This window comes from Dioscorea cayenensis, chromosome 10, assembly GCF_009730915.1.
Source record: "Dioscorea cayenensis subsp. rotundata cultivar TDr96_F1 chromosome 10, TDr96_F1_v2_PseudoChromosome.rev07_lg8_w22 25.fasta, whole genome shotgun sequence".
Lineage (NCBI taxonomy): Eukaryota > Viridiplantae > Streptophyta > Magnoliopsida > Dioscoreales > Dioscoreaceae > Dioscorea > Dioscorea cayenensis.
Window position 1 is genome coordinate 17932920 of NC_052480.1, and position 72089 is coordinate 18005008.

At 38.5% G+C, this 72089-nt stretch overlaps 1 protein-coding gene, 1 long non-coding RNA gene, 1 other non-coding gene and 1 pseudogene across 3 annotated transcripts; 3 read left to right on the top strand and 1 right to left on the bottom strand.

Annotated features, from left to right (window-relative positions):
- Positions 1-16176: 16176 nt before the first annotated feature.
- Positions 16177-16283, bottom strand: LOC120271239. Its single transcript, XR_005539859.1, has one exon. It is a non-coding gene; the product is annotated as a small nucleolar RNA R71 (small nucleolar RNA).
- A 27016-nt stretch (positions 16284-43299) lies between these two features.
- Positions 43300-43842, top strand: LOC120270047. The gene is made up of 3 exons (XR_005539550.1): positions 43300-43480; positions 43561-43653; positions 43753-43842. It is a non-coding gene; the product is annotated as an uncharacterized LOC120270047 (long non-coding RNA).
- Positions 43843-54425: 10583 nt separating this feature from the next.
- Positions 54426-60077, top strand: LOC120270850 (probable sucrose-phosphate synthase 2). The gene is given in 13 exon segments (XM_039277916.1): positions 54426-54701; positions 55978-56210; positions 56505-56568; positions 56679-57377; positions 57469-57591; positions 57685-57816; positions 57903-58079; positions 58166-58219; positions 58300-58362; positions 58460-58597; positions 58599-59423; positions 59510-59637; positions 59792-60077. Coding segments are annotated over 13 exon segments (3198 nt in total).
- Positions 60078-65839: 5762 nt separating this feature from the next.
- LOC120270330 overlaps positions 65840-72089 on the top strand; it is a 6352-nt pseudogene continuing 102 nt past the window's right edge.

The window sequence follows — 72089 nt, forward strand, 5'->3', positions numbered from 1 at the left end:
AGACTTATCAGAAAGTATCTGGTGAGAAAAGTATCAGCCATATGCTTCTATGTAGTGATACACCCTTGCAGCAAGGAATTTAGCCATTGCTTGGCTCTTCCTCACAAAGAGAACGGAAAGACTCTAAGCCAAATAGCATTCTCAAACATGTAGTTCACCTTAAATGCGTTACAAATATCCAAGAAGTTCTTCAAGTGTTCATATGGGTCTTTGACACACCCTCATGTGTATACTGCAAGTGCGCTGATGTTGAAGTAATAAAGTACCCAAAGGTTGGGTAGTTGAATCCACAGGGAATAGACTCTAGAAACAAGTAGTATTGCTAATTAGCTAAGGACATGATCAATTGATGATTGTATTTAAGATGCTAATGAAATAAAGTGGGGTACTTAAATAGTGCTTCCCTAGGACTATTATTTCAAGTACAAGACTAATATTACGCTTCCCTAATTAAGTTTCAAAGAGTCATGGAAATCCAAAAGCACATAGTGCCAAATCTAAGATCAACTGTGACTAGCCCTCTACGTATGCCCCAGTGGAAAGGAATACTCCCAACACCTCACAACACGTGGGACTGCTTGGGGTTCTAGGGACTACAAGTGATAAACCCTATTCCTAAATCTAGATCTAACCCTTTAATCCAGGCGAAAGCCCCTAATCATAACTAAGCCCCAGCGGAAGGGATCTCTCAATACTTCACTTTATTGTGCCTGTATAATTAAGCCCCAGTGAAGGAGATCTATCAACACTTCACTCTGTTTGTGATTACAAAGAACTTATGGAATGTGGAGATAGGATAAATCACATCAGAAGGGAAAGGGGACGCTCCGCTACCTCTCGACTCATCCTCTCAACCCTCTTCAATTTTGCTAAATCTAATCCTAATGAAGCTGTCACTCATTCAAAAGGATACCTATATGGATTATCAACCCTAGTGTCACTCTAAGGGAAAATCAAACCATAAGCATACAAGATTGAAACTCAATTGAAAACTTAATTAAAATAAATATAATAAGAGTCAATGAAACAAAATCATCCTAGGGTTTACAAGTTCAAATACCCACTAGGGGTTTAGCTCTCCATGGAGCAATACATGATCAAAGAAAAAAATCAAAGATGAAAGCAAAATATTCATAAAAATAACCCCCTGGTTGTTCGTGATCATTGTCTCTAAGAGCTGCTTCTTCTTCTCTAAGGGCTCATTTGTCAAGCCTGGGGCATACCTCACCAAAACAATACCGTCAAAAGCTCCCCCAATAACTCTCTTCCGAAGGAAATTGATGTCGAACGCGATAAAGACACTCCAAAACCTGGCAAAAACCTCCTCCAAACCCTAGCCACACTTTCTCCAAAAAATAAGAAAAAGACTTCCAAGATAACTCTTCGAGGAAGTATTTATAATGCCGGAATTAGGACTTCACATGCCCTTATGGATTCTCAAGTTTTCTGAATTTCACATTTTGTGAACAATGATTCCCGAATTCCTTTTCTTCCCTTAAGGCCACAAGTTGGGCACAACGTTGTGAGGTAGGTCATGTCAAATGACGCTCTCGAAAACTTTGCATAAGCTGGAACACGAGTTTGTGACTACCTTTGTGCCCTTTCACTTTATCGATAGACTTACATATTCTTGGAAGTTGGCATGCACCCTCATGTGTTTGATCATGGCTCATGTCTTGACACTTTTTCCACACAAGATCATCCTCAAAACTATGTTCATGACCTATTTTCACTTCTTTTCTTCTTATGCTGCCTCCACAACCCTGAATGCACAAAAGAACACAAAAATAAACAAATGAGCCATAAAACCTAATAAAAGCAATGCTCATTATAAGTAAAACATGCTTAATAATATGCAAACATAAGCACTTATCAGTCATCATCTTTAAACCCATGAAAATGGCACATCTGCTGCACCATTTGTATAAAATTGGGCTTCAACTCAAAATTGTTCGCCGTAACAAGAGGACAAACAATGGTAGACCCCACTTCTTCCATGTTTGGTTGGGCAAAACCTGAAATGCTTTGTTGTTGATTCCCAGCTATTTTTTCCTTCTTGATTTACCTCAATACTAACTTCCACAAACCTAGTTTCATTTAGATTGACTTGCCTTAATCTTCTTTCAAAACTTCTTTTGATTTCTAGATCGGGGCTTACCAATGATGATGAAATACTCCCTCTGGTTTCCTTCACAAGATAAGAAAAAATACAATGAGCTCAAGATTAAGAAGTGAAATAAGAAAAGAAAGATGAACGAGTAATCAAAAATAGGGAAAGAAATATTCACAAATATAAATAATATAAACAAAACTAGATCACTAGAATCATAATTTTCCTCAAGGTTGCCAGTCCCTAGCAACGATGCCAAAAACATGATGCACTCTCTCCAAGTGTACAAATCGTAACAAGTAATAAAGTGGTACCCCACGAGGAGTAGGGTTATCAAACCTTAGGGACTGGACTTCTAGTATTAATTGTTCCTCTAATATCATATAGGTCAAAAATTAGTTGGTAGAAAGAATCACTAAACAAGAGTAAAAAGATAATGGTGAAACTATCAGGTAGGCTAGGATCAAGTTTTTAACAACAAGAGAGCAATGCCCTGGGACAATCCCTATGTGCTTTAGTGTATTGACTTAATTCTAATGTCTACCAGGTACATCCTAAGATCCTTACATGTTCTCTAAAGCAAAATTGCATCTACTCCTATCAAATACGCCAAGTTTTGTGTGTGTAACTACGGGCTTCATACACGCCAAGTTTTGCAACTACATGAGGTAATCACAACTACAGTAATCCATGCACGCTAAGTTTTACACAAACAACTACACAAATCAGGCACAACAAGTCATGCAAACACATGAATAAACACAAGAATGCATCAGAACTCCATAGACATTAAAAACAAATAGTAAAGTATACTAAGCAACATAGTTCAATATCCTGAGGCACCATTGAATGGTTAGCCCTTTATAAATTCATACAACTAAGAAGAATGAATGAATGCATTAAGGTGAGTGATGTGTTCTCCTCAAGTATACAGGTCACACATAAGTAATATAATGGTACCCCGTGAGGGGTAGGGTTGTCAAATCACAGGGACTAGACTAAAAATACTAACTTAACACTAATCTCTAGTGGCTATTAAGATGAAAATGGAGTTGAGTACAAAGAAACTACAGTTGAATAAAAGGTAAGAAAAAGGGAAATACGGTAGTAAAGGCGATTGGATTAAGTGATGACAAAAGAGAACAATGCCCTCGGATGTTCACCTTCCACTGAAGGAATGCTCACCTACTCTTAGGTCCTACCAAGTACATTCTCGGGTTCTAGTGTGTGATCAAAAGCAATGTGGCATCTATGGCTCTCAATTGCACCAAGTTATACTAGGGTAACTATGGTCTCATGCACATCAAGTTTTGTAACTACTCAAGGTAATCACAACTATGGCAATCCACACATCAAGTTTTACCAAAGCAACTGTGCAAATCAAACACATCAAGTTATACCAACACATAGTTAAACACAAGAACCACAATAACTCCATAGAATTAAAAAGTAAGAGCGTTAATAGCATCCAAAGTACAAAGCTCACACCCAGGGGCACCGTGGCCTGTTAGCCCCTCATGGGTGGGAACAATATGGAGGAGCCATAACTGAATCTAGAAAAAGAGAACATGACCCCCTTCACTCTTAGATATGCCTCCAATATCAATCTCCTTGAGCTAACACCACTTCCCTTGTGCCTCCAACTTACTCCCTTACACCCTAGAAGGTGTGGATAAGCTTGATCTACATCCTCATCAAAGTTCTCCCGGTGGAGATAAAGATCCCCAAACAAAGATGATCTTGAAACCCTAGAAATTGAAGTTAAGAAGGCACCATTTGGGCTTGACGCGGCATGCGTACGAGCGTGTCTCAGACCGTGTAATACTGGGAGCGAAACAAGTAACAGTGAGTGCCTCAGCCTGAGAAGTTCGGGAGCAAGGGAACGGTCGTGTAGTGACCATGCAGCGTTATGACATGATCGTGTTATGCGAACCCAACTCATGTCAACAACTCTCCAATGAGCTCACTGATGGTCTAGGATATTCAGGGCATTGACATGACTGTGCCCTAATCGTGTCCTAACCATGTCGATCTTGCAAATATCCTCCAGCACCCACAAATGGCTGAGAACTTCGGGGGCTATGACATGAGCATGTCCCACCCATGTCAGACTTGAACAATTGACTCCTTTAGGGTACTTTCATCTCAAATTTGCTCCACACCGTATTGAGCCCCTGGTTTCTGCACATATGACAAAAATAACCATAATAGCACTGCTTGTGTATAAAAATATGCTTGAGACCAAGAAATATAGTACAATTGGAGTATGCAAACATATGTAAAAAGTGCACTCATCAATGAGAAATCATGGCTTCCCCTTTTTACAAAATCTTCTTAGTTGCGCATCAAAACATTCATGGATGAGCTAACTCCACTTCTCGTATGCCTCTAACTCGACCTTGATCCCCTTAGATGATGCAGTGATCCTTATTAGTGCTCTCTAAGTGAAGAAGAAAACCTCCAAATAAAAGATGAGTAGAAGCCCTAGATCTGGGAGTTAAAAAAAAATTTCAGGCTCGACATGGTCTCAGCACAGTCTTGCTCAGATCGTGCTCTACTGTGGAACTTCTGAGTAAATCAGCTAAGTGTCAGGCAAAGAAAATCATAGGGAGAGCATGACCGTGCTCTACACGTGCTTTACTTGAGTAGGACTGTCCAAGAAGCATGCTGGTCGTACTTCCTCTGTGAGCAGATCGTGCTTCAATTCAGAGAAAATCATAGGGGGAAAGCATGACTGTGCTCTGATCGTGCTTGTCTTGGAAGTACCCCCATGCTTGGTCAACTACTTATGTATCTTCAAAAAATGATTATCATGAGGATAGAGCACAAGCTTGCTCTGCCCATGCTTAGCTTGGACACATAGAAAAAATCTACATTCTTTGCTTGTTTTCTCCTCGATTTCACTCCTAAATGCTTTGAACTCTAAATTCCTGCACCATGAATAAATATAACAAGAATAGCATAGAAGATATCTAAAACATTCTAAAAGGCAAGCAAAAGAATGAATTAGGAGTAAGTGAAAGCTCGATATGAATTGCACTCATCAAAAGTCCCTATTCGTTTAGCTATGGCACACATTAGGGAAGAGGTTGAGTCTACTTCGAGCCTTGAGTGAGGGCGTACATTATCAAAATCTCTGTAGGTGGCCACCATGGTCCAAGGAAAAGCTCTTAAAATTATTGCCTAGTCATTTCTTTTGTTAGGGGGATTAGTCCGGGGCACTGCCCTTTCAATTGCTATCTTTTTAACCTAAAACCTTGTCTCTTCTTCTTCTTTAGTAGTGTTAGTTATCTCCAATCGAATCTTTTGAATCGGCTAGATATTAGGAAATGAACAAGTGTCGAGTGCTATTCTAGCCCCTATGAATTAGACTACACCATCCAGTTGGGTACACTTTACTACTTGTACGACCCATGCATTTGTGATTACACAAGAGAAGTATCAAATATTCTTAGGCATATTAATGGTGAGCACATGCATGCTAGAAAACATGCATAAGATTCCCCAGCCTCAAGTCCACAGGTCATCAAGTAATAAGCCTCTCAAGCAAGCATGAGAAGGTAATATTCCTTGTAGTCCCAAATCTACTATTATTTCCCCCTAGGTGGCACTATCTAGTCTACCGAACAAAGATAATGAAGTTTACAAATACAAATACGAAAAATAACAAAAGAAATAACTATAAAAAAATGGACTAAGGCACACCATACAAGCAATTAAAATAGTAGATAGCAATGAGAACGAGAGGCCTCGGGCTAGGCTCCCCTCTGGAAAAGAACAAGTAAGGATGAATTTGGGAATTTAAGTATGATATTGGCTAGGTTTGCTCCGCTAGACTCGGATGTTGACTACCCCGAAAACCTCCGTGATGTAGCCCTAATCCAATACATGTTCTTCCATTTGGAAGATATCCCTACAATGTTTTTGGGTACATGGAGTCTTGGCTAGAAGAGTTCTAATGCTCTACAAGCTAGAACTATACCTAATGCCCGTAAGGGCTACCGGCACCTAGAACCTCCACTGTACCGGTACATTGAATTATACTTCAAACATTCTGTGACCTAATGCATGTGCGCATCCATTGTAGTTTGAATATGATAACTGTTATAACCAATTTTACTGTAGCTATAGATGATTTGTTACTGTAGCAGCATGATCCTGTAGTGACGTGTAGCTGTAGTGCACATTACTGTTTTTCACTCTGTACTATTTCTCCCGATATAGCTGCAGTAGCCTGTTACTGTGCCTGCCCGGTACTGTAGTATCCAGGATTTTCTACAACCTTCCTCCTTCTTCTTCTTTATTTCTTCTTCTCATTTGCTTCTCATTCGACCGAGCACCTTTTTTCGAGAAAATTTTTTCGGCAACCTTTATGACGAATCCAAGAATCCACTTTCTTCCTCTCATCCTCTTAAGCTCAGTTGGAGCTTCTATTTAAGGTTTTCTTTCGTATTTTTCTCGTATTTCTTCATTTTTGAAAATCTTCGAAAACCTAGAAATACATCTTGGTTTGGGTTGTTTTTAGGCTCAAATCGAAGCCAAGGTCCTTGTTATTTTTTGTGTGATTGTTTGTATAGAAATTTCTTTTGTTGTGTCATACTGAATTTGTGGTGAGGAGGCGAAGCTCAGCTATTGCTCTTAGGAGAGTAGTCTCCCATAAATTTGATTTGGCACTAGTATTATGTTTACTTATTGTAAAACTCATGTTATTTACTTTGTTATGCTTATAATTGGGAACTGTTTTGATTTACATGTCTATTATGGAAGTTTTGCTTCATGATTAGCTTTTCCATAAAATGGAACTCTATATTCAGTATTTATACACTTTGATATTCTAAAACCCTAATTGAGGTAAAATGCCTTCTTATCCTATCTTTCTTACTATTTTATTTGTAAAGTATCATATTTGGAGATTTATGTTATTATTGTGGTATATCTTTATTAGAGTCGTGCTAACCGCCCCTCACTAAGTAACGTTAGTTACTCACATCCCTCTTTCCTCTTCCCAACCTTTTGCAGGTAGTAGGTGCGGCGGTGTGGCAGTGTGCTCAGTATTTGCTACTTTTCTCTCTGTTGTATTTCCTTTCAATTTGTGTATGTTTATTTTGTTCATGCATATGCTGTTGAGACTTGGGATGCACTAGTATGTAGAAAACTTGGTTGTTGGCTTGTAGTATGCACCTCTTAAACCCTTAGTGTATCAGTTGTGTGTTTTTGTGGTTGTTGCTTCCCTGTGTATTTGTGAACCCCTCTAATTCTATTTATTATTGTGGTTGCTGTTGTTGCTACTTCGACTGTGTATCAGTATAAATATTGTTGTTTCCATATTGTTGGTTAGCCTTGTGACGCCTCGACCATTGAGTGGCGGAGTATCCCTCCTCAGGATCGTCGTTGTGTGATAATAACAATAGAATGAAACCAAACAAACATGCCAATATTCATTCATAAACAAATATCATCATCCAACAAGGTATTCTCATAAGATTCACCAGAATACCAATTGACCTTGGGAGTTTAGTTCGACATCACAAAGAGAGAATATACAAGATAATCAATGATAAAGCTCATAAACAAATTCCCTTAGATGTAGGCTAGTGACACACCCCTTGCGTGTGTGTACTGCAAGTGCATGGGTTGTCGAAGTAATAAAATACCCCGGTAAGTGGGATAGTCGAATCCATAGGGAATAGTTGTTCAGAAATAAGAAATATTTCTATTTAGCTAAAGTAAAAAACCAATTTGAGATCTTGATTCAAAATTTTAATGCAAATAAAAGTAAAAGAGAAAAGAGAATGCAAGAGGAATAAAGAGAGGTAATAGATGGTGAAATGGGGTACCTGGACAATGCTCACCCTAGGACTATTTTTTCAAGTGTAAGACTAATGTTATCCCTCTTAATTGAAGTTTAATGAGTCATGGAGGTCCAAAGACACACGGTCCCAAACCTAAGGTCAACCGTGACTAGCCCTATACACTATACCTCTATTGAAAGGGATACTCTCAACACCTCACACTGTGTAGGACTGCTTGAGGTTCTAGGGACTCCAAGGGATAAACCCTATTCCCTAATTTAGATCTAACCCTTTGGTCCAGACAAAAGACCCATATTCACAATTAAACCCCGGCACTAAGGATTTCTCAACACTTCACTCCGTTACTGGCACAACTAAGCCCTAGTCGAGTAGGTCTCTTAGCACTTCACTCTATCATGACTGCAAAGAACTCTTTGAACATGGAGGTAAGATAAATCACATCGTAAGGGAAAGGGGACGTTTCGCTACCTCTCGACTAATCCTTTCAACCTTCTTCAATCTTGCTAAGTCTAACCCAATGAAGTGTCACTCATTCAAGAGGTTAACTAGATGGATTCTTAACCCTAGTGTTACCCTAAGGGAAAATCACAACAACAAGCATACAAGATTGAAACTCAATTAAAATATCAATTAAAGAAACATAATAGAAGTCAATAAAACAAAATCATCATAGGGTTTACAAGTCCAAGTGCCCACTAGGGCTTTAGCTCTCCATGGAGCAATACAAAGTCAAATATGAAATAAAAAATGAGTGCAAGAAATCCATAGAGATAACCCTCTTATTATCTGTGTCAATGGTCTTCAAGAGCCGCCTGGTTTTCTCCTAGGACTCCTCCATCAAGCCTCGGGCACACATCTCCTAATCAATGTCATCGAAAGCTCTGCCAATAGCTCTCCTCCGAAGGAAATCAATATTGAATGTTGTAGAAACGCTCCATAATTCCAGCAAAAACCTCTTCATACCCTAGCCACACTCTCCCCAAAAGATAGCCAAAAGATAGAAAGAAGATCTCCAAATTAAACTCCCAAAGTGGTATTTAAAGGGCTGAAATCGGGCATCCACACGCCCCTATGGAAAATTCCACACAGGCCTGTGAATTTCTAGGCTTCTCATGCACACGTGCTATGAATAGTAACTACTATAGTAATTTTGCTGCAGTGATTAGTTGCAATAAACTGCTACAGAGCATATGAGAGTGACTGCCTTTATACCCCTCCAATTCATATATTCACTTGCACATTTGGAAGTTGGCACACACCCACATGCCGGTGAACACAACTTATGTCTTGATCCTTGTCCGGTACAAGAGATTCCTCAAAAATTGTGTCCATGATCTACTTTTGCTTCTTTTCTTCCAAACTTGTCTCCATAACCCTAAATGAACAAAAAAAAAACACAAATACACACAAATGAGCCAAAAAATCTGATAAAAGTGGTGCTTAATGTAAGAAAATTATCCTTAGTAATACTTTTACACAAGAACTTATCAGCTAGAAAGTGGGAATGAAAACTTACCAGATTCCCTTGATGTGTTCCTTGAGTGCAACACTCTTCTCCTAAATTGTTGCTCTTTAAATCACCTTTAAAAACTCCCTCTCTGGCTGGCAAACTACTCCAGTGATGGTGGTGGAAAATGGTGGAGAATGATGGCAGATAAAATGGTGGAGATAATGGTGGAGATGATGCCCTCCAAGACTGATGTGATGCTTAGCTGATGATGGTAGAGAAGGGATGGAAGAGATAGTGACAAAAGACCCCTTGAAAAGCCCTAAAAGATGACTAAAGTAAATCTCATTTTGATCTATGAAGGCTTCATGCGGGTGCATATCACCCGCACAAACTCTTGGATGACCAATGCAGCTAGCTTGTGGGCTTCATGTGAGTAAAATTTATGGCAACAGTGATTTGCTACATTGATGTGCTCCAGTGACCGCCGCTAAGTAGTCAGTGATTAAAATGCTCGAAAATGTGTGCGCTTCCACAAAATCATCCGAATTTCACTACAAAGAAGCTCACTACAGTTGAGTGATGTGTTTCTTCACAAGTGCACGGGTTGCACACAAGTAATATAGTGGTACCCCACGAGGGGTAGGGTTGTCGAAGCTCAGGGAGTGGACTAAAAATACTAACTTAACATTGATCTCTAGTTAGAAATTGATTGGAGATTGGAATAACTCAGACAAATAGAATAGCAAAAGAGATAAAAGGAAAGGAATAGGTGAAGATAATAGGCATATTAGATCGAGTGTCAATGACAAGAGAATAATGCCCCGGGATGTTTCCTATACACTTGTGATGCTCGCTCATTCTCATGACTTACCAGGTACATTCTTAGGTTCTAGTGTGTGCTCAAGAGCAATGTTGCAACTATGGTTCTCAACTACATCAAGTTTTATAGAGCCAACTATGTGTTCAAGCTCACTAAGTTTTGTCATTGCCTAGGGCAATAACAACTATGGCCTCAACCATCGAGTTTTACCTAAACAACTACTGCAGGTCAAGCACATCAAGTTCTGCAACACAAGTTTTAACACAAGAACCAAAAGAACTCCGTAAATCAAGAAAAGTACAAGTGTTCAAAGCATACAAAGTGACATAGTTCCCATCCCGGGCACCATGGCTGGCTAGCTCCTCATGGTGGGTACAACATGGAGGAGAAAATAATAAATCTAGAGAAAGTAGACATGAATCCCTTCTCTTCAAGATTTGCCTCCGATGTCGAGCTCTGTGTGCTAGCACCACTTCCCTCGTGCCTCCAACTCGCTCTTTATTGCCTTAGAAGGTGTGGATAAGCTTGATCTTCACTCTCATCAATGTCCTCCAAGCGGAGAAGAAAATCCTCGAACAAAGATGGAAACGAAACCCTAGAAACTGGGGTTAAAAAGGCAGATTTTGAGCTTGACACGGTCAGTACATGAGTGTGTCCAAGAGCACTCAGCACGTGCCACTTCTTTTTGAGTAAAAGGGATACAATCAAGTCTTGACCATGCGATGGTGGGACACGAACGTGTCAGGAGCACCCAGCACATGTCACTTCTTTTTGAGTAAAATTACCTTCAGGCTTAGCTTTTCAGTGGCACAAACATCGACTGTGTCAAGCTTGAGAACACTCTTCTACATAGAATTCTTATTGGGACACACATCAAGCTAAGATAATCAATAGGGAGGACATGAGCATGTCTCACCCATGTCCAGCTTGGGTACTTAAGCCCTTTCCAAGTATTCTTTTGTTTTCTTCCCAATTTCACTGCAAATTACATCAAACCCCCCTATTCCTGCACACACAACAAAAATAGCTAAAATAGCACTACATATACACAGAAGTAAGCTTGAGAACAAGTACATTGATGGATTTAGGGTATAAAAAGAAATATATAAAGTGTACTCATTATTGAGCCTACTCCTACACAGCCAAGAGATGGATGATGTGGAGTGCCATCTCCACCATCCTCTCCTTTGCCACCTAAGCAGGTTGCCTTGTCAGGGCATTTACTTGCGGTAGTAGCTTCAGCATATATTCTCGATGCACCTGAGCCAGCGCCCGAGGCCCCAACACCAAAGTTAGCTCCGTCCCCAGAGGTGATGCAGGCCTTCAGAGCCTATTGGGATAGTTAGGATAGCCAGCCAACCTATCAGGAGTTTAGAGACTTCAGGAGCTTTTGGAGAATATACGAAGGACCTGTACCGACTGTGCACGCACCTGCTCTAGTACTAGCTCAGATGCAGTCAATTCCCCGAGTCCTTACAGAGGACATTAGGTCCAGTCAGAGCTTGTCCCTGTCCAAGCTCCTAAAGGAAGCTTGACAGTTGGGTTGTTGTTCGTTTGATGGCACGAGTGATGCTATGGTTTCCAAATAGTGGTTAAAGAGGATGATAGCTACTTTTGACGACATGGTTCTAAAGGATGAGTTAAGGCTCAAGGTTCCCACAAGATAGCTTGAGGGTAGAGCAAGAGTTTAGTGGAAGAGTCTGAAGAGCGGTTCCTGTACTGCATTGACTTGGTTAGAGTTCTATAAGGAGTTCGATGAGGAGTACTACACCCTCTTCCATATAGATTAGAAGAGGCAGGAGTTTATATAGTTGATCCAAGGTGGTAGATTTTTGAAAGAATATGAGACCGAGTTAAAGGACTTGGCAAACTTTATACCATTGCTTGTGGGTTTTGAGGAGGTATTGATGTTCAAATTCTGAGGCAAGGTTGAATCTCAACATTCAGGAGAGGATGGCAGTTTGAGGAAATCAAAGCTTCAAGGAGGTAGTACAATTGGCTCTTCAGGTAGAAAAGATGGTTCAAGAAGGTGGACGAATCCAGGAGAATATGGCTAAGAGAAGAGGCAAAGACATGGGTTAATCCTCCATGAAATATAGAAGTGAAAATTCATCTGCAAGTGTATCTTCCACTAGTTTCTTTAGGGTCTCCTTGGAGCAAGTTAGTGGACAACAGAGTTTAGTACCTTCTAGCAGTGTGATAGAAATGAGATCAATGGGACTAAGCGGCAATGTTTGTATTGCCACAAGTTCCATGAAGGGATGTGTCTAGATCCGCAAAAATGTTATCAATGATAGACAGATGGGTCACATCAGATCAACATGTCCAGAGTTGAACCATGGTGATTCTACCCAATGCCTACACCATGCCATTCTGATCAGTACAAGGGTACCCAGCTTACAGCTTAGACACAGGCCACCACTACTAGATCCGTAGCTGCCAGCAACATCCCATAATCAGGAGGACCATGCCTGCAAACAAGATCTCAAACTAGGATTTTCACCTTGACCGAGGAAGAGCCCAAGTGTGAACCTGGACATGATTACAGGTATAATGTCTATTCTTCTACTTGTTGTATGTGCATTGATAGATTCAGGGTCAGAGAGATCTTTTGTCAGGTAAGAAAAAAATTTTGATATCGAAATTTTCTTAAGGGGGGTAGAGTGTTATAACCAATATTTACTATAGTAGCTTGGCATTATAGCAGTCTGGTAATGTAGTAGCCCAACATTATAGCACCCCGAAACTATCCTTTAAATCCATTCATTTTCCTTCTTCTTTCCTTCTCTTCCTTTAGCTTGGCATTATAGCACTTATCACACACCCACCCTAATAAATTTCCTGACTAGCTTTTCCTTTGAATTAAAGCCTCAAACTTCTTCCTCTCAAAGCTCTTGATTGTGGTAAGGCTTCGATCCAAGGTTTTTTCTTCGTATTTTTCTTGTTTTTAAAACCCTAGAAATACCCCATGGATAAGGTTGTTTTTAGGCTTAAATCGAAGCCCTTGATCTTCTGATTCTTATGTGTGAATGCTTGTCAAGAAATTTTGTGATTTGGTGATGTAAATAAGAGGGAAACCATTGTTTAAGGTCTGGCTTTAATGTAGCAATTTTCTCGGGTATTGTAGCATTCCGAGGTTACTGTAGCACTGAAATTTTTTGGTCTTTCTTGTATTTTTGGTCAAAATTGAAGCCCAGGACATGAGGAATTCATTAGTAACCTAAAAATCAAGTTTTCAGTCAACCCTATGATCGATTTAGGGTTGTTTGATAGAAGTCAAACTTGGGATTCCCATTTGTCTTTTATTTTAATATTTGTTGTGTTTTGTTGTGCTTTGGCAAGGAGGTGAAGTGTTGGCTCGAGGCAAAGAGCTAGCACAGGATTAGCGTTTGGGAAACTTAAATCATCAAAGTTGTAGTAGGATTAATTATGCATAATTCTACTAGGAGAATACTGATAAATGCTTGTGCGATACGAATGCGAAAGCGTTCATTCCTTATGTTGAGCATTACTTTTCTCGGGTTTTTACACTAATATGTGTGTTTTTATGTTACTTTTATGCAGGTAGGGTTGTGAGGCCGAGTATGAAGGAAATAGGCCAATGTGGATCATAATGCACCAATTTTGGAGGAAATCTTGCTAAGGTTCAAACGCGAAGATGTAGGTCAGGTGTGAGATGCTAGAGTGTGTGCCAACCTCCTCGTATTCGTGTGGGCACATCCATTTGGAGGGGCACAAAAGCACTCACATTCGAGCATTCCGACTTATGCACATAGAACAAGAGCTCCACCAACGTGTACACCATTGAAGAAGCAAGTGATCCATGACGTGAACGTGTGCCCTTTGCGTTACCTCGATAAAAGTATGGAATTGGGAAGCTATTCAGGTCGAATACTGTAACAGATCACTTTGTAGCAACATTGTAGCATATATTGTAGTAGCACTACTCACAGTCGGCCGAGAAACCAGAGAAACAAAGAATCCACATGGGCGTGTGGAAATTATCCACAGCCATGTGGAAATTCCGCACGGGTGCGTGGAGCATCCACGCCCGTGTAATCGCCCGATTCCAGCCCTATTTAAAGCCGATTTAGCCCCGATTTTGGTATTCTTTTCTCCATCTTTTCCCCAACATGAGAGAGGGCTTTGGCTAGGGTTTCGAGGGGTATTGGCCAAGATTTTGGAGAGGTTCTACGGCTCTGACATCATCATTCCTTAGGAAAAAGGGTGGTAGGGGAGCTTCCGTCGATGCGTATCCTATACCGGACGAGGGAATCCTTGGATGACGAGTAGAGGACTTTCCACAAGACCATCAACATGACTATCGAGGGGTTTTTTTTTATGGATTCATTGCTTTTACATTCTATTTCTTTGATTGTACTTAGCTCCATGGAGAGCTAAACCCTTAGTGGGTACACGGGTATTGTGAACCCTATGATGCATTTGTTTCTTTGAACCTCTTTATTATGCTTTCAATAAATTAATGTTTATTGTGAGTTCAAACCTTGAATGCTTGATTGTATGAACATTTCCCCTAGAGTGACACTAGGGTTGAGAGTTCTTGATGGTAACCTTGTGAGTGAGTGACACACCACGAGCCTTAGACAAAGCTAGGTTGGAGAGGGTTGAGAGGGTGAGTCGAGAGGTACAGGAGCGTCCACTTTCCCGTCCGGCGTGATAGATTCTACCTACGTTCCTCGAGTTCTTTGCGGCCATATTAGAGTGAATGGTCGAAGGGATGAACCTCTGCTGGGGCTTAGTTGCGCGTGTAACGGAGTGAAGCGTTGAGGTGATCTTAGTATCTAGGGCTCAATTGTGGTTAGGGACCTTCCACCGGACCAAAGGGTTAGGGTCTATAATTACGAAGAGATTTATCACTTGGAATCCCTAGAGCTCATTGCAACTCTATGCGAGTGCGAGGTGTTGAGATTGTTCGATTTCTCCTCCGGGACATGTATAGAGTTAGGCATAGTTGACCTTAGACTTTGGGACTATGTAATTAAGGATTTCCATGACTCATCATTGCATTGATTAGGAAGCATAATAGAGGGTTCTTGCACTTGAAACAATTATCCTAGGTGGAGCATTATCCGGGTACCCCATCTTTATCGATTGCCTTACCCTCTTCTTTACTTTTGCTCTCTTACTTGTTGCTTTTACTGTTGAGAATTGAATTATTATCACACTCATTATCATTGATCTTTTACATAACTAAGAATCGAATTAAGTATTTTTATTCCCTACTCCCTGTGGATTCGATACCCGCTCACCCGGAATTATTACTTCGACAAACTCGTGCACTTGCGGGATATACGCAAGGGGACCTTGTCAAATTTTTGGCGTCGTTGCCGGGGAGTAGGCATTTATAGATACTTTACACTTTGTTTTCTTAGCTATTTCAGCACACATTCTATTTCACGTCTTCTTATTCTATCATTGTTCTGATTTTCTTTTTCTTTCTTTTTGGTGCAGCTCCAGGTTATGACCCGAGGGAATCCATCAATATTAATTGAAGGAGACCCTGAGCTTGAACGTACACTTAGAAGAAAAGGGAAAGAACCTGTGCAAGAACAGCATAATTCAGCTGATTTGGAAGGAGAGGAATCTGAAAACATGGCAGAACAGAATGAGCAACAGCGAACACTATCCGACTATGCCAGACCTTCACTGTTGGGGTCCCCCGATTACAGCTCAGAACTTCGAGCTAAAGCCGGCATTCATCCATATGCTGCAGTAGTCCACACAATTCAACGGTTTGGCCGATGAGGATCCAAAGAGTCACATAGAGAGCTTTCTCGAGGTGTGCGATATGCGGAAGATAAATGGGGTGACGGATGATGCCTTCAAATTGAGAGCCTTCCCATTTTCCTTGAAGGGGAGAACGAAGCAGTGGCTACACTCATTACCTAGAGCATCAATCACTACATGGGAGGAGATGGTAGAAGCTTTTCTAGCTCGTTATTTTCCTCCCGGAAAATCAGCAAAGCTTAGGAATGAGATCTCGTCCTTTGTTCAGTTGGAATTGGAGTCTCTATTCGAGACATGGGAAAGGTTCAAGGAGCTCCTGAGAAAGTGTCCGCAACACGGATTCCTCGAGTGGATGATTGTTCAAACCTTTTACAATGGTTTGAACCCGAGTACAAGGCAACTCTTGGATGCGGCAGCAGGAGGTACCTTAGGTAGCAAAACCCCCTATGAGGCTCGTCAATTAATTGAGGAAATGAGGTTAAATAGCTACCAATGGAATGCTATGAAAGAGAAAAAAGGTGGCCGGTCTCCATGAAATTGATGCGGTAACCTCATTGGCGGCGCAAGTAGAGAGTCTTAGTAAGAAGCTAGATCTCATAGCTTCGAATAGAGTTACGGGCGTGACCAATTGCACCGGTTGAAAGGAGGACATGCTCCCTCCAATCGCCCGATCGTTATTGGTGATGTTTCTTCAGTGGAAAATGTTGACTTTGTAGGTAATGGCATGAGACCTCAAGGGAACCCATATAGCAATACTTATAATTCAGGTTGGAGTAATCAACAACAACAAGCCCCTCAAGTGGAAAACAGAATTTCTGGCTTGGAAACCCAAATGACGGATTTAGAGAAGCACTTGGCTAGATTTGTTCAATCTGCAAATACACGGTTTGAATCGATCGAGGCTACACTCGCAACCACACCGCCTCTTTGCACAACCTTGAAAAATCGAGTGGGGCAAATTGCAAGTCTCTCTCCGAAAGGCCACATGGAAGTTTACCAAGCAATACGGAAACCAACCCTAGAGAACATGTGAAGGCGATCACTTTGAGAAGTGGTCGTGAGGGTTGAAGGGAGGCTTCCGAGTGAGAAGCCGAAAGAACACGCACCCGAGGTTGTCGAGGTTGAGGAGGGAAGCAAAGAAAGAGACAGAGATGGCATCCCCATCTTTCAAGCCAAGAATTCCCTTATCCTCTAGATTGAAGAAATGACCAAGGGGATGAACATTATAAGAAGTTCCTGAGTTTATTCAAGCAACTCCACATCAACATTCCTTTTGTAGAGGCATTAGCTCAAATGCCTAAGTATGCGAAGTTCCTGAAAGACTTGTTGACTAACAAGAGGAAGTTGGAGGAGAGTGCTTTAGTGGTGCTAGATGATTCATGATCAGCAGTGCTGCAAAAGAACATGCCGAACAAGAAGAAAGACCCAGGAAGCTTCATCATTCCGTGTAACATCGGCAACTTAGGTGAGGAAATGGCATTGGCGGATTCAGGGGCAAGTATCAACGTCATGCCATACACTTTCTTCCAAAAGCTAGGCTTGGGAGAGCCTAGGCCTACTCGGATGACTTTACAATTGTCGGACCGAACGGTGCGACATCCAAGAGGTATCATTGAAGACGTGCTTGTTAAGGTGGACAAGTACATTTTTCCGGTTGACTTTGTAGTGTTAGACGTCGATGAGGATGCGGATGTACCCTTGATACTTGGGAGACCGTTCTTACGGACTTCCAAAGCATTGATTGACATGGATGGTGGAGAGCTCACATTGAGAGTTGGAGATGACAAACTCACTTACCGCCTTGCTGAAGCCATGCGGCATTCTCTTGATTTTGATGACAATTTGTATTTTGTAGACGCTACTGATGAGCTTGTTGATGAATACATGCAGGAAATGTTCAACCCGGATCCATATGAAGGTTTGTTCAACCAAGAGGAGAGCAATGAAGAAGTAATGATGCTTAGGTCGACTGAAGAAGTAACATCTACCCCGGGGATATTGAAGAAGGTGCTCCGGAGAATGAAGAGGGCTAGAAGACGCCACCGGAAACGCTCCAAGGCTGTTGGAGACGTACATGAGCCAAAAACGTTGGATGAACCATTGATAGGTGGTCCGAAGCCCGATAATAAACACTCTACCCTCAAGAGACTTTGCACATCATGTTTCCAAGCCATGGGTAAGAGGGCGACTTTCATTCATGAACCCCCGTGAGGTAAGACAAGATACGTCAAGCTAAGTGACGTTAAACAAGCGCTTCTTGGGAGGCAACCCAAGTGTTTATTGTTTTCTTATCTTTTAGTTTAGTTTGTTTGCATGAATAAATTGTTAAGTGTTGATGTTTTAATCTATTAGATGCTTATGCTGAGATTTCCTTGTGAACTTTGAATTTTAATCGTGTGTTTTCATGTAGAATTGGCAAAGTTTGGTCGTTTGAGCTCTATTTCATATTTTTCACTGGTAAAATTTGCATAATAGGGCAGGCTCTGAGTGTGCAAACATGTTCAGAAATTTTCTGCAGAGCATGCAGATTTTTCTAAGTCATCCAGAGAAAACACACGGGCGTGTGGAATTTCCACACGCCCGTGAGGGTTGCACTACGAGCTCATCCAGAGAAGGCACAGGGGCGTGCGGCTACCCCTGTGAACGACCATGTGACTGTCACACACCTGTGGGTAATTTCCGCACTGGCGTGTGAATTCCTGCAGAATTGGGAAAATTTTCCCGAGAGCACACAGGGGTGTGGACTCGCCCCTGTGAGCGACCTTGTGAACCACGCACGGGCGTGGGTAATTTCCGCACGCCCGTGTGAAACTCTGCAGAGGAGTTCTCTCCATCCCGAGAAAACACAGGGGCGTGCGGCTGCCCCTGTGAGTTTGGCATGTGAATGTCCACTCCCGTGGGGAATTTCCGTACGGGCGTGTGAAACATTTAGTATTTTTCTCGGATGTCTAGGGAAACCACAGGGGGCGTGCGGCTGCCCCTGTGGGTCTGGGGCACGGGCGTGGATATTTTCCACACGCCCGTGCGAGAGAAGTCAGAGTCAAAGGAGCATTTTCCTGAAAGAGCACAGGGGCGTGAGCACGCCCCTGTAGTGCTTTTGAAGTGAGGCGCACGGGCGTGGGGAATTTCCACACGCCCGTGTGGATGCACAGAACGCCAAAAGTCATGGGCTCTATTTAAAAGAGGATAGTTCCTCTCCCTCTTCACGACTTCTATTCGCCTGAAAACACTCTCACAGTATTCTCCGAGTTCAGAGTGCTAATTTGGTGGGATTTTAGTGAAGTTTTCTAGCCGGTTCTTCATTTTCTCACTCCATCGCGTCGGTAAGTTATTTTTTTATCATCTTCCTTGCCAATTCATGGTTTCTATCGATTAACCTGGTTAATAATGCTTCGTTTCTTCAATTGGAAAGACGATTTATGTTTAGAACAAAATTATTAAGTTGCATTTTTGGATTGTTGAACCATGGTCGTGCGCTTCTCACGCCCCATGGATCCACACGGGCATGCGGAAATTCTACACGACCGTGTGGATTTCTGCAGCATTGGTTTATCAAGTTGTTTGATCAATTTCATTTAAATCTTACAGATTATGGCACCTAGGTCAAAGAAGCAAGCTGATAAGAGACCACGTGAGTCATCTCCTGAGCCCGAGGGCATGCGGTTTGCAATTCCAGAGCATCAGGTTCGCTATAAGCGCCTGTCGAGGCTCCGTTTTGGGCAGACTCGATTCTTAGACACGACTATATTACGAGATCTGCAGCAGGGAGATGAGTTTGCTGATGAGATCGAGGATCTTGTTTCAGAAGATGGTTGGTGGCAGTTGCTGACGATTAGAGAGCTAGCCATCCGAGAGTTTGCACTGGAGGTGTTATCATCATTCGAGTTTGATAGATCGTATGCGAGCTTCGACAGTGTGGACACCATTCAGTTCAGAGTATTTGGACACCACCATAGCTTGAGCATTATGCAGTTTTCAGTACTACTTGGATTGTACGAAGAGGCATTCATAGATACAGAGGAATATCAGCAGTTACCGACTGATTACCCTGGAACCTTGACCCCGTAGAGAGCTTACAGAGTGTTATGTGGTCAAGGTCAGTACGAGCCGAGGGTGTCCAAGGCCACGTGCCTTTGCCGACCTGCATATAGATACTTGCATGCCATTATGAGTAGGTCGGTGAATGACCGTGGTGATAGCACTGGGGTCCTGAGCCGTCAGGAGCTACTGTACTTGTACTCGATGGTATAGCGCGTACCGATTCACTTAGGACACATCCTGGCAGAGTACATCAGACATCAGGGACACTATGCTAGACTGGGAGCGATCTTCTCAGGCCCCTACATTATGAGATTAGTGCTGGTGATAAGTGCTTGTGCGATACGAATGCGAAGCATTCATTCCTTATGTTGAGCATTACTTTTCTCTGGTTTTTACACTAATATGTGTGTTTTTATGTTACTTTTATGCAGGTAGGGTTGTGAGGCCGAGTATGAAGGAAATAGGCCAATGTGGATCATAATGCACCAATTTTGGAGGAAATCTTGCTAAGGTTCAAACGCGAAGACGTAGGTCAGGTGTGAGATGCTAGAGTGTGTGCCAACCTCCTCGTATTCGAGTGGGCACATCCATTTGGAAGGGCACAAAGGCAGTCACATTCGAGCATTCCGACTTATGCACATAGAACAAGAGCTGCACCAACATGTACACCATTGAAGAAGCAAGTGATCCACGATGTGAACGTGTGCCCGTTTGCGTTACCCCGATGAAAGTATGGAATTGGGAAGCTATTCGTGTCGAATCACTGTAGCGAGGGACACTTTGTAGCATATATCGTGAGCAAAGACTCGCTCACAGCCGGCCGAGAAACCAGAGAAACAGAGAATCCACACGGGCGTGTGGAAATTATCCACGGTCGTATGGAAATTCCACACGGGCGCGTGGAGCATCCATGCCCATGTAGTTGCCCGATTCCAGCCCTATTTAAAGCTGATGTAGCCCCGATTTTGGTATTCTTTTCTCCATCTTTTCCCCAACTTGAGAGAGGGCTTCAGCTAGGGTTTTGAGGGGTATTGGCCAAGGTTTTGGAGAGGTTCTATGGCTCTGACATCGTCATTCCTTAGGAAGAAGGTTGGTAGGGGAGCTTCCATCGAGGCGTATCCTATACCGGACGAGGGAATCCTTGGACGATGAGTAGAGGACTTTCCACAAGACCATCGACATGACTATCGAGGAGGTTTCTTTATGGATTCATTGCTTTGACATAATATTTCTTTGATTGTACTTAGCTCCATGGAGAGCTAAACCCCTAGTGGGTACTCGGGTATTGTAAACCCTAGGATGTATTTGTTTCTTTCAACCTCTTTATTATGCTTTCAATAAATTGATGTTTATTGTGAGTTCCAACCATGAATGATTGATTGTATGAACATTTCCCCTAGAGTGACACTAGGGTTGAGAGTTCTTGTTGGTAACCTTGTGAGTGAGTGGCACACCACGAGCGTTAGACAAAGCTAGGTTGGAGAGGGTTGAGAGGGTGAGTCGAGAGGTACAGGAGCGTCCACTTTCCCCTCCGGCGTGATAGATTCTACCTACGTTCCTCGAGTTCTTTGCGGCCATCATAGAGTGAATGGTCTAAGGGATGAACTTCCGCTGGGGCTTAGTTTCACGTGCAACGGAGTGAAGCGTTGAGGTGACCTTAGTATCTAGGGCTTAATTGTGGTTAGGGACCTTCCACCTGGACCAAAGGGATAGGTCTATAATTAGGAAGAGATTTATCACTTGGAATCCCTAGAGCTCATTGCAACTCTATGTGAGTGCGAGGTGTTGAGATTGTTCGATTTCTCCTCCGGGACATGTATAGAGTTAGGCATAGTTGACATTAGATTTGGGACTATGTAATTAAGGATTTCCAGGACTCACCATTGCATTGATTAGGAAGCATAATAGAGGGTTCTTGCACTTGAAACAATTATCCTAGGTGGAGCATTATCCGGGTACCCCATCTTTATCGATTGTCTTACCCCCTTCTTTACTTTTGCTCTCTTACTTGTTGCTTTTATTGTTGAGAATTGAATCATTATCACACTCATCATCATTGATCTTTTACATAGCTAAGAATCGAATTAAGTATTTTTATTCCCTACTCCCTGTGGATTCGATACCCGCTCACCCGGGATTATTACTTCGACAAACCCGTGCACTTGCGGGATATACGCAAGGGGATCTTGTCAAGATATTGGCGCCATTGCCGGGGAGCTAGGCGTTTAGAGATACTTTGCACTTTATTTTCTTAGCTATTTCACCACATATTATATTTCATATCTTCTTATTCTATCATTGCTCTAAATTGTCCTTATTTCTTTTTTGTTGCAGAAAATGATTAACATGTTTGAGTCATTTGACACTATCTTGATAATGGTTGAACACGTAGAGCAGAAAGTTCAAACAGTTGCATGGCATGACATATCGTGTTATTCTCACCATGAATAATGTACAACTCAATAGCCATTAGAAGAATCGGTCGAAGAGTACATCACCAGGATTCAAGGGCAAAGCTGTGAATTAGATAATGTGATAAAGCAGTTTGAGGAATCCACTTCAGTGTCAATGAGTGACCAGTTAGAGGAAAGTGTAGAAAGAATCCTTGCTCGGTTTGATTCTTCCTATCAAGACCAAAGGCAAGAACTCTTTTCAGTTGGAGTTGCTATTTCAAAAATGGAACTATGTGCAATGGACACGTTGATATCCATTGCAGATTGTAAAGAAATAGATTTCCAGGTGGAAGAAGAAGAGAGTAACTGTGAACATGAGGCAAATGATTTCGAGGAGATTGATAAATTGAAGGAGGGTAGCTTGTGCCCATCAATTGTCGAACTACCAGAACTTGAGCTTAAAACTCTTCCATCACATTTGGAATATGCATTCCTAATGGAGGACTCTAAACTCCACGTAATCGTGGCTTTGAACTTATCTGCGGAGCAGAGGGATAAGCTTGTTAGCATGTTGAGAAAGCACAAATCAGCTATTGCATGGAAGATCTCCGACATTAAGGGTTTAAACCCATCATTCTGCACTCATAAGATCGTAATGGAGGATAACTATAAATCTGTGATCCAACCTCAGCAAAGATTGAACCCGAATATGAAGGAGGTTGTTAAAGTGGAGGTAATAAAACTTTTGGATGCAGGGATCATCTACCCCATATCCAACAGCAAGTGGGTGAGTCCGACCCAAGTTGTCCCGAAAAAAGGAGGAATGACAGTAGTGAGTAATGAAAAGAATGAGTTAATCCCCACGAGGACAGTTACTGGTTGGCGAGTCTGCATTGATTATAGAAGATTAAATGGTGTTACTCGGAAAGATCACTTTCCTTTGCCATTCATTGACCAAATGTTGGAGCGACTAGCGGGACATCATTTGTACTGTTTCCTTGATGGCATGTTGGGATACTTTCAAATTCCAATAGCCCCAGAAGATCAGGAGAAAACCATATTTACTTGCCCTTATGGTACCTTTGCTTATAGAAGAATGCCTTTCGGGTTGTGTAATGCCCCTGCAACATTTCAAAGGTCTGCATGACGGCCATTTTTGACTGACTTTTTCAAGATATTATGGAAGTTTTCAAGGATGATTTTTTTCGTTGTTCATGACTCTTTTTGATGCTTGCTTAAACAATTTGGAAAGAGTATTAGTAAGATGTGAAGAGACTAATCTCGCCCTTAATCGTGAGAAGTGTCACTTTATGGTACAAGAAGGCATTGTCCTTGGACACAAGATTTCCAGCAGTGTATGGAGATGGATAAGGCGAAGATTGAGATAATTGACAAGCTTCCTCCACCTACGAATGTAAAAGGGATCCGCAGTTTCTTGGGTCATGCAGGTTTTTACATAAGGTTTATTAAGGACTTTTCAAAAATCTCCCAACCGTTGACTAAACTTCTGGAGAAGGATAGCCCTTTTGACTTCGGAAACGACTGTTTGAATGCATTCAATGTGTTGAAAGAGAAGTTAGTGCAAGCACCAATTCTGACAACATCGAAGTGGGATGAGCCATTCGAAGTGATGTGTGATGCTAGTGATTATGCAGTGGGAGCGGTTTTGGGTCAGAGAAGAAATAAGCAATTTCAACCGATATATTATGCTAGCAAGACTCTCACGATGGCATAAGAGAATTACACCACTACTGAAAAGGAATTATTAGCAGTAGTGTATGATTTTGATAAATTCAGACCATATCTCATCCTATATAATGTCACCGTGTTTACAGATCATTCTGCACTCCGTTATCTCATGAACAAGGCATATGCGAAGCCGAGATTGATTCGGTGGATATTGTTGTTGCAAGAATTTGATATGGAAATTAAAGATAAAAAGGGGACAGAGAATATGGTTGTTGATCATCTGTCGAGATTAGAAGATTGTGAGCGGCAAGAACTGGCAAACAAGTAAATTAATGATTTCTTTCCTGAAGAACATCTGTATACGGTACATGAATCAGAATCAAAAGATACCCCATGGTTTGTGGATTTTGTGAATTATCTGTCAGGAAGGGTATTGAAACAGGGTTTAAGCTTTCAACAGAAGAAGAAATTTTTCAGTGACCTTAAGAATTTTTTCTAGGAAGATCCGTACCTATTCCGTATTTGTGCAGATCAGGTGGTGCGAAGGTGTGTTTCTAGGGAGGAAGGGTGGAACATCATTGCGCATTGTCACTCAGGCCCAGTGGGGGGGGTACTATGTGTCAAGTCGAACAACAGAGAAGGTTCTAGCTGCTGGATTCTATTGGCCGACCTTATTCCAAGATGTTCATCAGTTCGTTTATGATGTGATAGTTGTCAAAGGGCTAGAAACTTATCACGAAGGGATGAGATGCCCCAAAACCCTATGCAATTTTGCGAGGTGTTTGATGTATGGGCAATTGATTTTATGGGACCATTTCCAAAGTCCAATGGCAATCAATACATTTTGGTAGTAGTTGACTATGTTTCCAAATGGGTGGAAGCCCAGGATCTTCCAACTAATGATGCAAGAACTGTGGTGCAATTTCTTAAGAAGTTATTTGCTCGATTCGGAACTCCAAGAATTATCATTAGCGATCGGGGAACCCATTTTTGTAACACACAATTGGCGAAAGTGTTAAAGCATTATGGGGTTCATCATCGTCTTGCGACTCCTTATCATCCACAAACGAGTGAGCAAGTGGAGGTTACAAACAGAGAGCTCAAGAAAATCTTAACCAAAACAGTGGAACAAGGTAAACGAGATTGGTCTGAAAGGTTAGACGACACACTTTGGGCCCATAGAACAGCATATAAAACACCAATAGAGACCACTCCCTATAATTTAGTATATGGAAAATCTTGCCATTTACCTGTGGAATTAGAGCACAAAGCGTATTGGGCAATTAAAGTGATGAATTTCGACTTGCGCAAATCTGGAGAGCAACGAATATTACATCTCAACGAACTAGATGAATGGAGGATGAAGGCATATGAGAATGCAAGGATATGTAATGAAAGAATTCGGAAGTGGCATGACAAGCATATTAAAATTTCGAAGGACTTCAAAGTCGGCGATCAGGTGCTACTATTCAACTCCCGTCTATGTTTATTTCCGGGGAAACTTAAATCAAGGTGGTCTGGTCCGTATACCATAAAAGAAGTTTCACCTTATGAAGCCATTGAGATTAGTCATCCAGAGAAGGGCACATTCAAGGTGAATGGACATAGGCTGAAACCATACTATGGCGGAGAAATTTGCAGTGACAATAGAGAAGTATTTTTCTTCCATGAACCCCCATGAGGTAACACAAGATACGTCAAGCTTAGTGACGCTAAACAAGCGCCTCTTGGGAGGCAACCCAAGCAATTACTGTTTTCTTATCTTTTAGTTTAGTTTGTTTGCATGAATAAATTGTTAAGTGTTGGTGTCTTAATTTTTAGATGCTTGTGCTGCGATTTTGTTGTGGGTTTTTAAAATTCATCGTGTGTTTTCATGTGGAATTGGCGAAAGTTTTGTCGTTTGAGCTCTATTTCATATTTTTCACTGGTAAAATTTGCATAATAGGGATGGCTCTAAGTGTGTAAACATGTTTAGAGAAATTCTGCATAGCCTGCAGATTTTTTCTAAGTCATCCAGAGAAAACGCACGGGCGTGTGGAATTTCCACACGCCCGTGGGTGTATACTGCGAGCTCATCCAGGGAAGGCACAGGGGCATGCGGTTGCCCCTGTGAATGACCATGCAACAGTCACACGCCCGTGGGTACTTCCGCACGGGTGTGTGAATTCCTGTAGAGTGGCCGGATCATCCCGAGAGCACACAGGGGCGTGGACTCGCCCCTGTGAGCGACCTCGTGAACCACACACGGGCATGGGTAATTTCTGCACGCCCGTGCGAGAATCTGCAGAGGAGTCCTCTCCATTCCGAGAAGATACAGGGGCGTGTGACCGCCCCTGTGAGTTAGGCATGTGAATGGCCACGGCATTGTGGAAATTCCGCACGGGCGTGTATAATATTTTTCTCGAATACCCAGCGAGGCCACAGGGGCGTGCGTCTACCACTATGAATCCTTCGTTTGAGGGCGCACGGGCGTGGACGATTCTGACAAGGTCCCCTTGCGTATATCCCGCAAGTGCACGGGTTTGTCAAAGTAATAATCCCGGGTGAGCGGGGTCGAATCCACAGGGAGTAGGGAGTAAAGACACTTAATCTGATTCTTAGCTATGTGGAGTATCAACAATGATAAGTGTGATAATGATTCAATTCTCAACAATTAAAAGCAACAAGTAAGAGATCAAAAGTAAGGAGGAGGCAAGGCAATCGATAAAGATGGGGTACTCGGATGATGCTTCACCTAGTAAAATCGTTTCAAATGCAAGAACTCTCTATTATGCTCCCTAATCAATGCAATGGTGAGTCGTGGAAATCCTTACATACATAGTCCCAAATCTAAGGTCAACTATGCCTAACTCTATTCATGTCCCGGAGGAGAGATTAAATAACCTCTCAACCTCGCACTCGAATAAAGTTGTAACGAGCTCTAGGGATTCCAAGTGATAAATCGCTTCCTAATTATAGACCTAACCCTTTGGTCCAGGCGGAAGGTCCCTAGCCACGATTAAGCCCTAGATACTAAGATCCCCTTAACGCTTCACTCCATTGCACGCGCAACTAGGCCCCAGCGGAGGTTCATCCCTTAGACCATTCACTCTATTATGGCCGCAAAAAACTCAAGGAACGGAGGTAGAATCTATCACATCGGAGGGGAAAGGGGACGCTCCTGTACCTCTCGACTCACCCTCTCAACCCACTCCAACCTAGCTTTGTCTAACGCTCATGGTGTGTCACTCATTCACAAGGTTACCAACAAGAACTCTCAACCCTAGTGTCACTCAAGGGGAAATGTTCATACAATCAAGCATTCAAGGTTGGAACTCACAATAGACATCAATTTATTGAAAGCATAATAAAGAAGTTCAAAGAAATGAATACATCCTAGGGTTCACAATCACCCAAGTACCCACTAGGGGTTTAGCTCTCCATGGAGCTAAGTACAATCAAAAGAAATTGAATCTAAAAGCAATGAATCCATAAAGAAACCCCTCAATGGTCATGTCGATGGTCTTATGGAGTGTCCTCTACTGTCGTCCAAGGATTCCCTCGTCCGGTATAGGATACGGCTCGACTGGAAGCTCCCCCTACCAACCTTCTTCCTCGAGAATGAGCGATGTCGGAGCCATAGAACCTCTCCAAAACCTTGGCCAATACACCTCAAAACCCTAGCCGAAGCCCTCTCTCAAGTTGGAGAAAAGATGAAGAAAAGAATACCAAAAATCGAGCTGAATCGGCTTTAAATAGAGTGGAATCGGGCAACTCCACAGGGCGTGGGACGCTACAGCGCCCATACAGCAAATTTCCACACGGGCATGGATAATTTCCACACGCCCATGTGGATTCTCTCTCGATTTCTCGCCTACCGTGAATGAAAGCGTCTTTCACAAGAATTGCTACGTTGCTGTGCTACAGTCTTCGACCTGAATAACTTCCCAATTCCATACTTTCATCGGGGTAACGCAAACGGGCACACGTTCACGTCTTGAATCACTTGCGTCTTCAATGATATAGATGTTGGTGGGGCTCTTGTTCTTATATGCATAGGTCGGAATGTTCGAGTGTGACTGTCTTTGTGCCCCTCCAAATGGATGTGCTCACTCGAATGCGAGGAGATTGGCACACACTCTAGCATCTTACACTGCCCCTATGTCTTCGCTTGAACTTTAGCAAGATCTCCTCCAAAAATAAGTGCATTATGATCCACATTGGCCTATTTCCTTCATACTCGGCCTCACGACCCTCTACCGCATAAAAAGTAACATAAAAACACACATATTAATGTAAAAACCTGAGAAAAGTAATGCTCAACATAAAGAATGAACGCTTCGCATTCATATCGCACAAGCACTTATCAGATTCCCGCACGCCTGTGTGGATCTCCAGGAGTTAACAGTCCGCTCTCCCAATACAATAGTCACACCTTTCTCCTCAATTAACCCTAAGCCGCCCAAAGAGCATTTTCCGACATACTCGTCCCCTTCTATTGTCATCTTGGAGTCAATTGATTGAGCATTGTGTGGATTGTAGGGGTGTTTATGTTCAGCTCATCAGTAGGCCTTGATTTCCTCTCTTCTTCGATTTCATTTGAATCTAACTGACTACTCATGATTGAAATGGATAATACACAATGTTTTCATGTTAAAATGGTTATGATTTGTTTTTAAGATGATCTAGAAGTGAGATAGAGAGTGTGGTATGGAGATTGGTTACAAGGGCCGTGCGCTTTCCACGCTCGTGGAAATTATCCACGCCTGCGTGGAATTTTCAAACGTCGTGTGTTGTTATCTTCTCGCAATCGAATGGAACCCGATTGATGTTCTTTTTTTCTAATACATGCGTGTATGGCCACCAAATCGAAGACAGGTTGCTAAACGTCCTCGAAAGCCCTCGCCTCGAGCCGAAGTCATGGAATTCACACTCCCTGCGCATCAAGCTCGGTTTGAGCGGTTAGAGAAGCTTAAGTTTGGTCAAACGCGAATCCCGGATGTTGGGTTACTTAGGAAGGTGCAGCTAGCGGATGATATGGCTGACGAGGTCGAGAAATTATTATTGGTTGGTAATTGGCACAAATTATTGAATATTCATGACCCTGCTATCCGCACACTCACTTTGGAGGTACTTGCTTCGTTTGAGTTCGACCGCTCTTATGCTCATTTTGATAGTGTCGGCGTTATTCAGTTCAAAGCTTTTGGGCAACATCATAGTATGAGTATCACACAGTTTTCCACTAGACTTGGTCTATATGATGAAGAGTATACTGAAATTGAGGAGTATGAGAATCTTCCAATTGACATGTCAGGTTTATCTCCCATTGAGGCGTATAGATTATTATGTGGAAAGGGGCGATATGAACCAGGAGTGTCTAAGGCCTCATGTTTATCTCGAAATAGTTTCAGATATCTTCACGCCATCATAAGCGAGTCGTTGAATGGTCGCGGTGATAGCACGGGAGTCATCAACAAGCAAGAGCTTCGTAGATTTGTACTCCATGGTTCGAACGAACCAGTCCATCCGAGGGCATATTTTAGCGGAGTATCCGAAGCATCAAGGACAATATCCCGGATTGGGTGTCATCTTCTGGGGGCCATATATTACCGGACTCATTGTGGGGATAGGTCTCATGAGACAAAAATCGATGGAACCGAGAAGGCGATAATACCAGCACCACTTGGGTTAGAGACAATGAGGCTCATGGGGTTAGTCCGAAAATATTCAAATGGTGTTTATGTACTGAACATACCATTCGAGGATGAAGCTGGGCATCTCAGTCCGCTCCCAAGCCTCAACCAGCACCGATGGAGACCGAGACACATCCAGTGGTAGAGGAACCACCCCGCAATGACGCGTTTCCACCATCTCGAGCCCATGATCATTTTGAGAGCGCCTTGGGAGTGATACGGGCTGAGGTCCGAGCTGAGGTTGCCGAGATTAGGGCTACGCAGGCTACTCAGTACACAGAGTTCATGGCGTGTTTCGACGTGTTACAGCAAATTTTAGAGCGAGACGTCGCCTCATCATTTGTATTGCGGCCAAGGACTCCTCATGCCCGCTCAGTTCCTCCAGCACCTCCATCCTCGGCCCCAGCACCGGTGGACCCATGACACGTCCGAATATGCGTGTATGTACCGCAAGTGCACGGGTGTCGAAGTAATAATTACCCCGGTGAGTGGGTAGTCGAATCCCGACGGGGAACAGGGGCTACTAGTACTAACTTCTTCTCCGCTTTTCTAACCTAATGATAAATGGAAAGGTGTGGTGATCTAATGTGCGAAGAAATGAATACCGGAGACAAATATGCAAGGGTAAAAATGGATGGAGATCTCAATCAAGAAAGTGGGGTATTCGGGCAATGCTCCCCTAGGATTCGTGTATTAGGTACCGGATAAGCAAAGTGTTTCTATGATGAGTAAGTTAAGTCGTGGAAATCCAAACATAATCGGGTCTATCTCTAGATCACCGATACTAGTCCCCTCACGAGGTCCCGGTGGAGAAATCGCTCAATCTCAACACCTCACACCACATATGACCGCAAAGCACTCTAGGGATTCCAAATTGTGTATCCAATTCCTAAAGATTGATCCAACCCTCGATTCCCGCTGAAGGATCCTAACCCCCTACAAGGTCCCGGAGGAGAAATCGAGCAATCTCACGCCTCCCACCAAATATGGTTGCATAGAGCTTAGGGAATGGAGATAGAATACACCAATCGAGGAGGAAAGGGGACACTTCACTATCTCATGACTCACCCTCTCAACCCCTCTTCAATCTTGAGGTTCTAACCCTAATGGAGATCTCTCTCCCACCAAGGCAACAAATCATGCAAACCAAATAACCATAAGATCAATAAGGCAAGCAAGCATTAAACAATCAAGAATGAAACTTAATCAAACTCGGATTAAATAGAAACACAAAAGCAAATACACAAAAAGATGAGAATCCTAGGGTTCATAAGCCCAAATACCCTCTAGGGTTTTAGCTCTCCATGGAGCAACATACAAAACACACCATCAATGAATGAAAGTACATTAAAAACCATAGAAATTAACCCCTTATATATGAACCGATGGCCTTGATGGAGAGCTTCGACGTCTTGAAGGACCCACTCCGAGCTAGGTTCACCGGTGGCTTCCTTGATGCTATGACGGAGGAGGAATCGATCAAAGTTGGTGACGAAGCACCTCCAAAAGCCGCAAAGACCTCCTCTCCAAACCCTAGCCGTCTCACCCTCAAGAGCCGCATCAAAAGATGAGAAAGAATAGGGCAAAACGGGCTATTTATAGGCGTTAGATCGCTCGTCACGCGTGCCCTCATGCGCCTGCGTGGATTTTCCACGCGCCCGCTTGGGTCGAAGAATTTCCGCCGGGCGCGGAATTTCCACGCGGCGCGTGAATGCGGTAATTCTACTACAAGCATCGCTACGGTGAAATGACTGCATGAGTTTTTCACAAAACGCGATCCGAACACTCTTCTCTTAAGGCCACATGTCCGGGCACACGTCCATGTGGTAGGGCTATAAAACTTTTTCTTCATCGACGTATCTTTGAGAGGTCTTGCAATCTTCACAAAGAGAAGGAATATGAAGATGTGGCTGCCTTTGTGCCCTTCCAAATGGTGAATTGACTTGAATCTTCTTGGAAGTTGGCACACATCTCCACGCTTTATGCACTCGCTCTCGTGTCTTGGTCCTTGAATTGAACAAGAACTCCCAACATTGTGTCTTTATAGCCTATCTTTGCTTCCTTTTTACTCTTCAAGGCATTCACAACCTATATGCATAAAAGAACACCAAATACACAATATGAGACATAAACCACAGTAAAAATGATGCTCAATGCATGTAAAACATATATAAAAATATGTCTACTCAAGCACTTATCAACCCACCATGTGCATCTCCAGTAGCACTACAAGAAAATTGACTTTTTGCGACCAAATATTTGCGACGGCTCTAGCAACCCTTGAAAAATGTATTTTTTGCTACCAATATAATTAGCAGTCGAAAAAGCTATAAGCTTTTGCGACGACAATCAAAGTCATCGCAAAAACTATAGGCATTTGCGACTATCACTTTCTTTGGTCGCAAATACTATGTTTTTTTGCAACCAAGAACAATATCCATCGAAAAAAGTATGAGTTTTTGCGACCAACCAAAATTCCCTCGCGAAAACAATGTATTTTTGCAACCATTCAAAATGCCGTCGGAAAAACTACGATAGTTTGCGACCAACAATAATGCCCTCGCAACAACAATGCGCTTTTGCAACAAATATTGATGTTCGTTGCAAAAACTATAAGCTTTTGTAATGACCATTAAAATCATTGCAAAACTTTTAAGCATTTGCGACTACCACTTTTTTGGTTGCACATACTATAAGATTGTGACATAAATTGTCATACTGGTCACAAATACTATGATATTTTGCAACCAACAATAGTGCATGTTAGAAAGACAACGAGGTTTTGCAACCAACCATAATATGCCCTCACAAAACTATGAGCTACTGCCAACAACATTGATTGTCAATCCCAAAAACTATAAGCTTTTAACACAATAGCAAAAATTGTGAGATTTGGCAACAATATAATTGACAATAGCAAAAACCTTGAGGTTTTGACACAATTGCCAGTATTATCGCTAAAAATATGAATTTTCTGACCACCAATAATGGAATCACAAAACATGTAATAATAATAATAATAATAATAATAATGATTTATCTTAAATTTTGTAATGATTAATAAATCTCTATGTTAATACTTGATGCAAAAATCAACTCTCCATAAAAGTTTTTCGTACTATAGCTATAATTAGTCCATAGAAGATAGTTTAGTTTTTCTTTAATATTTTAACTGCACCCAAGAGTAACTATAAAGATCATAAAAGCACAACAATATAAATTAAACAAATTATGGAATTATAAAAATAATTTAACCATATTTATATAATAGACAAGAAGAGATTTTAATTTTTAAAATTATAAAGCCGTAATTAATTATTGTAATGATTATGATGTATATATAATTTAGAGGACTGCATATGTATAGAAATATTACAAAATTCAATTGATCATGCTGATGAATTTCATTTCGTCCCTTTGGTAGTACATATATCAAAGTTAAGTAAAATTAGATCATCAATAGTGCACATTAATATATGTATATGAAATATGATTTATGAAAAAGGAAAAAAAATCCAAAATAAAGTTAAAAAGTGGTATAAGATGCATCCAGTTGTCACAACACGAAGTCATTGAATTATGTTCCAACCTCTCATCACGGATTTGTAAGCTGTCTCATCTTAATTTGTTTTAGATAATGTTTGGAAATTAGATATTGTTTAAAATCAGACAAATAAATAAAAATAAAAGGGAGAAAGAGGGAGAAGGGTACTTCAAAACAGCTATAAATATGTATTTTTCTTCTAAAGTCAATATTATTTTAAAAAAATATTATACATAATGTTTAATTACGCTCTCGATATTTGTTAATAATACTCCCATGATGATATATATCATCAAAATTTGATTTATTTATTTATTGAGGAAAAACAATTTTTAATGAAAAATTTTTTTCCTAAATTTAAAGTATTTATTTTAAATTTTGGAAAAAACTAAGGATCAACAATTTAGAAAATGATGATGAAATTAGCAAGATTGATTCATATATAAACATGTTTCTTGGTGATTCATATATAACCATAGTATCTCCTTTATCTTTACTTTTAGTTTTTGTTATATTACATTAAATCCTATTAGATCTAAAAAAAGTGGAATAACTTATTGTTGAGCTTTTAATTCGTTTTGTGGTATGATCTTTTAACTTAAAAAATAATTCCATCAATAAATATTTTCAACATATACTTAAATTTTAAAAAACCTTACATAAATACTAAAGATGAAGCATACTAAAATTAGTTCGAATACTACTAATTTCACAAAACAAAATTATTATTCCCTTTAAACAAAATTAAAAATAATTCAAAAAATTTAAAAAGACTCTCTCGATTCACATAAAAGATTATAATTACTACTAGTAATAAAATGCATATCTTGTGAATAATGATTCACATAGACAAACTTATATGTTATCCTGCATCATAAGACATATATAAAATATACCCAAATTCCACACCCCAATGTGATGGACTAAGTTGCATAACATCCAAAGTCCTAGGTTTTGGTCCAAACTTTAAATAGATAGATAAATAAATAAATAAATCTTAAGGAAATTTAAAATAAATAAAAGTATTTATTAAAAAAATGAATCAAAATTTATATTTAATCACATTGGAAATTTAGTCTGGGATGTTATTTTGATTTAGTTTTTTGGTAAAAAAATTTTAATTAAATTTTAACGAAATTTAGTCATAATTATTAGATGGAATCACATTGGATACCTAAGTTTTTGAATAATTTAGATTTAATCAATATTTAAAACATTTGTCTTAAATAATTTAAATTAATTATAAAAACTTAAAAATTTAAAATTTTTATTTGGTTTTATTCTTTAAAATTTATGAAAATATTACAAAAATAGGAAAAAAATACAATAATACCATAAAATAGAGAATAAGAAAATTTTCTTTTTTATGTTGGATATATATTTATAAAATTATTATTTTTTCTTTTTTAAAATATTTGAAAGAGAGTACAGAAACTTTTATAAATTATAAAATTTCATTAAAAGATAATGTTTTTTATCTTTGAGAAAGAAAACCAGCTGGCTTTTCTCACCAACCATCATCTTCTCCCTAATCTTCTCACCGACGCATCATCTTGTCCAGTTGGCAGCGCTCTTTCTCTTTTCTTCTCCCGGTCCACCGTTGTTTGCCCTTGTTTTTGAGTCAGTCGGCTACTGACGACATGCCCTATACTTCCCAGGCAATGATCTAGCAGCACTCTTTTTAGAATCAGTACGTCGTTAGGGGCTCCGTGCGCCGTGGGTCGTCGTGTTCCGACTCGACTCGGCGTCGGGTTGGTGTATCTTGCCGTAAGCGATGTATTTTCTCGTGAGCGTCTCGAGCCTTCGCGGACTCGACTTGGCCGGCAACCCTCGCTGCCGTCGTGGACGGGACTCGCAACCTCACCGGAGATCCGGGTCTCTCGATCGCTTCGGTATTTAACTTCATAATTAATTTACTTGATCAACACTTGTTCTTATTATTCTTTGGATTTTTTCATGAGATATATATTAAGTTGTGAAAAACATATATTGCCTTCTATTACTAGCAATTAATGTTGTTAGTTTTCTAGAAACAATGTCTCCATTATATTAAAAAACAAGTTAAAATCTTTTAATTAATCATATGATGAAACACTTTCTATCAAATTTCAAATGTTAATATTCATAAAAAATACACATCTTAATTAATTATAACAATGCAAGAATTAATCCAACGAGGCATAATGAACTAATTAATTATTTGGTTATCTAGTTCTACTTTTCTTCTTCTTTTTCCTCACGATTCGAGGGTGCATGATGAACAAACAAAGAGATTCTCTTTAAGTTATATGCAAACCATAGTTTTCCAAAGATATATGCAACATTTATATATATATATATATATATATATATATATATATATATATATATATATAAGTTAAAGAGATTAAATGCAATGTTAATAATCAAGGTGGTGGGTGGGAACCTCTTGAATATGGTGTATCGCCAATATTGTTCATAAGTTTGAAGGCATAATGATATATACTAGTGCTTGGATTTCTCTAGCTAAGGTTTGAACTTTCTAGCCATGGACAAGTCCTAGTGGTTTCTTCTTCTTTTAGCTCTAGGACGACCCTTACGTTTATAATGAACATGCATGCATTATATCAATGCATGCAGTTCTCTCTACAATAACTAACCATGTATATATTATTCCCTTTTAATCCCACTTCCTTATGAAATTCCATGTGACATCATGCACTATATATATTACATAATCATCTTGGTAAAAATGCATATAAAGTTCGAAGTGGATGTTGTTTTTGTTTTGTTTTATTAATGTGTTTTTGGAAAGAGATAAAGGTAGACATATATACTTGTCACTTGATATTCTTGTTTTATAAACTAAAACTAAACTAGATATAGTTTTTAAACATGTCGATATGATGTCTCCCCACAACATATCATTTTTTAATATATGACTTGATCTTATCTTTATCTCCCAAAACATTTTCTTTGTTACTATTTTAGATATTAAAAAAATTAAGTAATTAATAAGAGATGATGATCTGAGTTTGCATTGAAGTTGAATGAATGGCATGCAGAGAGGGAATAAGTTGCAAGGTGATTAGAAATAATGGTGGCATGGTGGTCCTAAGAAAATGATATTAAGTCAGTTATAAGTTGTGAACTAATTAATAATGGAGAGAAAAAGTAAAAAAGGGACATGCTCACTTGCTCAGAGACATTTGAGACATGCATAGTGCACTATCAATTGAGCAAAAGGTGACGGGTCCCTCTTACCTGATTTATTAAAAATCAAAATATTTATATATTTTAATATACATATATATATATGTATATTTAATGGTGGTGCCCACTATGAGAACTGTATTCACTGTATCCACTAAAGCCATAAGTTTCTTTTCTTGTTCAAACCCCAGCTTTGATATCTTCTTTAAGATCCTTACTCAACTTAGGGAATTATTGCTCTCTATTTTCTATGTGTGGGTGTTTTAAGTCAACTTTGGAGAAGAAGGAGACATACCATTGGAGTGGCCATTTTTAGATCATGGTTCTATTTTAGTAGAATAGAATTATCATTTCATAGTAAGTGAGAGTAGTGAAAACTAAACATGTGTGTATATGTAACATGTTACATATCTAAGAAAGAGAAGAAAAGAGGAAAAAGGTAACATTATATTGTCATTACATATATATATATATTTGTCTTGGGGGACCTAATTAATTAATTATTTAGTGAACTTGTTATAATTTATTATATTGTTTGTATATGTTTCTTGGACACACAAGTAGTCACAATCTGCATTGGGTTTTGTCAAAACTTCTTTATCATATTGTGACATTATATATAATAAGAGAATATGTGTTATATTAAAACACCATATATCTTGAAACTAGCAATGGGCCCATGGCCTTAAATTATCAATCATACAACCCACCATTTACTAGCATATATATTTATTACAAGCCCATCTACCTACCATACATTATTTGAGTATGGATTTCCATGTTTCTCCATTGCAACTTAGGTATTGTTATTTGACAACTCATCTATGCACATACAAAGGTACACACTTCTGATGAACATGGTACAATAAACCAGTGCAAGCCACCTAGCTTGTTTTCTTAGTCAACTAATTGAACAGCAAGTCTAGGCTAATCAAAGGAGGCAAGACACAATGGAGTGTTAGAAAACATCTATCTTTCTTTGTGTTGTAAACAAACGTTTTTCTTATTTTGAATTTTTTTTATATTTAATATTGTTTTTAAAAAATGGGTATACTAAAACTAATAAAACACTAAACAAACCAATTAAAAGTTAGTTCAAATGATAGATTTACTTTTACTTAAGTCATTATTTTTGGAGTTCAAATATTAATTTGTGTATAAAAAAATTAACACATGTCTGAGAGATTTTTTATAGAGCTTTCCGTACTTTTATTCAAACTTTTTTAAAAGTTCACAAACTAATAAAAAATCGGTGGTTAAAGACCATCAACATATGTTATCATCTATTTAAACCATCAAATTCATGTTTAAATGACTATAAACTCATGCATGTGTTTATTGTTTTTCTTTAGTTTGAGAAAAGAAAATCAAAGAAAAATTATTAATTAATAAATCATAAAATTTGCAACTTGATGTGTACTATAAGAATATATAGCTAAATATACCTACGTGTGTTTTATATATATATATATATATATATATATATATATATATATATATATATATATATATATATATATATATATTCTAACTCATGATTATTATTGTTGTTTTCAGATTATTTTTGTGAAAAAAAGTGCGAGGGAAAATTGCATGCGAGTATCAAATTTTTGAAGAATTATTTAGTGAGTTGATTCATTGATGCTAATGTTGGTTTCAAAAATTATCTCATACTCATTATCTGAGAAATATTTTTAATGCTTAGATGCTATGCCCAGCTACTATTAATTTTTAATCATAAGACAATCACTTACGCTTTTTTATGGGAACATGCAGGTAAATACTGTTTTCACTAAAAGATTGAAACAAGTTCCATCTTTTAGAAAGGTAAGATAATGTTATAGCTTTAATTAGTTGGATGTTCCCATCATATAGTTCAAGATTTGTTGGTTATGGATTAATTTGATTAATTTAGATATTTATAACCAATGGTTCTTTACAAATTCTTTTTTAAGTATTGAATATAGCTAAATATAAATGTTTATTGCAATATAATATCACATAACAGGGTTCCTTAATTTTAAATTCTTGATAAACTATTATATCGTAGTGATTTAATTTTGCATAAAGTTATTATCTATTTACTAATTTGAAAGCGATTATAACATCATGACAAGGTTCCTTTGTTTTAAATTCTTGAAAAGCTATTATATCTTAGTGATTTAATTTCTTTTTTTCGCATGAAATTATTAACATGTGGGTGTTTTCATGTATCACCAATAAGTATGTTTGCCAACATAGACTAAAAACCTTGATATTACATGCTCATTCTTAATCTCGTAAAAATAAAGTTTAAAAAGAAGTAATGTTTATAACTTACAGGAAACCGATGACAACAATACTGATAATAAGAAGCATTGTAGAAATTGAAATGACTCTTGATAAGTCTTGGATGAATCTTCCTACCAGATCATGCATAGAGTATTTTTAATGGTGTTGAAAAAAATTTCTTGATTATGCATTTGATCATGTGAAAGATGAAGACATGAAAATTAATTGTCCTTGTGTGGACTGTTGCAATAGATATCGACTAATTAGAGAAGAAGTCCACATCCATTTATTATATAGAGGAATTATGCGGAATTATAACTTTTGGTATTTGCACGGAGAAGAAGATAGTGATGGCAAAGACAGTGATAAGTTGGTTTATAAGGAAGACGTACATGAGGTGGATATGAAAAAAGTTGATGATATGGTTGATATTATTGCATATGTCTATTCCCATATAGGAAATGAAAGAGAACACAATCCTAATAACCCTCAAGAGCCAAATGAAGATGCAAAAAAAATTTCAAATTATTGGATGATGCTAAACAACTTTTATTTCCTGGTTGTGACAAGTATTCTATCTTATCCTTTGTGGTGAAATTAATGGATATCAAGTGTATGAATGCTTTGAGTAATAATTCATTTAACATGTTGTTGACATTGTTGAAGGATGCATTTCCTATGTGTAAAACAATGCCAAATTAAAACTATGAAGCAAAGAAAATGGTCAGTGATCTTGGTTTGCATTATGAAAAAATTGATGCATGTCAAAATGATTATATTATCTACTACAAAGAGCATTCAGATGCAACTCAATGTCCGGTTTGTGGTCTTTGAAGATGGAAATCAAATGAAAGCAGTGATATAAAAGAAAAGAAAAAAATTGCCAATAAAGTACTAAGATATTTTCCTATTACACCAAGATTACAAAGACTTTTTATGTCTCCAAAAACAGCTAAAGATATGAGGTGGCATAGTGAAAAACGCATAAATGATGGAGTCCTACGTCATCCAGCAGATGCAGAGTCTTGGAGAAATTTTGACAATATTTATAATCATTTTGCTTGTGATCCTCGAAATGTAAGGCTTGGTTTAGCTACTGATGGATTCAATCCTTTTGGGAATATGAATATTGCGTACAGCATTTGGCCGGTTATTTTGTTTCCTTATAATCTTCCGCCATGGATGTGCATGAAAGAGTCATATTCATTTGTAACTTTATTGATTCCAGGACCTAGAGGCCCAGGAAATGACATTGATGTATACATGAGGCAATTGATTGATGAATTGAAAATTCTTTGGGAATCCGGGGTGGATACTTATGATGCATCAATGAAAGAGAATTTTCAAATGAGGTCAGCACTAATGTGGACTATAAATGATTTTCCTGCATATGGCTATGTTTCTGGTTGGAGTACTCAAGGAAAGCTAGCTTGTCCTTGTTGTAATAATAAGACATGCCATTATCATTTGTGGAATGGGGCCAAAACTTGTTACATGGGGGCATCGATCGATTTTTACCACTAAATCATAAATGGCGAGAACAAAGCGAGACAATTTGATGGTACAAAAGAAAGAAGAGCTTCACCAAAATAGCTAAGTGGTGATGATGTTCTTAACCAACTTCGTCTTTTGAAGCAAATGGAGTTTGGGAAAGCAAGGAAAAAGCAAAAACTTCTTGGCTAGGGAATTGAACAAAATTGGAAAAAACATAGTATTTTTTTCAATTTACCCTATTGGCATAACCAAATGTTGCGTCATAACTTGGATGTGATGCATATTGAAAAAAAAATGTATTTGACAATATTATTGGAACACTAATGAATATTGAGGGTAAAACAAAAGATTCATTGAAGGCTCGTCTAGATTTACAGGAGATGGGCATTCGACAACCACTCCATCCAAAAGAAGTTAATGGAAGGATATTGCTACCTGCTGCTTGTTATATGTTGTCAAATGATGAAAAGAGAGCTTTATGTCAATGGTTACAACAAATTAAATTTCCCGATGGCTACTCAGCAAATTTGTCAAGGTGTGTAAATGTTAAAGATAACAGAATATCTGGAATGAAAACACATGATTGCCATGTGTTTTTGGAGAGGCTACTGCCATTAGCTATATGAGATCTATTACCTCGACTCGAGTTTCTCGATGCTTTTGACGAACTAAGTATGTTTTTAAAGCTTTGTGTTCTAAAAATTTTAAGATCGAAGATTTGGATCGACTTCAAGAACAAAATTGCACGTACTCTTTGTAAGTTAGAAAAAAATATTTCCACCATCTTTCTTTGATATTATGGTACATTTACTCTATTCATTTAGCTTGGGAAGCTAAAGTTGGTGGCCCAGATCAACTATAGATGGATGTATTCTATTGAAAGGTAAATGTCAAAAATAATTGCTTATTACTTAATCCCTTTGTTTGCTTTTTGAAGGATTTATAACAAGTCCTCTTGTGTAGATATATGCATAAACTTAAGGGGTATGTTCGTAATAAATCACGGCCAGAAGGATCCATTGCTGAAGGTTACCTAGCTGATGAGTGTTTGACATTTTGTTCTCGATACTTGCATGGAATTGAAACAAAAATTCAATCGTCCGTAAAAGAAATTATGATGCGATTCAAGACGAGTATCATCTATGTCAATTTTCTGTGGACTTGGACAACCTTTTGGGAAACCCGAAGATGCAAGAGTTGAGTAATGGCTTTTTAAATGCGGCTATTATTTATGTCCTTCAAAACTGTGAAGATGTTGAATCATTTATTAGGTAAAAGTACTCATTTAAATAATTAATTATAGTGCAAACATTTAATCAAATTATTGTTAAAATCTCTCCTTGATTTTTATAGTGAACATAAGAGCATCCTATCTAAAACTGGAGTTAGGAATATTGATGAGATTCACAAACGTGAATTCCCTTCTTGGTTTGAAAAAAGAGTAAGTTAATTATTTCATTGTAATATATTGTTTACTAATTGATTATGCTAAAAATTAATACAAGTGTTTCGAATTTTGGTATATTATTCAGATAATTGATGCATATAATGGAAATGTTGAAGAAAAGGACATAAATATGCTTGCTTTGGCACGGGGCCCTGAACAAAGTGTAAATTGTTATCCAGGGTACTATATCAATGGATTTAGGTTTCACACAAGAGATCGTGATGTAAATAAAAAAACCCAAAATAGTGGAGTTATGGTTAAAGGGGAAGGAAATAATGGAGAGCTGTCATATTACGGAGTTATAGTGGACATAATTGAACTTCGTTATACTGGAGGGAATAAAATCACACTATTTAGATGTGATTGGTATGATACTCTTCGGGAGGGTGTTGGTTATAAAAACGATCATCATGGAATTGTTAGTGTTAACATGAAACGGAAACTGCATACGAATGAACCATTTGTTCTTGCATCTCAAGTCACTCAAGTTTATTATATTAAATGCTTGAAAGATCCTACTTGGGCAACGATGAATCGAGGCAAAGCCAAGAAATCTTTATGAAATGCCAGAAAATGAAGATGAACCATACCAAGAAGACTATATAGTTCATGATATAAATGGATTACAACATCAACATGATTTTGAAGATATAGATTGGAGTAAACATGGAGTTGAAGATATGATATTAGACTAATTGAAGCTTCTATCGGGTTCCAATTATTTTAATTTTTATTATTGTACCATTTGGTGAGTTTCATTGTTTTTATGTGAATAATTTTTAGTATCCATCTATTTATGATGCTTCAGTTGATTTCTTAATTTTCACATATACTATTTAATCTATTGATTGCATGTTAATATTCGCTCTTTTTTTCTTTTTTTATAGTTGGAAATCATCACATTGAAGATTTCAAAAACGATATTCAACCATGGCAAAAGAAAGGAAAAAGCTCGAGTTAGAAATGAGGCAACATCAACGTTACAAGATGATAAAATATCAAATCAAATAGAAGAAGAAAATGTAGAAACTAATCCCAATCATTCAGAAGCACCATCATCAAATCCATCAACTAATGAAGTATGTTCTTCGGCTCCCCCAACCAAAAGACACAAAAAGGGTGCTAAAATAAATTTTTAATATTTATGTATGTATGCATTATGTATTATATGTTATAAATATTTTCAAATTCATAGATCATGCTATTGGGGAACAAAATGTCATAGGAAAAGCTAAAGGTGTCAAATCAGGAGAGGGAATTGAGGTTGAGATATATGATGGAAGGTAAATATACTATGTTATGATAACTCCTTTATATATTGTTAATGACAAAAGCGTGAACCATGATTATACTGGGTTTGAGAAATATAATTTTAGAAAATTTTTTTCATATATTTTTTTATTATAATTTAAACATCATGACTTATGGTATGCATTTCACAATGGATATGCAGGATTGTAACACCAAAAAGCCGTTAGTGAGATACATGTACTTTTCCACCAAAAAATTAATGGAGCATGGATATCTTATTCGAATATCCAAACTCGGAGTTGGACACACTTTTTTTGCTCGCTTTTTGATCGTAGGGTTTCTCACATAGACAAACTGAAGAAGAAGTGAAACAAGCATTTGAAAATTCCGTGAGATATCGATATGCTGATTGGATGTTGCGTATAAGGAAACCAATTTTTAAAAAACACCAAACAAGAGAAGCTCGCTACAAGAACCCACCTTCTTTCATTCCTATTAATGTGTGGAAAGAAATGGTAGATAAGTGGATGGGAGCTAATTGGCAGGTTTGATATCTACAAACTTTTGTGTTTTGTTTTTGTTACTAAAAATAATGAAGAATCTTATATTACTAGTATGTGTACAGAACAAAAGTGACAAAAATAAGGTTAATCGATCACAATCGCAAATAATCCACACTACTGGTAGAGTTTCGATGGCTAAACATAGGAGTGATATGGTGATTACGGATTTTATTTTTAAATATTTCTTTATTTTTTATGAATACATATCTTTATTTTACTTTCTAATGAATATCTTTTAATTTTAATAATTATAGGTTAAAGAGACCGGTTCAGAACTAGGCCCAATTGATTGTTTCAAAAAATTTCATACAAAAAAAGATGGAGAGACTTGGCCTGCTGAGAAAGCGAAAGATTTATTTGTATGATTTTGTTTTATATTATTGTTTAACCTTGGAGCTATTAAATTGAATATTTATAATTATTTTTCATTATCAGGGATCAAATGGAGAATATTAGGTCAATCGCAACATCTCGAGGGCTCATTGATCAATGAATGGGAAATCTATCGCAATATTCAGGTGAGAACCTAGTCATGGTCGTGTGCTTGGATTAGGTACATGTGTAAAAGGAAAAGATGTTTATGGTAGTAGTTTCTCTCAAACTTGCAGCAAAAAATGTGAAGAAAATCAAAAAAGGAAAGAAGAAGAATGGGAGGGTCATTTCAAGAAAATGGAATCCATTATTAATGAATTGCAGCAACAAGTACCTGTCATGGTTCAAACAATATTGCAAAGCTTGGGCGTACCTAGTGCACCAATAGCTACTCAGGTATAACTAATATTATTTGATGTTATTTGATATATGGTTATATCATGTTAAAATTATAGTCAATGTAATTTATGTTTTTATGGCATGTGTATTTGATTTATTATAACATTGTAATAGGACTTATGTATTTTTTTTCTATTGATTATTTTGTTTTATGTTATCTTATTTTATTTTGAAGGGTGGCGCTAATTGACTTAGAGATTTGAGTATTAATTCTCATGATAATATAACAAAGGAATCGGGAAATATCAATGTAAATGACAACAATGACAATAGCTTCGTGGAAGATTGCGAAAGAGGTGATGATCCTCATGATGACGATGGCGATAATGATGAAGATGGTGATGAAGACGATGACGATGGTGGTGGCGATGATGAAGAAGATGATGATGATTGAAAATTTTTACTTTTTTGAACATGTTTAGTTTGCATTGAATCGATATCTTAAATTCTTAGTGACTCAATGTTTAATTTTTTTATTTTCATAACACTTTAATTTCTTAGATTTTGACCTATCATTGAATTTTTGTTTTCAATTGAGTAAATGTTCAATAGCAATGGAGTTGATGTTGTGTATGTTTATTTTTATAAAAATTCAGATTCTATTGTAATACAAAGTAGCATAAAAACAGGGGTAGATGTCTTTGAATTTTTTTCAAAAAGCGTATTTGCAACGGACATAATTTGGTTGCAAATTATACTTGCAAGAAAAATACTCTTTTTACGACAGACTCATAATTTGTTGAAAATAATACCCATTTGCAACGGTTACAATCGAGTAGCAAATAATACCCATTTGCAACGGTTACAATCGAGTCGCAAATAATTACCCATTTGCGAGGGCAATCAAATCATCGAAAATGTTAAATATTTGCGACGACCATCATTTTGTAGCATATACAACCTTTTGCAATGCCCATCCCATCGTTGCAAATAATAGTCATTTGTGACCACCACATTTGGTCGCAAATAATATGATTTTGCAACGGCTTAATACCGTTGCAAAAAAAAGTCGTTGCTATGTTCGTCGCATTGTCAATGTTTTTGCCATGAAACATCTTATTTTTTGCGACGGCCTTTCCCCGTCGCAATATGTATCATTTGCGACGGTGAGTTGCAAACGGTATCTTTTGCGATGGAAGCAGATACGACGGCGTGCGACGGTGAGATACCGTCGCAAAAGAGCATTTACGACGGCAATTAATCTTTTGCGACGGCAATGGGTCATTGCAAAAAGTCAATTTTCTTGTAGTGTTAGCAGCAACAGCACAGGAGCCTGAGAGCAGCACCGAAACTTGACTTCCCCTTTACTTTCTTGCATTTTATTTTACTTTTCTTATTTTTAGACTTGTTCACTAAGAAATGATTCTCCTTCTGAGTTTATTTTAATTTTTCGCATCATCGAGTTGTATTCATTGCTTCATCTTTTATATACACTCGAGTTATTTTATCTTTATTGAGCTTCACTGAACCCCCTCATGAATGCGTGCAGATGGTCTTGTCTTCTTGGGAATTGAGACTTAGTCATGGGCACGGCCAAGGTGCTGAGGCACTTGGCCGTGTGAGCCTCTCAACCCGTCGGAACACTACTCCCATGGAATTAGCTTCATCAAACGCAACACTAGGACTCAGGGGAGTATTGTTTTGATTGCTTCTCCCACATTTGCTTTTGAATGATATATATATTCTGAGTGAGCTTGCATGTGTACATTGAGGACAATGTAAAACTTAAGTGTGTGTGTGTGTGGGGGAGATTCATAATGCTCACATCTTTTCTATTATTCTTGATTGGTATATGCTCACATAGCCAATGGCGGTTCACCTTAGTTGCAATGATTGTATTCTTAAGTTTAGGAGAATTTCTAACATTGAATGTTTTCATGCTCTAGTTCTTGCTTGAATTTTTAGGAATTTTTGCCCGATTTACACTTAGTGCACTACTCACTCTTTGAACTCTATTGGAAACTCATGTTCGATGTTAAAGGGACTAGTTAGGTTTATTTTCTTGTGCTAAAAAAAAAATTGATGAAAATGAAAAGAAGGAACAAAATAGTTTTATTGTTTATTTGTGTTTGTTGGGTGGAAAGAGTTACCACACCTATGAAGAATGAAGCTACTCTCATAAGTCGGATACTAGTTATGCCCTAATTAGAGAAAGAGCTATCTCATAGGATGAGTGAAAGCTACCACCTTGAAAGTGTGAAAGCCACCTTATCGGGCGCTTTGGAAAGAGCTACCTTAGAGGATGTGTGAAGCTACTACCATCTTTGAAATTGTTGTCATTTTTGTAGATAAATAATTCCCTTGCACTTAGAACTTTGAGGAGTATATCTTGGGTTGTTTTGAGTGAGTTCACACACATACACGAAATTTGGGTTTGTTGTCCTTTTTGATTCAAGTTTTTAGCTAGAGCATTAAATTTTTCATATTTAGTGTTGAAATTTTCCATCATTGTAGAATATTTTCATTGTATACCTTGGTGAACCTAAGGCCAAGCACTTTCAATATTTTCTTCATCAATGCACAGAATGATTTAATGTTTGCTTGAGGACAAGCAAAAGCTTAAATGTGGGGGAGTTTGATAAGTGCTTGTGCGATACGAATACGAAGCGTTCATTCCTTATGTTGAGCATTACTTTTCCAGGGTTTTTACACTAATATGTGTGTTTTTATGTTACTTTTATGCAGGTAGGGTTGTGAGGCCGAGTTTGAAGGAAATAGGCCAATGTGGATCATAATGCACCAATTTTGGAGGAAATCTTGCTAAAGTTCAAACGCGAAGACATAGGTCAGGTGTGAGATGCTAGAGTGTGTGCCAACCTCCTCGTATTCGAGTGGGCACATCCATTTGGAGGGGCACAAAGGCAGTCACATTCGAGCATTCCGACTTATGCACATATAACAAGAGCTCCACCAACGTGTACACCATTGAAGAAGCAAGTGATCCACGATGTGAACGTGTGCCCGTTGCGTTACCGCGATGAAAGTATGGAATTAGGAAGCTATTCAGGTCGACTGTAGCAGAGCCCCTTAGCAATACTGTAGCAGCACTGCTCACAGCCGGCCGAGAAACTAGAGAAACAGAAAATCGAAACGGGCGTGTGGAAATTATCCACGGCCGTGTGGAAATTCCGCACGGGCGCGTGGAGCATCCACGCCCGTGTAGTCGTCCGATTCCAGCCCTATTTAAAGCCTATTTAGCCCCGATTTTGGTATTCTTTTCTCCATCTTTTCTCCAACTTGAGAGAGGGCTTCGGCTAGGGTTTCAAGGGGTATTGGCCAAGGTTTTGGAGAGGTTCTACGGCTCCGACATCGTCATTGCTTAGGAAGAAGGTTGGTAGGGGAGCTTCCGTCAAGGTGTATCCTATACCGGACGAGGGAATCCTTGGACGACGAGTAGAGGACTTTCCACACGACCATCGACACGACTATCGAGGGGGTTTCTTTATGGATTCATTGCTTTTACATTCTATTTCTTTGATTGTACTTAGCTCCATGGAGAGCTAAACCCCTAGTGGGTACTCGGGTATTGTGAACCCTAGGATGTATTTGTTTCTTTCAACCTCTTTATTATGCTTTCAATAAATTGATGTTTATTGTGAGTTCCAACCTTGAATGCTTGATTGTATGAACATTTCCCCAGAGTGACACTAGGGGTGAGAGTTCTTGTTAGTAACCTTGTGAGTGAGTGACACACCACGAGTGTTAGACAATGCTAGGTTGGAGAGGGTTGAGAGGGTGAGTCGAGAGGTACAGGAGCGTCCCCTTTCCCCTCCGGCGTGATAGATTCTACCTACGTTCCTCGAGTTCTTTGCGGCCATAATAGAGTGAATGGTCTAAGGGATGAACTTCCGCTGGGGCTTAGTTGCGCGTGCAACGGAGTGAAGCGTTGAGGTGATCTTAGTATCTAGGGATCAATTGTGGTTAGGGACCTTCCACCTGGACCAAAGGGTTAGGTCTATAATTAGGAAGAGATTTATCACTTGGAATCCCTAGAGCTCATTGCAACTCTATGCGAGTGCGAGGTGTTGAGATTGTTCGATTTCTCCTCCGGGACATGTATAGAGTTAGGCATAGTTGACCTTAGATTTGGGACTATGTAATTAAGGATTTCCACGACTCATCATTGCATTGATTAGGAAGCATAATAAAGGGTTCTTTCACTTGAAACAATTATCCTAGGTGGAGCATTATCCGGTACCCCATCTTTATCGATTGCCTTACCCCCTTCTTTACTTTTGCTCTCTTACTTGTTGCTTTTACTGTTGAGAATTGAATCATTGTCACACTCATTATCATTGATCTTTTACATAACTAAGAATCGAATTAAGTATTTTTATTCCCTACTCCCTGTGGATTCGATACCCGCTCACCTGGGATTATTACTTCGACAAACCCGTGCACTTGCGGGATATACGCAAGGGGACCTTGTCAAATACCTATAATTATTCTATATTGCAAACTAAATTTTAGTTTTCTTCTATGCTTAAATCGTGGTTTTGATTGACTTAAAATGGGTTTATTTAGTGATGTTTCATACTTGAAAAGTATTATTGTTCAAAGGAAAGGATTTTAAGTTTGTTACTTGATTCATAAGTTGTGCATTGATTTATGTTAAAATCATTGGATATGCTTATGTTTATCATTTCCGTGTGGAAATGACAGCTATTTTGGATATTGTATTTTGTCCTGGTTGTGGACTCCTCGTTGTGAGATGCATGTTTGTATTACTTGGTTGGTGACATCGTACTGCAGTAGCCAGTCTTCACGGCTAGCCTATTGAGGTGACATAGAAGACCGGCAGACTTATTGGTCCTATTTAGGTGGGAGTATAGAGCCCTGACAGAATGTTCATCGAAAAGCCGTGGTCACCACACTGTGGACCGATGGGTCAACGTTAAGGACATGACTTCCTTGATGGCTCTGAACCTAGTTGCCGCCATGGGGAAAGTTTAGAAAGGTTTCTAGACCATGTTGCATTCCTTTTGTAGTGTTATATTAAATTTGTGGTTTTGACGATAAGTAACTGTTTTATGGATTTTGAGACTCGTATTATATAGTTGTTCTATATATATATGAGTGGAACTGTAATGATCCATTTGCATTATTATAAAAGGTTGGTTTTATGTTTAACTTGTTTTGTATTGCAAACCCTGTATTTGGTCTTTTGTGGATTTGTTGCTGCAAACCCTAGTTGGGGTAAAAAGGCTTTCTTGACACTATCTTTTCTTACATTATATCGATGATTTCTGTCATGTTTATCTATGTTCTAAACTATTGGTATTAGTAAAGCATTATTTTGGTAAGTTATTTCATGTATTTTGGTGTATTCTTGAAGTATTGTGCTAACCCACTCACTGAGTAACTTTAGTTGTTCATTCCTCTTTTCTCTCCCCAGGCTTTTAGCAAGTAGTAGTGCAATATTAAAGCGGTGTGCTGGACATCCACTATTTGTTTTCATTCAGAACCACGTTCATGTATGTCATCATTGAGCATGCATATATTGTAGTCGAGCATGGATCCATTAGTGTGTTTGAAACTCTAAAAGCATAGTTTGTAGGGTTGTCTAATTTTTTGGAAACTCCGTTGTACTTGTGATCAGTGTAGTTCTTGAACTCTACTATATGGTCATGTGGTTGATGCTTCCCTTGCGTATCTTTGACTTTCCCTATTTTGTACATATTATTTGAGATTGTTGATTTCCGGTGTTTCGTCAGTCTTGTGACGACTTGAGGGTTGAGTGGCAGAGTGTCCCTCCTTAGGATCGTCACTGCGGTTGTCGCATCCTGGGGGCCGCAGGTCGGGGCATGACACTTATCAGATATACACTCTTGGATTCTTTTATGTATATATATATATATATCCCTAAGAATGTCATTGAAATTCCTAATTAAGAATAAGTGTGAATGAGAAATAAATAGACAAATAATAAATATTAATTTTATTAATTTCAAAAGGTATATGAATACATGAACTTGATCAAGAATATAAAGATGAGGAACTCTAGCTCTCCTAACCCTACTTTCCTAAACTTCTTTTATCTCTACATAATTTGAGTCTATTAAATTTCAATTTCTCACTACTGTTTTTGCGAAACACATTTTTGAATTCTTTTTTTCAATATGCATCTTAAAAGTTATTTGGATCTCAAGTTGTGATCTCACCGTGTTTGTGAGACGAATTTGATTTCTTTTGATTTTATTCTTGAAGGCTTTGGCATATCATGCTTGTGAGACCCTAGAGTTCATTTGTCATTCATTTTTAAAAACTTTTTTATGTAATTACTCCCTAATGCTTTTGAGCCTTGACTTACATATCATCAAATTATGACCTTTTCATATGATCGGGTCTCTAACTTGACTACTTTGACTTGTTTGATTTCGGAATACATCTCAAGTTCATGAACTTGATCTCCTTTTACTTTGGTGTTTGAAGGCTTCAGCAATTATGAAGTCTTAAGGACTTTGACTTGTGCAGGTTTTTTAGTCTTTAACATCAGTGTCCTGGCTCTTCCGAGTTACATTCATTTGAAATCACCAAGGCATAACTCTCTCACATTGTTAAGTCATTAACTTGGTTTTGATATTTGAAATGTTTTTTTATCCTAAAATATTATGGCTATTTACTAATGAGAGAACCTTGTTTTCATGTGAGAACATTCTTTCACTGCAGACCGCAAGTTGCATAACATGAATGATTCTAAAGCAAAACGACGAGGTGAGGCCCATCAAGATTGTATTAATTGGGCTTGAAAATCACGATCTTCATTAAATATAAAGATCATGCATAGCATGAATCACACATCTCATAAACGAGTCAACGTGCATGGGATATAAACACAGCATATATAATGTAAATGTGATCATAATTTTTTTTTTTTTAATTTAAAAAAGTCAAATCTCAACAATACTCCTAATTTCTTAGATCTTTATTTCTGGCCTTCCCTTTTCATTTTTTTCATGTCCTCTTTATCACATCAATCTCCCACATAAATCCTATGCATTGCAAACTGAAGAGTTCCAACTCAAAACCCCTCAAATCCAATGGTAACCCCAGTTTTAGTTCATGTCCTTATTAATTTTGTCTTCACGTTCTTTCGTTCTATTTTTTTTTCTCTCTACAATCCTTTTTTGGTTTTTTTCCTTCCACCAAATAATTTTGAATCTTTGAAATTTTTTTCCTTTTTTAAATCCCAAATTATGATTTTTTAAATTTTTTTTTGCACAAACTTATTTTTAAAATTTTTATTTTTGTTTTAGATTTAATTTTTTTCTTTTTTTGTTTGCACTTATCATTTTTTTTAGTGATTATCCTTCACTTTGCTTTTTTAATTTGATAATGACTTTCTATTGTTGTTGTTCCCTTTTCTGATTTTTTATTTTTTTAAATTCATTTTGAAATTTTTATAAACAAAATATTTAAAATATAAATCTATTTAATAAATGATTACATCTTTAAAATATAAAAATATATATAATAAATAAATAAAAATTTAAATAACGATAGTGATAAATGGCAAGGGATATATATACTTTAAAATTATAAAAATTACTTGTGCTTGGAATTCATTGCTAAACAGAAAGAAATAATTTGTCAGACGGAAAACATTTATTGTGATAATTTAAACTATTCCCCTTATATAAGTTGACCTTAAAAATAAAAATATTTATTTTAATCTCTAAATTTTACAAATTTATTCATTTTAACCATGTATTTTGTATGACCGACAAACTGTCGCAAATAATGTCACATTAGTTATAATATTAAATATATAAAATGGATTAAATAAATAATTTTTAATAATATATGGACTAAAATAAATATTTATATATTTTAAATTCTAGAGTTGAAAATTATTTTTTACCCCCTAACAGTTTCAAAACTTCCCAGCCCTTCTGACTTTTGAATTTGCCATACAACCCTTCTTTTTTGTTTCACTTCAATTTTTCCCCCTGCAGCTCATTATATCTACTTCATTTAATTAAATTCCATTTTTACCCTTGACAATGGTGGAAAAAAATACATCATCCTTTTGAAAATTGTATTTTTCACCATCAAATCACCCAGGTTTTTTTTCCTTCTTTTTAAACATTTTTTGGAAGACCTTGAGCCTTACGGTGCATCTCTAGTGGGCTTCGACCGTTTTCGTCGCCGCCTTCTGTTGCTATGGATTCTTTGGATTCGCCTTCTAGTTTGGAGGCGGAGTCGGGTGGGAAAGGCTCGCTTGGCCTCTGCTCGGCCTTGAAGAGGAAGAGACCGGCGAGGATCGATACACCGATGGGGAGATGTGCTATGCTTTGGAGAACCGAACAAGAATTAATTAAGAATTAGAGAGGATTTGAGGGGATAATAATTTTTAAATTCAGAGGGAAATATTGATAGAAATTTGCTTGATTTAAAGGATTACGGTAAAATAGTCTAAAGTTTATAGAACAAGAATTAATTGAGAATTAGAGAGGATTTGAGGGGGTAATATGCAAATAATCCGATAAATTAGATGATCATTTAATAAAGAAACGAAGAAAGAGAGAGAGAGAGAGAGGTTGTGAACAAGAATTAATTGAGAATTAGAGAGGATTTGAGGGGGTAATATGCAAATGAGCATTTAATCCTTCGCTTTGCAAAGCTCGGAGGCGAAAAGCTGCATCATTTCTCTCGGCCGCCTCATTCAACTCGGAGCCGGAGAGATTGATCCATATATCTATGAAAAGGTAACTCTTTTACGTTCCGATTCCCTAAAGTTCTTGTCCTTGTTTATTCTATTTTGTTTAATTGATTTGGTAATGGATTTGATATTTGACTTTGAAGATCGAATCTTTTTTGGATCATTTTATTGATTTGTAAGTAATTTTGGTTGTTTGATTTTGGCTAGAATCGATTTGAATGGTTGTTGTTGCTTCCATGTGATCATTTTTATGTTATCTATTCGTAAACAGAAACCCAAAACTATTAAACAGAAACTACTAAACTTGATCAAATACGCATTAACATATAATGTAAAACTATAACACAAATTCTTAATGACTTATTGTAAGCTCAGTGACCCATCAACATTGAACAAGAACTTGAAATCAGAATCCATCGAAGGTGGTCCTTCTTCCATTCCCATTGTTGGAGCCTGGACTTGAACAGGAATTCATAGTTTCTAAAGTAAGAAGGAAGATCAGAAACTAGAAAAAGAAAGAAGCTTACCAACATGAGAAGGAAGTTAAGTTGACAACGGAGGTCCAAGGTCAGTATTAAAAACCAAAGAATGCATCCAAGACTTGGTAAGAAGGAGAAAAGAAATGAGCGGAGAGCAAAGTTCACTTCATTGCGTTCGAGGAATGACAATATAGGTCCGAAGGAAGCTTGCTTCTAGTAACTATTTTCTCCATAACACAGTATCCTTGGGGATCAAACGCTTGGAGAACAAGGAAAAGAAGCGCGGGTCCTCTCTTGCAAGTAGATGAAAGGCCGAAGAGAGGAAAAATATTTCGCCAATAAAGATGAATACCCAAAAAAAACCTGTTTATCTTCTGGTTTAATCTTCTCAAGTGCCAAAGTTGTTACATAATGGGCATGATAGTCATTTCGCACTATATAGTGGTTGTCCACAACTTCCCATGCATGGGTAATATCATCTATGAAAATTTTAATTCACTTTGTTTCTATCCGATGCATAATGGGTTGAAAAATCAGTTGAGGAAAAAAGAGGGGTTTTTGAGGATACTAAAAGTTGGGAGGGGTAATTGTTCATAAAGAAAATTGTCAAGGGGTTTTTGGCAATTATCACTAGAAATAAACTCTGAAGTCTTGGAGGGTATATGAGTAACATTTTATTTGTACAGGGATTTTTATGTAAAAGAGCTTTGATATCGTAGTCCAGTGAATCTCCATCCAACTCGGATCCAAAAAGCAAGTCAATTAACTAACTAATGACCCCACGCTTGCCACGTGTCCCAACTCCTTTTTCTATCCCCGCGCTTTGTTTTAATAAATCAAACTTTAAAAAAACAAATTTAAAAAAAATTGAAAGAAAAGAAAAAGAATTCAAGATGTTGAGATTGAATGATCCATTGCGAAAAATCCACTCGTTTTCTTATAAATTCTTCTCTGAATTCTTCTGCCATTGATCACTGGTTGATTTTGAGTGAGTGTTTGGTTTTGGAGGGCATCAATGGCAGGCAATGAGTGGATCAATGGGTACTTGGAGGCGATACTGGACACGGGAGCTGCGGCGGTGGCGGAGGAGCCGAAGGCGCCGGTGAGCGTCGGCGACACAGGGTTCAATCCGACGAGGTATTTCGTGGAGGAGGTGGTGTCTGGCGTGGATGAGACGGATCTTCATCGCACTTGGCTGAAGGTGGTGGCCACACGCAACACCCGCGAGCGCAGCGCGAGGTTAGAGAACATGTGCTGGCGCATTTGGCATCTCGCTCGCAAGAAGAAGCAGGTTTGATTTCAATTTCATTTGATTCTTGATCTCTCGTTGATGGAGCTTGTAGCTCTGTTCTTGATTTCTAGGGATTTGGTTCTCGGATTCGTGATGTGCTATTTTTTTTTTAGGCTAGATTTTTGCCTGATGGAGCTCATTTTTAATTTTTATTTTCTTTGTTTTAAATTGATATTCTTTGTTGCGATTTTTTTCCACTCAATTTTTTTGCTTTTCCTTTATTTTTATATTTTTTTCTTTGGAATGGACTTCATATACCTTAGGTCTATTGAAATAACTCGGTGCAGTGGTAATTGACCACAAAGTGGGCATGGGGCTAGTATCGCTCATCAATACTATTCATTCACACTAAGGCTCAGTACTATTCATCAATATTATTTGTTGGTTTTGGTTTAGGTCCCCTATAAGAGGAATAATGTTTTCTATCCTCCATGGATCCATGATAGAGGGATTTATCTCAAGGGAATCGTTAAGCCATTGTCTTTTTGATGGCGCTTGTTACCTTTGTCAAAAAAAAGAAAAACAAAACAAAACAAAAGATTGAACTTTGACAGTCCCATTTTTTTCTTTTAGGTTTATCACTTGTTATTGTATATAATATCTTCGTCTATTCGAATGTGATTATTTTGATGATGTGGATTTTTAAAAATTATTTTTATAGAACGTTTCTTTAGAATCTAGATATGTAGAAATTGAATTTTCAATCCTCATCACACTGGTGCTTTAAATGTTGCAATAAATCTGTGTTTTCTGGCTGTAGATGGATAGATTTTGTGCTTTCTTGATCATGCAAACATTTCTGAAATGTTGCTCTTCAGCTTGGAAGTATTTAAGTGAAACCTTAGATAGAAATAGTCGCAAGTATGGTATGTGAAATATTCAACATACCTTCTGTTTCATGCTATTTCCTCCATCCTTTGTGTATATAATATTAATCTCAAATGAGAGGACACTTTATTGCCAATACTCAATCACATTGAGGCATGTCAGAGTAGTTAGGGAGTGAAGATGTTCATTGCCCCTTTTCCTTTCTGCTATGTTTGTGTTGTCTGTTTGATTGGGTTTGTAAATGAATAACTAAGATATGTATATCAAAAACTGAATGATGAGATTTCTCCCTTTGTATTTTTATCATTGTTGGTTGAGCATTTCTTTAGGAACTACCATAAAATTTTCCTTTGTTTATATTTTCTAGTTTCATTTTGTTTTGATGTGCCTCTATTGTTGAAAATGAACTTATTTTATTGTTTGGTTTTTTCATATTGATGATGAACAGTTGGAATGTGAAGACTTGCTAAGGGTGGCAAACCGACATTTGGAGCGGGAGCAGGGACGGAGAGATTTCACTGTGGACATGTCAGAGGACTTGTCGGAAAGTGAAAAGGGGGATAATGCGGAGGAGTTAAGTCAGTGTGAGATACCTAGAGTAAAATTCCAGAGGAATTTCTCTGATCTTCAAGTCTGGTCTGACGATAACAAGGAAAAGAAACTCTACATTGTACTCATCAGGTACATGTTTTTCTATAATGTTCATAAGTCATTTATCAAACTAACATTCAATAGATTTTTTTGTAATCAAGAAGTCGCTGACATTTACATCTGGATGAATAATTCACAAAATGTCCTTCAAAATTAATGTGAAAAGAGGACTTGAATTGTTTATATGATGTGACTAGTGAGAACTGAAGAATTACATAGAACTCTAGCAACAAACTGCAATAGCTTTTGCAGAATTCTATAGTTGCAAATTTGACAGTTCATTGTTTGCTTCAGAATATTGTTACCTCTATTTCTTTGTTTCAGCTTGCATGGTCTTGTCCGAGGAGATAACATGGAGCTCGGCAGTGACTCAGACACAGGTGGTCAGGTAGCCAAAATATTGAATATTGTTTACAATCTTATTAGGCCACCAGTAACCATCGTTCAGTTGGATACTTCTCAGCATAATCCATCACTTGATACCCATTGAATCTTCAGGTGAAATATGTTGTAGAGCTTGCACGAGCCCTTTCTAAGATGCCCGGGGTGTATAGGGTTGATCTTTTTACTCGTCAGATATCATCTCCTGAAGTTGACTGGAGCTATGGAGAGCCAGCAGAAATGTTGAGTTCAAATTCATATGAAACAGATGTAACCGACTCTGGTGAGAGTGCTGGAGCTTATATTATACGTATACCTTGTGGCCCTAGAGATAAGTATCTCCAAAAAGAGTTACTTTGGCCTCACATTCAAGAATTTGTTGATGGAGCTCTGACTCATGTACTTAATATGGCCAAAGTTTTGGGTGAGCAAATTGGTGGTGGAGATCCTGTTTGGCCATATGTCATTCATGGACACTACGCTGATGCTGGGGATTGTGCTGCTCTTCTTTCTGGTGCCTTGAATGTTCCTATGGTTCTCACTGGCCATTCCCTTGGGAGAAACAAATTAGAACAGCTGCTTAAGCAGGGAAGGCAGTCTAAGGAGGACATAAATACAACTTACAAGATCATGAGGCGCATTGAAGCCGAAGAGCTATCTTTAGATGCTGCTGAACTTGTCATCACTAGCACAAAACAAGAAATCGATGAACAATGGGGTCTGTATGACGGTTTTGATGTCAAGCTTGAGAAAGTTCTGAGAGCTCGGTCAAGAAGGGGAGTTAATTGCCATGGGCGTTATCTTCCAAGGATGGTGGTAAGTCAAGTGTAGACCAATTGGCTGATTGATGATAATATCAGCATGCTAATCAGCACAATTCTGATACAACTAACACCAATCGACACAGGTAATCCCTCCTGGTATGGATTTCAGCAGTGTCATTGTACAGGAAGATTTAACAGAAACTGATGAAATAACCTCACTTAATGATGGAACTTCTCCAAAATCGTTGCCTTCAATCTGGTCTGAGGTATGTTGCAAGCTCCCCTGGGAATCAAACTTATATCTTAAATAGGGTTTAGTACTACTACATGATCTGACATCAAGAGAGCCACTGTTGAAGGTTATGCGCTTCCTGACAAACCCTCATAAACCAATGATTTTGGCCTTATCACGGCCTGATCCGAAAAAGAACATCATCACACTTCTCAAAGCTTTTGGAGAATGTCGTCCTTTGAGAGAGCTTGCAAATCTTGTGAGTCACTCAGCAAATATTTTGACAGTTTTTCTCTTAAAATTATGGAACAAGCTTCTAAATGTTTATGGTTTCTTGCACTGCAGACATTGATAATGGGGAATAGGGATGATATAGATGAGATGCCTTCAGGGAATGCTAGTGTTCTTACCACAGTCTTGAAGATGGTTGATAAGTATGACATGTATGGATCTGTGGCTTTCCCGAAGCATCATAAGCAGTCTGATGTTCCCGATATATATAGGCTTGCCGCAAAAACAAGGGTTTGTTCGTATTCTTTGCCCTCTAATCTTGATATATGTGGTTCTTTGCGAAAATGGCAGCTTAACGAAGTTGTTCCCTTTGGCAGGGTGTGTTTATAAATCCAGCTTTGGTTGAACCTTTTGGCCTTACTTTAATTGAGGTTTGTTCATGTGGAAAGTATTTTATGAAAAAGATGTCACGAATATCATTTCTTGAAAACAAATGTGAAATCAACTGTAGGCAGCTGCGCATGGACTTCCTTTGGTGGCTACGAAAAATGGAGGTCCAGTTGACATTCACACGGTAAACCAATTGTTGATTTCATATTACTTTTCTGTTGCAATCTATCATTAGTAAAACTTAATAAATTTAATGTTTTGGCATTGTTCCGATACTTCAGGCATTGAACAATGGTTTGCTAGTAGACCCACATGATCAGAAAGCGATAGCTGATGCACTGTTGAAGTTGGTCGCAGATAAAAACTTATGGCATGAATGCAGGAAAAATGGATGGAAGAACATACATCTCTTTTCGTGGCTCTGAGCATTGCAGGACTTACCTTACAAGAGTTGCTGCGTGCAGGATGAGGCATCCACAGTGGAAGATGGACACTCCAAATGATGACTTGGCTACCGAATCATCACTAGGAGATTCACTTAAAGATTTTCAGGAATTATCTCTCAGGCTTTCTGTTGATGGAGAGAAATATTCATTGAATGCTGCCTCAGATTTCAACCAATCATCTGGTAGAGGTGAACCTGAGATACAAGACCAGGTGAATCGAATATTAAACCAGATCAATCGAAAAGATGCTCAAGCACAGGCACAGCCAGAAAGCTGTCTGAATATTAGTAATAAGTACCCTCTTATTAGAAGACGACAAAAACTATACGTGATTGCTCTTGATTGCTACAATGATCAGGGAGCCCCTGATAAAAAGATGCTGCATGTAATTCAGGAAACTTTCAAGGCTGTCAAATCAGATCATCAGATGTCAAGAGCATCAGGTTTTGCTCTCTCAACTGCCATGTCTATCTCCGAGACAGTGGAATTATTAAAGTCAGGAAAGATTGCTGCAAACGAATTTGATGCTCTGATATGCAGCAGTGGAAGTGAGGTGTACTACCCAGGAATAAATCAGTGTAATGAAGATGATTTCAGATTCTGCGCGGATCCCGATTATGCAACCCATATTGAGTATCGCTGGGGCCTTGAAGGTGTCAAAATGACAGTATCAAAATTAATGAACACTCCAGATGCCGATGGTGATGAAAAATCTAACAATTCTTCTTTTGCTGTTGTGGAGGATGCAAAATCATGCAATGCGCATTGTGTCTCAGTCTTGATTAAAGATCTGAAGAAGGTATGTGCGGAGAAGTATAATTACAATACGTATGTTAGTTAAATGTTTTATTTATCACAATTGACTCGAGTGATTGAACTTTTTAGGCAAAGCCTGTGGATGACCTAAGGCAAAAGCTTAGAATGCGTGGAGTTCGATGTCATCTGATGTATTGCAGAAACTCTACAATGCTGCAAGTTATTCCACTTCTAGCTTCTCGATCGCAAGCACTCAGGTATGCTTCTTCAAGTACTTTATGATTCACATTAACTTACTCTTGTTGGCAGCAGAAAAATCTATACATATGAAATTAAAATTTTCTAGAATTATCTTTTGTCACTTTCAACACATCAAACAATTGAATTTCCTTATTAAACTTACGGTGCAAGGTACTTGTTTGTTCGTTGGGGTGTGAAGATTCCAAATATGTATGTAATTCTTGGAGAAAAAGGCGATACAGATCATGAGGAACTCATATCTGGATCCCACAAGACGATAATCATGAAGGGAATTGTTGAAAAAGGATCCGAAGAATTGCTAAGAAGTGCAGGGAGCTATCAGAGAGAAGACATTGTGCCAGTTGAGAGCCCCCTAATTGTATATACTAAAGGAGGTTTAAGTTCAGAGGAGATCATGACTGCTCTCAAAGATGCATCCAAGGCTACTTCTGGGTAATTGTTTGGTGCATGAGCAAATTACATGGTGGTTTTTTCTTGTTCTTGTTATTGTTTATGAGATTATTGACTGATCTGATCTACTATCTCTCAATTAATTTTAATAATTGTAGATAGGAGCATTTGTGAGAACTTGATCAAATCTCATAATTGATAATGAGATGTAACATAAGTTTGACCTGACATGTTACTAATCTTTATCCTGATTATTATGTAATAAACTATGGTTTCTTTTAACATGTCATTGCAGCAAAAATCTATTTTAGGAATTGGTATTTTGGGGACGATTTTGAAATAAGCCCATAATTGGGAAAAATTTCAAATACCATTCATAGTTTCAAATTTTTTAGGAATTGATAACCTTTGTGCTGATTGCAAAAATTGTCATAATTGCCCATTTTTAGAGTCAAGTTGTAACTGACGATATGTTTGCAGGACCACCTGATGGTAATATGAAAGTGTAGTTTCAAAATTGGAGTTGTGTTCCCATTGCTCTTCTTGCTCTTCTTGCTCTTTGTCCTGATCCTTCACTTCCTTTCGTCGTTCCCCTCTTGCTATGGCAAGCGGGGACCGGCACCCGGTCCCTCCCTCCCAACCCGCGCGTCCCAAATCCTGGGCGCAGGTTGCTTCATCTCTTCGCCAGTCTTCGGATAGTTCCCCATTGCATAATGCCAATATACTCTCCAAAATCAAAGACTCCACAACCACCTTCCTCAAACTAGATGGGGACACGTTGAGCCGCGCTCGTCTTAGGTTCCAGCATGCTCTGTATGGGAAGCTCTTCGGCAAGTCTCCTCCGTTTATTGAAGTCAAAACCGATCTCCTCGCCAAATGGAGCTCTTTTGGGGATATTTCCATCTCTGATCTGCCCAACGGCTTCCTCCTAATCCGATGTCCCTCGCAGGAATCTCTGCAACACCTTCTCCTTGACGGGCCATGGTCTGTCAACGGCATCATCCTGCAGCTCTCTCCGTGGAAACCTTTCTTTGAACCTACTTTCGCTAAGCTCTCCACAGCAGCCATTTGGTTGCAGCTCCATAATCTTCCAGTTGAGTTCTGGGAAGGGGAGACTTTGGAGACCATTGCCAGCCAGTTCGGTTCTCTACTGAAGGTTGATGAGTACACTGCCTCTCTTAGCCGGTCTAAGTATGCTCGCATCTGTGTTGAAGTCGATTTGTCCAAACCTTTATGCCGTGGCTTCTGGATTGGTGATGACTTTCATCGCGTCTTTGTTGTTGTTTTGTATGAGCGACTACCGACCTTTTGTTATTCTTGTGGGATGATCGGCCATGGGAGTAATTCATGTTCTCGACCCGTGACTTCCGGTGCCGCTAGGATCGACCCGTCTCGCCCCGTGCGGTTGACGGAGTTTGATTCTGGCTTGGTATCAGAAGTTCGCGATCAGCACATGGACGACTCCGACCCTGTTCCGCCTGGTCCTTCGTCGGAAACCTTGGATGATGTGACTCCAGAAACTAACTATGGTCCCTGGCTTTTGGTTTCTCGCCGGCGGGGCGGCACTCGTGGTCGCGGCGGCGGTTCTCGCCCTGGTCGCGCGACTATCGGTGCTGCAGCGGATCCGAGTTCCGAGGCCACCGTTGCTCGAGGCGCCGCTCCATGCAGCTTACGTGGCGGAAAATCACTTGCCCCTAGTGGGCGACAGCCTTCATTGCAAGTTAACTCTTCTGTGACGGATGCTGTTCCCCATGTGCCTACCCGGCATGACCAATCAAATCCTAGCCTTTCTGCTTTCTCTCCATCGCCCAACGTTCTAATTAACTCTCTCGAGTTCCAAGGCGAGTCTTCGCTCCATACTGACACCTTACCGCCCAGCCTGACCAATCAAATCTCACCTCTTTGCTTATCCCTAGACAAAGTAAAGAAATCCCTTCCAAACCGCTCTTCCTCCCCACCCCCTGTGCTCATTACTTCTCTTCAGATCCCCCACTATTCTCCTCCCCAACCAAACCCTAGCTCTCATGTATCTCTTGTTGAGAAAGTTTCCAGTGCTCTTGAAGAAGAGGACATGGAAGAAGATAACGACCAAGACGACGTGCTTTCGGATGACGAAGAAGATGACGAGATGTCTGAGGAAGAGAATCCGGAAGATAGCCCTGATGATGCCATGACGTTATTTCAATATCAAACTGAAGTTCGCCGTGAAGCTCTTGTTCGAAAAGGAACTTGCATCTCCAGTACCTCTCCTAAGAAGGGGAGAGTTGACCCTGGGAAAGCCGGCCCCTAACGTTGGGGAGTATTTCTTACTCGTTCCTTCTCATACTGTGTTTTTATGAATTCGACTAAAATCATATGTTGGAATTGCAGGGGTGTCTCTGCGCGGGATACCTCATCTCGTGTTTTCCGTCTTATTTGTTCCCACAAACCGGTTGTCGTTTGTCTTGTTGAAACCAGAGCTAATGCTGATAGACTTGATCTTTTTTGCAGGAAAGTTTCTAAGAACTGGGATTGGGCTGCTATTCTCTCCGACGGTTTTTCTGGCGGTCTTATTGTCCTCTGGCATAAGTCTATCGGAGTTGTCTTGCCCATCTCTGTGTCTAAACGCGCCCTCCATATTATCATTTCCACCAATTCCTCTAAAACTTTTCTTATCTCGGCTATTTATAATTCTTCGCGTTTTCGTACTCAGTGCCTCCTTTGGAAAGAGCTCTCTAAACTCTCTACCCTTCATATTCCCTGGCTCATCCTAGGAGATTTTAACTCCGTTCTTCATAGGAACGAGCACAAGGGTGGTACATTCGCGCATTACGATCGTAAAGCGAGATTTTTTAGAGATTTTATTGAATTTAATAATTTGATAGACTTAAATTACTCTGGTCCTCATTTTACCTGGTGTAACAACCAGTTGGGCTTAGCTCGTCGCTGGGCCAAGCTCGATCGTTGTTTAATTAATCTGGACTGGGCCAACTCTTTTAACTCTAATTCTTTGAAGCATCTTTCTCGGTCTTTCTCCAATCACTCCCCACTTCTCCTGTCTTCCGCTCCGCTTTCTTCTCATTTTAAAAGAATTTTTCGTTTTGATATTAACTGGTTGGATTTTATAGGTTGTCATAACGCCGTTCGGGATGCCTGGTACTACCATCCTCATGGGAATCCTTTGCAGGCCTTCTCGCACCTTCTCTCTCGTACCCGCTTTAACCTTTCCAACTGGCATAAGAACGGGGTCAACTCGCTTGATTCCGATTTGTTGAATACCGAGATCGCTATCACTAATCTTGAAAATTCTGACTTTAATTTAATTTCCCAATCCGATCTTATGGAGCAGTATACTAATCTTGCCATTTTGCAGCGTCAGTGCAATACTAAATGGGCCCAGCGTGCCAGGTTGCTGTGGATTAAAGATGGAGATAAAAACACTAGTTTCTTCCATGCTTTTACGCGTATCCGAGCTCACACCAACTTCATTTCTCAGGTTGCGGATGCTGCTGGCAATCTTTGTCACGATCATGCTAGTATTGAGAGTGCTTTTCTCACCTTTTTTAAAGACCTTTGGTCGGCTCCGTGTGCTGAATCCAACAACCTTCTCGATCTTATTCCCAATGATCTTCCTTGTATCACCGACTCTGATGCTAACTCTCTTGTCAAGGATGTCACCAAAGCGGAAATTTATCAAACTTTACTTGATCTTCCCACAGGTAAGTCTCCTGGTCCCGATGGTTTTTGCACCGAGTTTTATCTCAGTTTTTGGCCTATCATTGGCGACCAGCTCTTCTTGGCGATTCGTTGCTTTTTTGAGAGGTCCATTATTCCTTCTTCCTGGGGTAAAACCTTCATCACTCTTATCCCCAAAAAAGATAAACCTCTCGGTGTTTCTGATTTTAGACCCATTTCGCTGTGTAATGTTAATTTCAAAATCATTTCCAAATTGTTGGCCAATCGATTGCAGCTTGTTCTCCCTAGCTTAATCGGTCGAGAGCAAGCTGGTTTTGTGTCTAATCGATGCTCCTTCGATAATATTATTGTTGTGCAAGAGATTGTTCATACGCTTGAAACTGATATCAAAAACCCCCCAAGGATGCTTGTAAAACTCGACATTGAAAAAGCTTATGACACTGTCAATTGGAGTGCAATTCTTGCTGTTTTTGCCCGAATGAATTTTCCCGCTCTCTGGATTTTCTGGATTTCTACTTGTCTTCGCTCGTGCTCTTTCTCTCTTCTTATTAATGGAAATTCTTCTCCCTGGTTTCCCTCGTTCAGAGGGGTTCGCCAGGGAGATCCCATTTCTTCTTATCTTTTTATCTTAGTTTCCCAGATCCTTACCTCCAATCTCAACCGAGGTCTCTCCAGTGGCAATATTCCTGGTTTTTTCCCGAGCGGAAATCATAACTTTAATCACCTTATGTTTGCTGATGATTTAATCTTAGTCACCCTGGCCTCTAGGAAAGCTGCTCGCAGTATCGTTCATTGTTTAGAAGTCTATAGTATCATTACAGGTCAACGTCCCAATCTCTTTAAATCTCAAATCTTCTTTCCAACCTGGTGTAACAAACATGTTTCCTCCCGAATCTGTTCTATTTTGAACTTAACTCAAGCCTCTTTTCCTTTTAAATATCTTGGTATTTTAATCTCTCCTAAGCGTTTAGCTGCCTCGTCCTTTAAGCCCATGGTTGAAAAAATCCGTCATCTCTGCTTTAGGTGGAGTAACTTTAATCTCTCTCAAGCTGCTAAGACCACTCTTATCAACTCTTCTCTTCTTTCTATTCCAACTTATATCCTCTCGGTTTATCCCATTCCTGAATCTATTATTTCCGAAATCACCAGAACTGTCAGGAAATTCTTCTGGAGTAGAAACAGCAATGGAAAGGGCATCCATAATGTGAATTGGCATGTGGTTAATTCTGGCAAGTCTGAGGGGGGCATTGGTATCAGTAATCTCTCTCTTGCTAAATATTCTCTGATGTCCAAACACCTTTTTAAGTATCTTAACAACGAAAATTTTATTTGGGTTGATATTCTGCGGGCTAAATATGGAGATTTTAATTTCTGGAAGTGCAGACCTCCTATTAATTGCTCCTGGTTTTTTAGAAATCTTACTAGAGTTGCGAGTCGCATCTTGCCTAACTGTCGTATTATTTCCGTTAATCCAACTAAGACTTCTTTTAGTTGGGATCCTTGGCTCTTTGATATTCCCATTGCACTCAAACCTACTTTTATTAATATGGATACTGATGTTGATCCTTTAACCATTTCTGAGGTTATTATTGGTGATAGATGGAATGCGACCCTTTTAGAACATGTTTTTGGTTCTAATTTTAATGTTCAGAATGTATCTTCCAGCATTATTGATCCCAACTCTTGCAATCTTTGGATTTGGAATCCTGTTACCAAGCATCATAAAATTGCTACCTCTGTCTACAAAAACCTGAATCACAACCTCACTCACTCCAGCTACTGGCCTGGTTGGCAACTTTTCTGGAAGTTGGATATTGCCCCTCGGGTCAAGCATTTCCTTTGGACTTTATTTCATGGCCGTCTTTCTACTAACAACTTTTTATATCATATGAGATTTGGCCCTAATAGTCCTTGTGCCATGTGTGGTCCTTTTTCCTGAAACGATCGATCATCTGTTCTGTCATTGTTCTGTGGCTAAACAGGTTTGGACTTATTTGGGTATGAAGATTAACAAGCTCATCCTTTTCCCCAATGGATTTGCTGAGGGATCCTGGCTCACTGATTTGGGCCTTTCTAAGCACTATAAATCTATTATTGCAGCTGCTGCTTCGCAAATTTAGAAATCCCGCTGCGATGTCATCTTTCGTAATGCTTCCATTAATATTCCTGTAATTGCTTGCCGAGCCCTTTCTCATGTGCAGGACTTCTGTGCCAGCAACCGTTGCTTGCTCGGGCAAAAACTTATTCTGAACAACTTTACCTGTGCTGATGAATTATTTCTCTTCTCCGACTCCAGTTCCAATCCGGACACTTCGGTATATTCTGCAGGTTTCTTTCTCTCAAACTCTAACTATGTTGTCCACCTTGCAGGTTTTTGCCCGATCTCCAGAAACGACTCTTCTTTGGATGAATTTTCTGCTCTCTTTGCTGCACTCCAATCAGTTTTAGTCAATCGCCTCAATATCAAACATATTTTCGTCAACACATCAACAATTCCCAGCATTCTTTGTCGTCCCAACCCTGTCACCATGTGGAGATTCTGCTCTCAACTTGCCAATATTAGATCGTTGCTTACTGCACTGGGTTCTCCCTCCATCCATGCATTCCCTTGACCTGGATGACTCCTGCAATCAATCTGCCCGCCCATGGCATCAATTCGTCCGACGAAAATCTCTTCCTCTTCGGGCGCGATCTTCCTCATTGGATAATGATGTCTTTCCTTGATTCCGGATTCATAGTTTAACTGATTTGTATCTCCTCTCTTTCTGTCCCAGATTTGTCTCTTCCTCTGTTATCATATTTTCATGTTTTAGCTCTGCTTCTTTCTCTGTACTCTTATTTCTTTTTAATATAACAGCCCCTGTGGTTCTTTTTTAAAAAAAAAATATGAAGATCCCAACCATTAAATATAACTGAAAACATGTGTCTATCTTTGATTACCGAGTGATAATAATCTGTTCTAAAAATTTTGTAGAATTTTGCCATTACCTTTGAAATGTAATTTTTAATAAAACAAAAAATCGGTGAGAAATGAAATGAAAATTATCCGATTTTTCAATTTTTTTTCTTTCATTTATGACCCCATTTTCATGATCAAAACTACAACCACTCCTCTCCCTTTGCACCCCACACCACCGATATTACCATTGTCAGTCTTGTCGACATCCTCATTACAGATCTCTAACAATGTTGTGGAAGAACAGTTCATATGTTAAGTCATTACCTTCTCTTCTCTTCATCATAAAAAACTTGGGTTTTTCCGGTTTACTGACATTTTTGTTTTTTAAATTTTCCCATATAAATATATCTCATACTCAACACACCTGGCAATGGATGGATGGTTAATTTTTGTGTAAAAATTAAAGTTTAATTATCAATTTAAATTTATATTTGATTGCTTGTCCCATACATATTTTACTGATTATGTGTGGTGGGTATGTTATAATTGATATATGTTAATTTTAGTTAATATTTTAAATTATTTTCAGCTAAAATTTTAGTTATATTTCTATTTTAAGTTTGCTAAAAATTTAATATTCATGGGTATTTTAGAAAATTTGGCACATTATCATGTTGATCACCATAGTCAACTAAATGCACTAATGAAACTAATGAAATATTGTCTATAATATAAGTTTTTAACCAAATGTGTCTATAGTAAATCACTGTACCATTCCCAAGAATATAGCATTTCACACTCCATTACTGTACTAATCGCATTTTTGTGGTAAACTAGTAAATTTGCAAAACAAATAGCCCCTAGGTATTAAATTATATTAAAAGTTGATGCCCAAAGAGAGAGAGAAAAGACAAAAACCTCACAAATCAAAAATATCCTAAGATGGTCTTTGAAAATATATAAGAGTTAAATATAATGTTTGTTTGAATGTATCTAAAATGTTGATTTATAAGATTTTGTATTTGGCTCAAAAAATTTGTAAATTGAAAACATATGTTTGGTTTGATATATTTAAATGATATAAAAACCTAAGGTGAAATTACTTCTACATATTTTAGCTAGATAAATCTTTTATTTATATATTCCAAAGTTGAAACAAATTATTAAATTAATTATTAGATATATTTAAATTTTTAATAATTATGAATTTTAATTATTATAATAAATATTTAAATTTTTAATAATTATGAATTTTAATTATTATAATAAATATTTCAAAAAATGGCAACATTAGCACATTACCCAATTTAAATAATTATTATATATATCTTCTATTCACATTTCAATGAGCAACTGATAAGATTAAATAATTGTCAACAATATCTAAGGATAAAACCATCCAAAAGGTGCATAACAGGGCTAAGAAAGCCGAACTAGAAAAATAAGAGTAGAAGCAATAGTTCTTTTTGTCTTTTTATATGATAATATCAACAATTTTATAAAGAAATATATATAGATATGTTTATGTTCTATCATAATAATTCTATAATTCTATTAAAAAAAAATGTTGGCTTTTTAATATCAAAGAAATTAACCCAAATCACCAACTAAAAGCAAAAGGTTGTGGCAAACTTTAATTTACTTCATAACATTTATCAATAAGCTCCCCACTAAACTCATGTGCATTTGTACTCACTACACCATTTTTTAGCTTTAGAGAGAGTTAAATAGAGGGGTTTTAAAAAAACCACCTCTATAATAAAATAGAATATTTTTTTTCATGTTTTTAGAGCCGGTTTAGTTAAACCCCTCTACATTAATTTTGTTTTAAAAAATAATTAAAAAACCTCTCTCTCTCTCTCTCTCTCGCCCTAGTTCGTCCGCCCTCTCCTCTTCGTGCCCGCCTCCACAAACCCTCTCCCCCTCTTCGGGCCACCCTCAAACCTCAGTCCACGACAATCCTCTTAGAACCCTCACCCCCTCCGCCGCCGCGGCAGCTGCTCTCGCCTTCTCAAGCCAGCCCTCGCCGCCGCCCCCATCTCTCAATCTGACACCCTCCTGGAATCCCTCACCAACAATGAGAAAGTCTGCGCACTCGAAGACCACCTCAACTCTGATCCAGACGGCATCATGGCGCTCCGATCGATACTTGAGCTCAAAGTGAAGACCAATCTACTCCCCGACGCTATCGCCATCATCGAACGCCTCATTGCTCTAGAACTTGATGGAAAGGACCTCCCCCTCCTCTTTTGTTGTGATTATTTTGGTTTTGATATGATATTGGGGTTTAATAGCATGAATTTGTTTTTCCGATGGTTGGATTCTTTTTTTTTCTAGGGATTTTTGGTGAATTTGCATTGCAAGAACGGGTGTAGTTTTGATTTTTTAGACTTGTTTTGTGTTTTGAATGTTATTAGTGTTTTGATTTGTTGAATTTGTGTGTTGATGGGCTAGATTCATTTTTTCTATGTTTCCGATCTAGGGAGGTGTTTAGCATTCTTTACTTGACTTTGTTTCATTTTGTTTTGTTTTGTTTTGTTTTGTTTTGTTTTTTGTTTAGTTTGGTTTGACTTTATAGGCTATTGCGGTGCGATTAATTTTGTATTATTTCAGATTAGGACTTTAATCTCTTGAATTGTTGTCATGAAGGATTTTGTTTTAGTGATTCTTGGGTCTTGCCTTGGTATGGTGTTTAGATTTTCACCGCAAACTTGATTTTGATTTACATTTCTGTCTGTATGTGATTAATGTGGTATTATTTGGGGGGGACTAAGGTTTGATTCGTTGTCTTTGAGTTTTGTTAAGTTAGATCCTTGTTTTAGGGATTGTGTGGGTCTTGATCTCTGAGTCAGAAGAAGGGCAAGGTTTTTTTCTTGATTTTTCTTTGACTTTTCCTTGTTCTCTTAAGGTTATAATTTGGATTATTTAGGTATGGTCTGTGCTTGGTTTGTTATCAGGTATATAAAGTACGCAATGGCCTTTTCTTTAAAATCTCAGGTTTCCTTTGTTAGAGTAGCTGCAGAAAATGAGTGTCAACATCTATCCTCTTGTTATATGAACATCTATCTTCATGTGTTTAGAAATTTATGGTCAAAAGTTATGCAAGTATTTGAAAAGAATGAAGTTCTTAGTGACATTTTATTTAAAATTTCAGGTCGGACTAATTATGCTAGCTAAAGAGAATGAAAGTCTGATAGTTCCTGGATATACACATTTGCAGAGAGCACAACCTGTTTTGCTGCAACATCTTCTATTATCATATGTTGAGCAGGTGTAGTTCAAACGCATTGGCTTCTTTCAAATAATATTTTATGCTGTTATCATATTTTATGCTGGTTGAAATTGTAGCTTTATTATTCTTGTTATTATTGGTTGATCTGAAAGTAGATAAGTCATAAGAGTCTAAGAATAGAATTTGAGTGATCACCAGCTGTATGGATAACAAATTGCCAAAATCAGTATGCTAACCTTTTGAAGCCTAGGTGTCAGATATCAAACTTAGAAACCACCTCATTAAGCAACCTTTGTAAGAAGAAAGCCGAGTGTGATGTTTGACAACCTCAGTATTTGTTGAGAGAAAACCTCCTCTGCTTGTGTGAAGAAACTTCAGATATGCAATTGTGTTGTGTTGAACATTATATTGCACTTGCATGTTATTATATTGCGCATTATGATGGTTAAGTTGAATTACAAGCTTGGCACATCTGTTACAAATGCGAAAAAGAGAAAGAAAGGTGACTATTGTGGTGAAGTGTTAAGGTTATTTATAGAAAGTTAATCACCAGTTTGGAAAAAAAAATACATCTTCATTTTAAGATCTTCAATGAACCTTGACTAGTTGATCCATCAAAAATGAAAATCTTGGAATCTATAGCCAGTATGATCCCCATAAAGGTTGTTACTATCTTGCCAAAACACACCTTTATTTACAAAGATATTTCTATTTCCCGGGAAATTTGCACTTTTAAACATTCCCAATAAAATGACACATCTACTTGCATTTGTTACATATAAATTGCGGTGATTGTTGTGAGATTATTTTGGGAAAGAGTTTTTAGTTTTTGAAGTGCAGTCCTACTTTTAATCATTTGACTAGTCCTTATTTTTATCAGCCCAGTTGAGTTTAAAGATAAAAGTTTACATAGTGGCCATACCAATGTGATTTTTGTCGACTGGTAAATTGCAAAGATAGACTGAATGTTTGTCCATTGGGTGAGTGTGCTTTGGCTGGCACTGGCCTGCCGATTGACAGGTGCATGACCTCAGAAGCATTGGGTTTTAGTGCTTCTATGAAGAACAGGCATGTGTTTTTTTCCTTGTATCATTTGCATATTCTTGTATTATGCTTTTTTTGGTAGTGTATTAGAATGAACATAATAAATACATGCTATTAACTTGCTTGACATTGCTCTTTTCTCTGATATCCACCAAAATACATCTTATCAATAAATTTGAACGACTCTTTTATGCTGAGCATTGATGTAGTATCAGATCATGACTTCGTTTTGGAGTTTCTGGCAGCAAATTCAATTACCGCCATTTACTTTTCATAACTTGGTGAAGAATGAGTCATGTGGGCTTCTGAAGAGTTTGGGTTCTTGGCCCCAAGTGACAAGGTTTCCAATAGTAGCAGCATTATGCCACAAAAGAAAAATCCTGATCCAATGGAACTTGTTCGTGGAAAGTCGGCTAGAATAGTGGGGAACCTTGTCACCCTTTTGGTTCTCTGCAAGGGGCTCCCATAGGCCTACAATCATGATCTATAGGTAGGAATCTACTTCTGAATGTGTGATTTTTATGTTCATTCTCTGTTTTAAGAAATTAGAGTGATTTTTGTTTTTATTCTTTTGCTCATATTTGATATGAAACATCACCTTAGAGCAGGAAGATAAAGAACCTTTATTCGATAGGGTTAAGACTATAATTGGAATGCTTGAAGTGACAACTAAGTTTGTACAGAACATCATCACCTTGGAGCAGGAAGATAAAGAACCTTTATTCGACAGTGTTAAGACTATAATTGGAATGCTTGAAGTGACAACTAAGTTTGCACAGTACATCACCTTCAATCGTCAAAAAATCCAAAAGGGACTACCAGCTGGGCATCTCGATGCAACAACACTTGCTGATTATCTTGTGAAGAAGGTAAACTTGCTATGCTAAGTTGTTCCCATGGTCCTGTTTTCCACTAGAATTAGGTTAATATATTATGAGTAGCTCAACTACTTGAGATGTTGGGAGGAGAAAATCATTTTATGTTGTCGGTTCTTGTGTTCTTTTTTTCAAGTGCTTTATCTTGGTTCATGTTATGTGATCAAAATAACTTCATGCAACTGTTATATTAAAAATTATTATTCATAATCTTTACTTGATATTTCATTCTTACAAATTCATCAAAGGGAATCATTTGTTTAAGTTATTGGATGTTGATTACACTTTCTTCCTATGCAGGGCATTCCTTTTAGAACATCTCATGATATAGTC